The 72,089-nt window shown below is 32.2% G+C and overlaps 2 protein-coding genes across 2 annotated transcripts in view; both read left to right on the forward strand.

Annotated features, from left to right (window-relative positions):
* Nucleotides 1–11,959, forward strand: part of LOC143059611 (tubulin delta chain-like) — a 14,267-nt gene extending 2,308 nt beyond the window's left edge. Inside the window, exons 2-12 of the mRNA XM_076233129.1 lie at nucleotides 1,369–1,464; nucleotides 2,172–2,224; nucleotides 3,408–3,486; nucleotides 4,454–4,512; nucleotides 5,893–6,034; nucleotides 6,396–6,548; nucleotides 7,536–7,631; nucleotides 8,378–8,450; nucleotides 9,186–9,330; nucleotides 10,494–10,654; nucleotides 11,882–11,959. Of these exons, the coding sequence (XP_076089244.1) occupies nucleotides 1,369–1,464; nucleotides 2,172–2,224; nucleotides 3,408–3,486; nucleotides 4,454–4,512; nucleotides 5,893–6,034; nucleotides 6,396–6,548; nucleotides 7,536–7,631; nucleotides 8,378–8,450; nucleotides 9,186–9,330; nucleotides 10,494–10,654; nucleotides 11,882–11,950 (1,126 nt within the window). The 3' untranslated portion in view covers nucleotides 11,951–11,959. The remainder of the gene's footprint in view (nucleotides 1–1,368; nucleotides 1,465–2,171; nucleotides 2,225–3,407; nucleotides 3,487–4,453; nucleotides 4,513–5,892; nucleotides 6,035–6,395; nucleotides 6,549–7,535; nucleotides 7,632–8,377; nucleotides 8,451–9,185; nucleotides 9,331–10,493; nucleotides 10,655–11,881) is intronic.
* A 28,995-nt stretch (nucleotides 11,960–40,954) lies between these two features.
* Nucleotides 40,955–56,212, forward strand: LOC143059137 (uncharacterized). Its single transcript, XM_076232624.1, has 13 exons — nucleotides 40,955–41,044; nucleotides 41,932–42,033; nucleotides 42,744–42,842; nucleotides 44,688–44,786; nucleotides 45,604–45,666; nucleotides 46,552–46,567; nucleotides 50,062–50,322; nucleotides 50,624–50,758; nucleotides 51,500–51,973; nucleotides 52,699–52,805; nucleotides 53,071–54,375; nucleotides 55,196–55,229; nucleotides 55,947–56,212. Exons 1-11 carry the CDS (start codon nucleotides 41,021–41,023, stop codon nucleotides 54,250–54,252), a joined length of 2,562 nt encoding a protein of 853 aa, XP_076088739.1. The 5' UTR covers nucleotides 40,955–41,020; the 3' UTR covers nucleotides 54,253–54,375; nucleotides 55,196–55,229; nucleotides 55,947–56,212.
* Nucleotides 56,213–72,089: the final 15,877 nt, after the last annotated feature.

Here is a 72,089-nt window from a genome sequence, read left to right on the forward strand (position 1 = left end):
GACAAGAGAGTTCGAACAGGCAGAGGCAGACATACTACATTCATTCAAATAGCAATGCAAAAAAAGCAAACATGTCGTTGGAAGAAGAAAAAAAACAACGTTTGACACTTGGTCTGTGTCAATTTAAACTTTTAATTTATAACACGAATGTAATTTAAATCTCGAATGGATATTACGACCAATTGATATTCGTATATAGGTTAAAAATACCTAATCTTTGGTTTGGGCGAGCTCCATCTGATTTTGAAACGAAATAACGTCCTCCATATAGATACATGTATACAGAAATTTTCAGTATTTTAGTTCACAGTCAGCAAACTTTGCTATATTTGATGTATCAAATATTTTAGTACTGTGTTTGTATAGCTGTATGTAATTTGTGTCTTGATAATTGTATCAGTTTCGTTTCAAACGCATCCCAAGTTTTAAATTGTTCACCCAAAACAAAATTGGTAATAGGAATCTCTTCATCAATTGTTCAAAGTATAATGACAGTAATAAGAGTAGGTGTGCAATTAAATACTTAAAAGTGAACACTTTTCTCAGCCCAAATTCTCAACAACAAACCATTGTACTATATATATTTCTTTTCTCAGCCCAAATTCTCAACAACAAACCATTGTACTATATATATTTTTCGCCTTTGGCACTTCTACTCTGAAGTAGTATCTTTAAGAACATCAAAACCATTAATACGCAAAAGTATAAAAACACAATTTGTTTTAAAAATAATAATATTTATTATTTATCATTATTACAATTATTATTTAGTACATATGAAAGAATTGAACAACAAACTATAGAAGATTTAAGTTTAATAAATCTAGCGCGCATTACTGTCTTTCATGAAACAATAACGCAATGTAACCGTAGCCTCAATAATTATTGTTACATTCGTAATTAATCGGTTCCTTACCCAACTTTGCATTCCGGCAATTAGTCTCCAATGTAACAATAATATTTTTATTATTGTTACATTTCCATGTAACCGTAGCCAGTGCCTTTATATTATAGTAAAATTTTAAAAACCAAACATTGAAGTGCTGCTAGCTATAATATCATTGTATGTATAGTGAATGAGTACTTCTTTTTAAAATTTCACGAATCTCGTTACTTCTCCATATCAACATGATCAATTTCAAAAAGAGAAGTCACTTCTCCCTATAATTCTGAAGTGCACAAATGTATGTGTGAGCCCTGATAGATAATAGGAAGATGTGGTATGAGTGCCAATTAGACAACTCGCCATCCTGATGCATACCATGCATACATTGATATCAAAGGAGTAAGGCTGTGATAATATATATTTTCTGTCTTTTTGTTTTATCATCACCTAATTATATAAGTCTCTATTTTTTTCTATTTCAGACACACTTTTATACACCCTGATGTAAAACAAAGATCTGTACATGTAGATAGTGAGCCAAAAGTTGTACAAAAGGCTTGTAAAGGTCTTAAAATAAGGTAAAACAAGTATACAGACAATTCAGAAATGCATTTATTATTGTGATTGTTCAACAATATACTCATTATTACTGTCAAAGGGCATATTTATTATTACAATATATCAATTTTATAATTTTTATTAGAAAATGCTATCAACTTGATCTAGAATTGAAATGCATGTTGTTGTTTTTTTTTTTGGACGCCTGGATCTCATCACAGTTTTGGCAATAATAAAAATTTGCAATGCTATTAAAAATAAGATGTGGTGTGATTGCAAATGAGACAACTGTCCACAAGACACAAATTGATATTCAGTCAGCAATGATACTATAGGTCACCATACCATTTCTTGAGCAAAACCAATAACTGCATTATATAAGCCATGATAGCAAGCTATAATTTGCATTAACATGATAAAGGTAAAACAATTCAAATGAGATAACTAACATCTTTATGTATGTAGAAATGAAAACAAAAATAGTCTTCAGCGACAAACAAGTACAGTACTAAATATTTTACCAGTAGTATCTTCATGCATTTATTACATGTATTAGAATAAGGCCCGCTCCCTTTAACATGTTTAACACTTCAAAATCAGTATTACTGTATATGCTAGCGCTCCATTCAATGATTTATCAAAATACATGACCACCTAAGGCCTCCTTTCAGTCGTTTTCTGATAGGTCTTGACTCTGTCAAGGCTCTTTAATATTATTTTTTTTCAGAGATGGAAACATTGTATCTGGAAAGAGAGGAAGAGGAACAAATTGGGCATTAGGTATATTGTCATAACAAAGCAAGAATTTTTTAAGCATAAAATCTAAGACGAAACAACATTATTTTCCTGTAAAAACGGAAAATGTATATTATTAAGTTTAACCTGTACACTGTTGTTCATGTAAGTTGTAACATTTTGAATAATTCTGGATGGGCTACTGTTATTACATGAATATCGTTGAACATGATGCACTAGTATATCATCTTAGCTATAGTTACCCAGGCCTATTACAAAAACATATATTTCAGCTAACATAAACCACTGAAAAAATCATTCATCCAGTATGTTTTCAACAGCAGGTCATCTTTATAAATTTACCTTGATTCAAATGGATTTCAATTTGAACTGGTCAATTGTCGAATTCAGAAAAGTTCATATACTTAATTGATAAGATATTTAAAGCATTGAACCAGTGTTCTTTAAAATTATTTGGATCATCTTCAAAACTTTTGAAATAGTTCCATAATGATGACATCGTATTTCATGATTGGTCTATCATCAACATTATTTTCAAAACACGCTCAAACTTTTATCTTTTGAGGAAATAATTTCTTTTACAAAACAAGTTTTCATCATATTATATAACCGGCTCTGCTGGGCGATCTGCTTTTACGAAATTGGCGCCCATTAAACTGAATCCATCAATGTTACCGTATATCAAATTTGAATTTGCTCTCTGCCGAGGTCTGCTTTGACACCCATTTTTATCAACCTGATAGGCGATCTGCTTTTACCAGATTGAATATTCCCATAACAGATTAATCAATTGAATTCGGCTGCTAAAATCGTTTGCCACATGTTGTCATAGTTAAATCATAATAAAATGCGATCGTAAACAGCATTCTTATCCAGATTTCAAAACATTTTGACAACAAACTATGAAAAATTATAGTTGCCTTAATCGGTGACAGAAACTTTTCTGGAAATATCGATTTTTATTTTATTTTCCTGAATTGGGAATTCATTTTCATGTACATATTTTTGGGGCCGCTGAGCGGCCCTAAACTATATACTGGAATCATCCCTGCACATTTTTGGCAATAATAAAAGCCTCGCATTAATTTCTGAATTTACAGTATCTGACAATTCCAGTATAGACATGGACATGTTTTATATTATTTGGGGATGATTGGCAAACAATTTTTTCGTTGGGAGATTCACACATATTTTTGATTTTTTATAGGTTACCATGGACTAAAGAAAAGTGGAGAGGATCACATACTAGAGGATACTGCCAACCAAGTCAGGAAAGAAATTGAGAGGTAATAATATGTTTATTGCAGAAATCGTAATAACAATAGTCATGTTAGTATTGCTATAATTGTTATTTTGATTTTTATATTTATATATTTTTGTCTTTTGATCAGAATGCAGAACAATTTTTCAATTTGCTGTAATTTTTATGTTATAAAAGAAGTGGGGTGGGGTCATTTAAATTTGATAGCATCTACACAATACACCTAAATACATAAGTAGTTATCCTTCATAATTCTTTATACAGCCCTAAAGCCCAATTGACATGTATTGCACTGTGGAGCAAGGGATTAATAACTGACTTTAATCTGATTTCCAAACACTAGGACAAAACTATATAAAAAAAGCAATTAAGGCTGATATGTTGCCACTTGCCAAAAGTAATTTTTTTTGCCATATGCCACTAATTCTTGTATAGGTCAAAGGGAAATAATCAAAGTAATATTGTTCATTTTAAAAGAAAGAGGTGGAAGATGCCCAAGGGATATTCAAATTACAAATCAAAGACAAAATAATGAGGCCATGGACAAAACAGTCAAGAAAAAACATCAGAAAACCAAAATTATTTTTTATTTCTTATCAACTCATTAAATAATTCATCAAAGAGAAACATAGATTGTTCATCAGCATAAATTACATATTGTGGGTAAAGGCGAACTAAGAATTAAAGTGTAAAATAATACATATTTTTATAGGCTTGGTTGCTTACTGACAAAATTGTGAAATCAATTTTCTGCTAACATTAAATTTTTTCCTCATTCCAAGAAAATTTGATCTCACAAAAAAGAATTAATCTACAGTATTAACTGTTTGATATATTTATATATAATTACTTACATTAATTATTCAATATAACCAAACAACACAGAAAATTCAAAGACCTTTAGAGGTCAACAATATCTGCAACAGAAAGTAATTATGTGTCTATACAGTATATCAAAATAAGCCTTGTCCTAAGATTTTTTTTTCTCACAGATGTGACATGTACAGTGGTTGTATTATGATGCATAGTTTGACTGGTGGAACAGGGTCAGGTTGGTATTTGTATGTATGTAGGTACTAAAGCTCATGTCAATGAAACAACAATTTGTTTTTGACATTTCCAAGTTTCATCAATGCCATCATTGATTTTTGGCTAAAACTGGCTTGTAAAATTATAATCTGCATAATCATGACAATGATATATCAACTTTAAAATAAAATACTTCTTTTTTTAACAAAATCTACATGGTCATATACTTGAATATTGAAGTCCATACTTAAAAAAAATGAAATGAATCAGCAACCTATATTTCACAAACTTTTTTTATGGCCATATAGTTTTACCCTTGTCCGCCATTCTGCAACAAACCTTTCTTTCAAGTTTAAGTTTTGTTCCGCTCCACTAATTTTTGGCGAAATTACGGGCTTTGGACTCCGACAAATGACTGAAAATCAAAGTTATACAGACTTTTTACCTATACGCCTTCAGATATTGGGCTAATGTTTGGTATGTGAGTTAACCATGACAAGTTACAGAAAAAGTTAAAGTTTCGTTTCAAGCCACTTATTGTTGCCTTAATTACAGACTTTGGACTTTGATTAATAGAAGAAAATCACATTTATACAGACTTAATTTCTTAACTCCTTCAGATATTGGGCTGATTTTTGGTATGTGAGTTAAACATGATGAGTAACAGATTAAGTTCCTGTTTAAGTTTACTCTGCTATTTTTTGTTGAAATTTTGGGCTTTGGACTTTGATAAATTGTTGAAAATCACAGTTTAATTTATCTATACGCCTTCAGATTTTGAGCTGATTTTTGATATGTGAGACTACCATGATGAGTTATGGATCAAGTTTATGTTTTGTTCAGCTATGCTGATTTTCATGTCATCTTGTTAGATCTGCAATACATCCACTTCCTGTTTGCTGATTGTTTGAAATTTAGTTAGTCATTGATCAAGGAAAGTTTTTATTAAACTAGTATTGGTCTTGAGAGCTTGATACTATCCATGCATATTTGTGTCCACATGTAGTGTTGAAATTGCAGATACAGGGACGGGGCCATTCGTGTCGTTCTGACACATTTAGTTTCATGTATATCATGATGTAAAATAATAGGACAAAGGGAGACAACCCAAACCAATCACAAGGCCTCATGATATTCCTTTTTGTTGTGTCTTTGTGATTTGAGGAAAAATCAAACTCAACTTTATAGAGATCTATATATTCTAAGAAAAGATATTATCCAATTATTATTGTACTGTTGGGGTCATTTTCAAACAGAACCGTACATAGATTTCTATATTTTTAGGATTAGGATCTAGTTTGTGTGAGGCCATGAAGGAGGAATATCCCATGAACCATTTGATTTCCTGTACTGTGCAGCATCATTCCTAAACTAATCTTACATATATTTGTATATTTTTTAGGATTAGGGTCTCATCTTTGTGAGGCCATTAGGGAGGAATATCCCATGAACCATCTTATTTCCTGTACTGTGGCGCCATGTTTGACAGGAGAAAGTCCTTTACAGAACTATAATGCCTTGCTAACGCTGTCCTACCTTCAAAGGTAAAATTACAAGTTATATTTGGGACATTTTATGATAACCTTAAAAAACATTTGAAAATGATCTTCAAGGAAAATCAGGAACAAGAAAAACTAGAAAATGAAACCTAGGAATATATTTGTTTTTGAAATTTCAAAACTTGAAGGCACAAAAGAAATAAACAGTTTTTTTTGTTTGTTTTTTATTGACAGTTTTTCTTTTTCTACATTTAGATTTATACTTTTTCAAGCTATTTCTAAATATTTTATCAAATTTATAGCCAAACTAATAGTTTGAAACTATTGATATTTGTAATTTAAATGATCTTTTTCAAATACAGTTTTAATTTTGCAAATATATTTTATAAAGACGATTCTATTTCAGGAATACTGACTGTGTTGTTCTGACCTATAATGATGATGTTCTGGGAAAACTTCAGAGAAAGATGGAGAGTGTATCTTTTGATGCCATGAACACCTCTATAGCCTCTGCTCTAGGTGGAGTATTCCTGCCAACAGATACCATGACACCAAAAAGGTTAGATTATCTCCCCTTACAATTAAAAGATTTTTTTTAATATTACTCTTTTACGTATGAATAATAAAAACAAAACCATAATTTCATGAAGTATACAACTACCTAATGTTAATTTGGTGGAGTACCAAAAACATTGGATTTGTCTGTTTATAAATTAGAAAAGAATTTGTATAATACTGACATGAAAAATAGTTTGAATTGTCTCCCCTTACTCATAAAATGATTTTTTTTTATGGTACCTTCTTTAAAGATTAAAAAATAAACAGTTTTTCAGCATAGAGATTTAATTTATTTGACCTTACTTAATACAGTAAAAAAAAATCACACTATACACAAATTTTTAGAAATAGTCCCCTCATGTATACTAAGGGGCACACATAGTTTCACCCCAAATCTATACGTCATAGTCATATGCTTACACTTTCAGGTTTGATGCAATCATTTGTCTTAGAAAAATTTGTAGGAAATAATAACCCCTTTAAACAAGCTAAATGATATCCCTTATTTCACAAACAAGGAATGGATTGCTTCCACTTATGTTAAAGGATGTAAATAGTCTCAAAACTGTAAAACATGTTCACTTGCTTACAATAATTTAAAAGGCTTGGTTGTCTGCCCTTGCATTAAAAATGAAAAAGTAAATGTTGTCCCCTCCTCGTAAAATATTTGATTCCTGTTACAAAAAGTTTTTAAAAAGTTTTGATTGACCCCTAGCTAGTAATTGAACCAAAATATGGTGTTTAAAGTTTTTTTTCTCAAATCTACAATAAAATTGTAACATCTTTCCTAAACAATGTTGATTAACTATGGGAAACAAGTTTAAATTAATAAATTGATTTGCCTGGAGCTTACATGATATAAAATGTATTTCCTGTAGCATAAATGATAAAACTAGAAAGCAGAGTTTACAAGCTTAAGAGGAGTTAATCAATGTATGCATTACATTTTTGTATTCTAATTGAAAGTTCATATTTTTTATTTTTTTAGTGGACCAAGTATTGGTATGGAACCTTGGGAGATGATAAGATCCGTTTGTCCTCTTCCAGCAAATAAATTTGTACAGGTCCATCATATAGCTAAGAGGCAAGTTAATTATTAAAGTCAAACATTTACTGTAAATTCAGAAATTAATGAGTGCATTTATTGGTGTGATTCTTGGATTTTTGAAGTAGGGAAACAAATGCAAGATTATTTGTGCTATTTCAGGATAATCTGCATATAAATAAATGTATATCTTATCAGGGCCTTTTATAGCTGACTATGCGGAATGGGCTTTGCTCATTGTTGAAGGCTGTATGGTGACCTATAGTTGTTAATGTCTGTGTCATTTTGGTCTTTTATGGATAGTTGTCTCATTGGCAATCATACCACATCTTCTTTTTTATATATATGTATTTGATATCAAAATGTGATTTCTTATAATTACAAATCTCATGCAGTTATAAATACCTCCCACTTGAAACCTCACAATATTTTTTGAATTTACAGTATGAACAAGCACCTTCTGGACCTGATAAAACTTATCTGATAACTATTGAAAAATATTACTTTTGAAAGGATGTCTAAAATCATTTGCATGCATTTATTATTGCGATTTTAATTTTGTGTTATTGAGAAAAATCCTGTTTAATTCATATAAAATATTTCTAAATGAAAGTTTAAATGATTGCAATTATTACCTTGTCGCATTTTTCTTTTTCGCAAAAATAAAAACATCGCAATAATTTCTGAATTTACTTTAGTAGTTTTAGCTTCACATATAGTGGTGCTCCTATTTATAGGAGATGTACAATACTAATCAAACATTTTTTTTATTTTTGCTATTACAGTAAGCTGTCTTGGGCAGGACTACAGAAACAGATGAGCCAAGGCATTAGACGACATGATAGCAAAGGAAATGTAGTATCCTTATATATAATGGGTATCAGGGTCACAATTAGGTTTACAGAAAAGATAATAATAGAAAAAAAGAGGGGAATATAGTAATATAGGCAGAAAACTAAAAAGGCTGACTATTTGACTGATAGAGCTGCAATTTAAAGAATAGAGAACAAAATATAAAGTGGAAGTGAAATGCCTAAAAAAATTAAAGAAAACAAAAATGAAGGACATATAAAATAGAAGTTGTGGTATGATTGCCAATGAGACAACTCTTCACTAGACCAAATAACACAAAAGTTTACAACGTTAGGTCACCTTACTGCCTTTCAACAATGTGCAGGCTCATACCGCATTGTCAGCTTTAAAAGGCCCAAAGTTCACAAATTATGTGCTGTCTTATGAGACCACTTTTTAGTATGTCCCATTTTGTCCCATTTATTTGCATTATGTTTTCGGGTCAGTGAGTCCAATCGTCCGTTTGTCCGGCTTCAGGTTAAAGTTTTTGATGAAGTCCAATCAACTTTAAACTTAGTAAACATGTTCCCTATGATATGATCTTTCTAATTTTAATGCCAAATTAGAGATTTTATCCCATTTTCACAGTCCACTAAACATAGAAAATAATAGTTGGATAGACTGGGGACACATTCTTGTTTAATCTCCCTTGGGAGGTCTTTTAAAACAGATTTAACTGTATATTATTTAATGGATTCAAGAAGAGAAAAATATTCACACATTTTCCTTATACAGTATCAGTTTGGTAGTATAGGTAATGTAGTGATAGCACGAGGTGACAGTACAGAGACATTTTACCCCCAGATGACAAAGGGGCTGGAGAAAAAGTTCCGTAAATCTTTCAACACTGTCAGCTGGAACCCCTTCCCTATAGATATTTGGACTGGTATGTGTATAGGAAAATGTTTATATACCATTGACAATTACATTTCGAGAGATATGATTATTGAATTGTGTGGTTATGCCGAGCTCTGCATACTATCCTATAGAAAATATGTTATTCTTTGAACATTTAATTTCCTGGTTCCACTGTACCTACAAAATTAACAAAAATTGGTACCCAACAAATAATATTGAATTCACATTACACTGAAATTTAAGGGTGTCTTTTGAGAGAACCCAAAAAGAATAAATGGCAATTCAGTAACTACAAATGTTCTTGTCTTTTTATAGGAAACCATAAATCTATATGTTGATAAGGTATAAAACAAAAACTAATCAACTGTTCAGGAAAACATAAGATCACAAAAATACTGAACTTAGAGGAAAATCAATTCGGAAAGTCCATAATCACATGGCAAAAACAAATAAACTAAACGCATCAAAAACGAATGGACAAGAACTGTCATATTCCTGACTTGGTACAGGCATTTTCAAATGTAGAAAAGGGTGGATTAAATCTGGTTTTATAGCGCTAACCCTCTCACTTTGATGACAGTCTCAGCAAATTCCGTTATATTTACATTGATGCGTAAACTAAACAGACACAATAAATATAATTGTCAAAATATGGGTACATCAGTCATCATCGTATAACAATTTTAAAAGGAACAAATTAACAGAGAACAAAAACATCTATCTACAAACACATTTAAAAGTATTCAACAAAAATTGGTACCCAACGAATAATAATGAATCTACATTACACTTAAATTTAAGGGTGTCTTTTGAGAGAACACAAAAAGAATAAATGGCAATTCAGTAACTACAAATGTTGGTGACCTTCTGCTGTTGTCTGCTCTATGGTCGGGTTGTTGTCTCTTTGGCACATTCCCCATTTCCATTCTCAATTTTATTATCTTTTTATAGGAAACCATAAATCTATATGTTGATAAGGTATAAAACAAAAAGTATTAACCAACTGTTCAGGGTTTTTAAGAATGAGAGAAGTACATACATCATGTACATTGGAGAAGACGTTACTAAGTTGTAAAACTTGTGTCTAATCCATTTGTCATTTCGAACAATAAAATATGTTTAAACTATGTACATTATGTATCAGTAGAAGTTTTATCATATACATGTATCTGCAATAATTTATTGTTTCAGCCAAAAACAACAGTATTGGACCAAAAGACACAGCTTCAATAACAGTAGCATCGAATTCAGAGTCAATAGTAGAATACCTTGAGACTGTCTATGAAAGGTCAAGGGTCAAATTTGCTGCCAAAGCATATCTCCATTGGTACAACAAGTATGGAGTTACCAATGTAAGTAGAATAGTGTTTATAATTTAATTTTGGATGTAGCGCAACATGTCTTCTGATTCTCTAACAGTGTTTTGTCTATCAGCTCATAGACATCATTTTGTCATGTGACCATGACATCATCAAATTTTTTCATGATTTACTCTAGATTGAAATGGAGTTTAGAATTAAATAAGAAGGAATGTCTGTAACTACGTGGGTTATTAAGTGTGCACCACATTTTTGATAATATTTCTTCATAGACAGAAAAAATATTGCAGTCATTCTTTTAATCCACTGCAGCTGTGCTACATTATTTGGATTGTCAAATCTCATTGTCCGTTTAATCATTTGTCATAGACAATCACTCACCTTATATCAATTTGTTTATGACCTTGACACTGCATTTTCGTAGAGTTTTTTTTATGAATTCATTAAAAGTACAAATGAGCTGACTTTTTGACCTCATATGCTCCAAATTTAAAAAAGTTATGAATTTTTTATTTGGAACAGTTGTAGGATTGCAGTATACAAAGAATAACCCAGCAATGACTTGTGCTCAATAAAAGAACAACTAATCGACAAGACAAGACAAGACAATTTATTACAACTTAGGCACATTCAAATATAGAAAAAATTCAACCTGTAACCAAACAACAGGGATAAATAACCCATGCACATGAAATAATGTGTTACATTTGTTTGGTCAATCGTTATATATTTTTCTCTGTTTGAATTTTTCAATTGGTTATTCTATAAATCATAGGTATTAATTGTATTCAAAGTAAAACTGAGAATGGAAATAGGGAGTATGTCAAAGGGACAACAACCTGACCAAATGGCAGATAACAGCCAAGGCCACCAATGGGTCTTCAACACAGCGAGAAAATCCCACACCAGGTTGTGACTTGGAACTGGTGCACTAGACTCCAATCTGAATTGACTAGGATTGTTGGTTTTCTCAAGGCCATACAGCTTCCTCCTCCAATAAAAACTAGCCATCCCTATATAGCTAAAAAGCTGTGCTAAAAACTTACGTTTAAACACAAAAAAAAATCAAAAATGAAATCTAATGGGTTAATATTTAATCAATGGTAACAGATATTCAGCTAATCATTGCATGTGACATTGTCTGGGAAAAACAAAAATAATATTGAAGTAGTTGCTTTTGAAAAACCTGGTCTGAAATCATTTTAAAGAGAAAATATGACCACACTTAAATGCATTTGATTTTTTTTTTATCTTTTTCAGGAGGATTTTGAAGAAGCATTTGATATTGTAGAGGACATTATACAGAATTATAAGACTGCATTTTCATAAAATATAAATAAAACTTATGATTTTAATATTTGTGATCATCAAAACAAATGTGTGTCATAAGGATAGTGATTTGGCTATGGCTATGGCTATGGTGGCTTACTTCTTAAAAGCTTTGTATTTTAGAAAGTGGCAGACCTGGATGCTTCATACTTTGTATAAAGATTCTTTGTGTTATGATGATTCTGTCTGTCACATGTCCACAGTCCTGGACCTTATTTTCATGGTTCAGTGACTACTTGAAAAAAAAATGTATTGTTAATATTTTTATTATGAGTAAAAGTAAAACTATATTTGGTATGTGCGTACCTTGCAAGGTCCCCATGCTGTCAGACAGTTTTCACTTGACCTCCACCTCATTTCATGGATGAGTGAACAAGGTTTAGTTTTGATGGTCAAGTCAATAACTAAGATTTTTGCAATAGCTTCATCAAAACTTAAACAAAAGCCAAGAATAATTCCATTATACAAAAAAGCAAACTGGAGCACAATTAAACTAGAAATAAACACCTTATATAAACATCTCTTTGAAAATCAGCAACATCTTTGTGTAAATAAAATGTGGAACTGTTTTAAAACAACAATAACAAAAGCATAAAACAGCAAAAACAAAGGACGGTCGCCCATGGGTCACAATGGAAACAAAACGGCTCATTAGAAAAAGAGATAGACTTTATAAAAAATCCAAAAAAATCTGGGAATGCATCACTTGCTAAAAAAACTAAAGAGGTTAAACACCAGGTGCAGAAAAGTATAAGAAAATCATACTGGGAATACATTGAAAGCATCATATTACCACCACTAGATGAAACAAATTTTGGCACTATGATATTTTTTTGGACCTACATTAAACAAAAAAACCTGATTATAGTGGAATTACTGAAATTAAACAAGATGGCAAACTCCTAACTGATCCACTACAAAAAGCTGGGGCACTTAAGGATGTACAAAAATTTCTTAGAATTAAAATTTTTCTTAGCCTGATTTTTGGGTTTTAAGACTGTAACAAAATAATTGGTGAAGAAAAAATCATATGGTGGTGCACTTCTTTTTTGCTATGGCCCTTTTGAAAATGCCCAATTTAGATGATTTTCACATTTTTCATTGATTTTTACCTATTTTTGGGCTATTATCGAGGAAAAATTCAGTGTTTCACAATTAAACTTTTTTTCATACTTTCTATAAAGATAAAGTGGATTAATATGAATAAATTTTACTTAAAAAAACTATAGGTAGGTGTTAATATATAAAAGTTTTATCATATTTTGACGCTTTTTGTGTAAAATTTATCATGCTGTCAATTTTGTAAATTATTTACACTTTTTTGTTATAAATGATTGAAAAAATACATATCTACGAAATTTAAAAAGACCAAAATGATATTGGATGTACATGATTCTTGTAAAATCATTTTTGTATCCCTAACCCATTTTCTCAAAATTTTGGCTAAAAATACTGACCTGATTGGTCGTAAAATTTGAAAACTGGACTACTCAAAAACCATTCATTGTAAATACACAATTTTTTTCACAGAGTTATGTTTGATTATAACATTTTTAAAATTCATGGATATTTCCCACTTGTATCACATGTTTTGGAAATAATTCAAAACGAGATTTCAACGAGACTTAACGAGACTGAAAAGTCAGAAGAATACATCCTTAACGCACTATTCCAGTCTGTATTTACACCAGCATCTAATATTTCCAATACAGAATTTGTCAAACATGTTTGTCAAAAAAATTTGTAACATGCCATAGAAATCTCCTTTTCCACCCAAATCAACATTAATAATAAAAACAAAAGGTATACAAAAACTTTTACATAAATTTAAATCCGAACAAAGCAGCAGGTCCTGATGAAATTAAATCAAGATTTTTAAAAGAACTTTCACATGAAACTGCACCCATACTTACCATTATCTTTGATAAGTCATTTAAAACAGGTGTTGTTCCAGATGACTGGAAAACTGCCCATGTCTTTCCTGTATACACAAAAGGCCAAAAATATAACCTTGAAAACTACCGTCCTATATCACTTACATGTATTTGTTGCAAACTTTTAGAACACATCGTAGTTAAACACATTATGAAACATGCAGATAATCACAACATTTTATATCCCCTACAGCATGGACTTCGCAGAGATCGATCCTGCGAAACACAACTACTTGAATTTATAGACGATGTCTCACTTAACATGGAAAACGGTAAACAAACAGATATTTTGGTCATGGATTTTTCTAAATCATTCGATAAAGTTTCACACTCTTTTCTAACTAATAAGCTTCATCATTAAGGGATACAGGGGGAATTAAATTAATGGATACAAAATTTTCTTAGCAATCGCAGTAGTTCTAGAGGGGGAAAAATCTGAGTATGTTGCAGTTGAGTCAGGGGTTCCACAGGGATCAGTTCTTGGACCAAGTCTCTTCTTGTATATTATTAATGATATTTCAATTTGGCAATAACATCAAATTCCAATGCATCAACATTATAAAAAGATCTTGATAAACTGGCATCGTGGGAAACTACTTGGAAAATGACATTCCACCCAGAAAAGTGTAATGTAATTTCAGTCACCAGAAATTAAAAAAAAACAATCACATTTAACTACACATAACACAATCATTCATTAGAACATGTAACAACTGCAAAATATCTGGGGGTCACCATTCGTTCCAACCTTAAATGGGATGTACATATAAACAACATATGCAAGAAAGCTAATAGCACACTAGACTTTCTAAGGAGAAACCTGAAAAATTCAACATCCATTTAAGAGTAAGCATAAAAGTCCTTAGTAAGACCATCATTAGAGTATGCTTGCTCTGTTTGGGATCCATACTTACAATAAGGCATAGATAGCATTGAAAAAGGAGGGCTGCACGTTTTGTTACCAACAAATACAGAAACACCTCAAGTGTTGGTAACATAATACAACATCTTGAATGGCGCAGTGTCTCGGACAGAAGAAAAGACTCCCGATTGGTAATGCTTTACAAAATTGAACACGAAAAGTTTGCAATTCCTAAAAATAATAAATTAATTCCACAAAAAAGACAAACAAGACATTCTAATTCGAACAGCTTCCAAATTCCATCCTGCATAACACAGTACAGAAAAGGATCCTATTTTCCAAGAACTATTACCGACTGGAACAAACTACCGGATACCATTGTAAACTGCACTTCAGTAGACTCTTTCAAATCTTCAATTTCAAAGCATCAATATTAACTAAATTACAACAACTTACTTTATTATACAAAACATTTTATTTTTTTTAAAATTTTTCGTATTTTTTATAAATTGTACATTTTTCAATCTATGTTTTGTTGTGTTTCCTTCTGTGACATAATCTTCAATTTGTTGAAGGCGGTCACTATATGGTAGAATAGAATAGAATAGAATAAGATAATATAAGCAATAGGTCTAGTATATTCGGTGTATGGACAGACTTTAAGGTGTGCATGTCCAACTGGCAAGTGTCATTTGACATTGACCTCATTTTCATGGTTTAGTGGTTATAGTTGAGTTTCGGTCTGTTTTTCTTATACGGTATGCAATAGGTCTACTATATTTGGTGCATGGAAATGTATTTATAAAGGTTACTCGGGAACAGGTGTATTTGTTTACTTTTACCACGTGTGTTTAAATCAAAACATGTGTATGTTTAATTTGATTGAACAATCCGTAAGTTATGAACGGTTATATCTAGTTATATCAATCATGATAACTTCATGCTTGATTTTTTTTAGCGCTCAAATTATAGTAAAAAAGTCTAGGATTGTCATTCGATGTTCGTCTATCCGACAGTAAAGGTTCGTTTTTTTATAAATCGCCACTTGGTAAAATGTCTGAATCTTCCCCACGTCTGGAATTGAATGAAGACATACTACTTGAAGGAGATAATAGTATACCGCCACCTAATATTCATAAAGCAGCTGATAAGTCGTCTGATTTTGGTCGATAATGTGGACCTTTTTAAGACAATTTAGACAGCAAATTAGGTAAGTTGAAATCTGAACTCATACAAGAACAAGATTGCCTTTAGATAAAAATTAAGGAGGACGTCACTCTAAATTTTAAGGGGGAAGGAAACAGAATTCAGTACACCTTTAATGAGGAATTATTAGACACTGTTAACAAACTTGTAAAATTCATCCCTTACTCTAATACACAAGCCTATATATTAGTTCTTGACATAACTGATAAGATCAAAAGCCGTAATAAGAAAATTCGCATAGCTGATTCTTCCCCTGTTGGTTGGGGAACCGTTAGGGAATACGAAGCCAATGCCGTGGCTTCAGATTCTAAGGATGAGAGAAAGATACGACAAGCGGAGACCAGAGCTATCCGTACCTCCAAGGAGAAGTAAAAATCTCGCCAGCAACCTTACCCTAAAAATCCGCCTCGTCAACAACCTGCGGAATCATGATAACCCTGCTTATGCTCAGCATTATCAACGTATACAGCAACGGCCCTTCCGTAGGAGCTTCGCAAGGCGTGAGCCTTGCTCAATCGGCATGTGCCACTACTGCAAGCAGCAAAGCCACTGGAGAAAAAACTCCTCTTCTTTCCAGCCTCATGTCATCCAACAGCAACTCAACAACATTCGAAGCTTTCTGTGCTGTCGGGGCGAGCTGATAACCAAATAATGGTGTTGAGTTTTACTTTATAAATGCTTTATGATCGTTTGAAGTATTGAATAAGAACATAATGATTGTAAGGTATGCCTGTCTAGCTGGCAGGTGTCATCTGACCTTCACCCTATGTTCATGGTTCAGTTGTCAAAGCTAATTTCTTTTTTTTTCTTTCTAATTCTATATTCAATTGGTCAATATATAGAAATAAAACATAGCTGTAAGAGTTATAGAGCTCAGATATTAGTCAATTCAAAAACCTTCACCAATATGAGAACTCATCAGAACAAATGTTTTCTGCAGTGCAGGGAGTGAGGTGTGCAGATGATGTTTGCCAATGTTCAATGTGAAATTAGATAATGTAGAGAATGACGAGGTGCTTTTATTGATTTCCTCTCAAACCTTAACATTTTAAAATGAAAGACAGGAATATAAAAATACAAAGTAACACCAGGTGATATGTTCTTTATGATTTATAGATTTATCAACGAATTTGTAGTAAAAGTATGATATAACATCGGCACCAAATCACTGGCTTTTGAGCTGGTGATGATGAACTCTTGAACTAACCGTCTACTCTCAGCGGTATCGACCCAGTACATTTAATACACATTATGCTTTATATATTTCGTTAGGTTTGATGTACTTTTTAAGAATTTAACAATACAAGGAGCGTTTGAAAGCCAAGAATGTAAATATGTTGACATATTAGGACTTTTATCACCAAAAGGTACACAGAAGAAGAGAGCTATAGGATAATTCACATATGTTCTAATTAAAAACTTGGCTTCTGAATAATTTCATAATTCATTTACGAAGAATTCAGAAAGGCTTTTATCATGTTAGTACAAAAACACTGATAACTGCGCTAATGAAATGTTCAAATAGCGAATTAGAATATAGCTATGTAAACACGAAAAAGTGTTTAACATCCAAATATATATTATGGTGGCGACAAAAGTATTTAGTGAGTAAAAATGAGGTTTGCCTCGTCCGTTTTTTTTCTGAATTTTCACGTTCACGTGACTCTATTGTTGCTGATAAACTTGGGGTCAAAACGTGACCTGCTTTCCAACTGTTAATTACGACAAATCTAAAGTTATGCACATTCGGAAAACTAATGTTAACCAGTGCGATCATATTTTTATGTTTGCTGATAAAGCATTGGGACTTACCTCAAAATATCGCTATATTGGCCTAGTCATCAGTTAACATACCGATTTTACAACTACAACGCATGAATTACTTACCACAGGCAGCAGAGCTCTAGAATCATTAACTTCAAAATACTATAAATTAATATGGCAAACATGGACTATGATACTTACACCAAAATCTATGACAGTACAGTGTCGCCGATACTTGAATACGCATCTGCTGTCAGGGGATATAAGAAGTACAACACGCTACAGTACAGAGCCATACGGACATTTTGGGGAGTTGGCAAGAACGCTCCTCTCCCGGTTATCACAGGAGACACAGGCTGGACTCTTATACACATGAAAACTCAATGTACATTGTAACATGATAAAACTATGGTGTAAATTGTGCGAAATTCCTGAATATAGGCTGTGGTTCAAAACGTTTATGTGGGATTTGAACATTTCCAACAGATATAAAAGAACATGGAGTAATGATGTAAAACAATAATGACAAAATGTGGTCGACAAGATGTGTATTTCAATCAAAACTCAGAACGACGACCAACGGCTCATATCGTATCTTGTGATTTTAAACAAACTCGTTGAACTGCATCAACAGGAATGGCTAAATCCATTGGAAGATATGCCTAAATTACGAACATACACTTGCTATATCAATCTAGGATATCGTGACACCAAATCGCCTGCACTGTAGCCGTCCCGCTAGACCACACGACCATCTGAGCTTCACAATAATAAAGTTTTCAGTGGCCGTGTGTTACCTTTCCTCGTCAGTTTTAATCTAGCGTCGTACTACAGTACATGATATCTAAGGCATGGAGATGTTATTGCTACAGATCAGCTCAATTATATATATACATATATATATATATATATAAGTACGTCTGAGCCAGTGAAAACTCTACAACAGATTTATCCATCGGATCACCAGCAGTGATGGTGATACATGGCTGTGTACATTATGTTTATACAACTCGTCAAAACATCAACCCAACAATGTTAGATCCTTTACTATAGATAATTTAGCTGATCTGTAAAAATAACATCTCCATGCCTCATATATCATGTACTGTAGTACGACGCTAGATTAGAACTGACGTGGAAAGGTAACACATGGCCAACGAAAGCTTCATTTTTATGAAGTCCAGGTGGTCGTGTGGTCTAGCGGGACGGCTACAGTGCAGGCGATTTGGTGTCACGATATCTCAGTAGCATGGGTTCGAATCCCGGCGAGGGAAGAACCAAAAATTTGCTAAAGCAAATTTACAGATCTAACATTGTTGGGTTGATGTTTAGACGAGTTTAAATTTGAGATGTTAAATGCAAAAGTTGAACGTTTTTGCGCTTCCTCCATAGTTGAAAAAATATATCAGATGGCAAGGTTTTTCTCTACCTTTAATAGATAAATTTGAATGTTATGAGCTTTCAAAATAAAACCATAGAAAAAAGAAAAAAGCAAGGTAAAACAGGTGTAAGATTTTTAAAAATAGGTTGAAATTCATATCTTAGTACAAAGTCTATCATTTTATATGTATTCAAATTACATCAAATGTTTACGAGCTATTTGGCGTTAAAAAAACACATTAGATGTATAGAGTTGCCTTACGTATTCAGACGTATATTTGTCGAGGAGAAAAATTAGACTCAAACACGTGTTTCAACTTTTAGTTTGGTGCACATTCACCTAAAATAATTGTGAAACGTAGAATAATAAAAAATAAAATATATGGAAAATTCGAAACAAAAATTCCCCTTTCAAATGACCAAATCAAACACATACACTTTATTTTTAAATATATGTAGAAATGGTTATATAGAGAGCAAATACGATTAAACTTTTTCATAAACTAAAAAGTACTGATATTTCTTCAATTGAACTAAACAGATGAGTCTGTAAAAAGAATCAAACAACAACAATTACCGACTATAGGTGTTCTCATATAATAGAAGAAAAACTGTACATTTTATTCCCAATTTCTTCAGTTTATTCATTGATAAATGTATAGTCAAAATTGTAAATTAAATGTTTACATAACTTTTAATTTATGAATTACCAAGGTTTTTTTCCCCAAGAATAGCTAAAATTACCTTAATTTTGCAGAACTTTCAGGACTTTTTGGTTCTATGCTCTTCAAAGTTGTACTTTATTTGGCCATTTCTTTTTATTCTGGTGTCAAGGATGAGTCTCTTTTACAGGAAACGCGCTTCGGGCTCACATACAAAATTCAAATCATGGTATCTATGATGACATTTTTAATTATCTGTTTACAACGTACAAAATACTAGTACCAGTACTTATCTCAAAATCGTGACAAGAGTTTTTTTTATCAAAACTACAGTGAGATTGGATATAATAAGGAATTCAAACAGTGATCATACAAAATTAAAGATAAAGTATGATTGCTAATGAAACATGAGATCTAATGAAACAGAACCTAACAACTAAGGGTCTCCGTACGGTCTACAACGATGAATAAAACAAATAAATAGTGATCTATAAAGGGCCCCGAAATAACAGATGTAACGCAACGTAAACAAGAAATCTTCCGGCGTGATTGACGTGCAGAACAATCATCAACATACATATATAATATGTAGCTTCTGATTAGGGACATCAGTATTAATACCAACCCAATAATATTTAAAGATCTAATTATTTAGAACAAATTTATTTAAATGATTGATAAGTTTACGATCCGTATCTAAATTTCTGGATTCGATGAAAAACATCTCCGTAAAAATTAGGATTTTCTATCTTATTAAATATGAAAAATTTACAGGGATAATCAAACTTTCAAACGAAATATTTATATCTATGGAAAAATTTAGTAAATAATGTTATTACATAGCAATATAATATTTCTCACAGAAAGTAACCAAAAGTTATCGTGCAATAAATTCTATTATTGAACTAGTGCAAAAAATCTTCAAAATTCATGACGTCATCGACAACAAAATCTTAGTTGAAGGAGGCTTGCGGGTATAAATTTTACAGAAAAAAAAATAAACTAAATTTTCATTACAAATTTTATCTATTACCTGAAATAGTTATTACTTTATCAAATGGTACAAAAATCATTCCAAAAAATCAATTCGTGTTGGCCCCAGGTGAAATTTAAAATGTCGATATCATTGAAAAAGCTCCAAATTATCTCCCTTTGGTGCAAACATGCCATTTTTTCGCATTAAAATTGAAATATCTTTTTTAACTCATCGGTGACCTATATTTTTTATTGTTTTTTTTCGAATAAGCTGTACATAAACTAAATAATTGTAAAATTTAAGCGATTTCTGTAATTTAGTTATTTTTTTATTTCGATATTACCACTATTTCTTCTATTAGTTCGACAGAAAAAAAGGACATTAACAAAAATGTATGCTTCTTTCGGAGGCAGATTGTGAACGTAAATGAACAGTGACCACATTTTTTTATTTCATTTTTTATAAAGTATAAGATAAAGTTCAATTAAAGACAATACCACATCATTTATAGGTTGATTTATAGGTTGCAATATGTATGGATACATTCCCTTAAAATGTTCACCGATTTTATCCTGCCCTGAGTTTCACATACATTTTTAAAGATATTCCAGTTTATGTTTATATTATCAATTGTCAGAAGAAATCTGTTGAAATTACAAAAAAATTGCAACATAATCACTGAACTAGTATACATTTGTTTAGGGGCCAGCTGAAGGACGTCTCCGGGTGCGGGAATTTCTCGTTACATTGAAGACCTGTTGGTGACCTTCTGCTGTTGTTTTTTCTATGGTCGGGTTGTTGTCTCTTTGATACATTCCCCATTTCCATTCTCGATTTTATTGGTTTAGACATGATCGTATTTTATCCCTGGAGTCAAAATAAAGTCGCTTGTAGCAATAATTTTAAAACCATTTATAGGTAATATTACATGATAAATACATACACAAGTGATAAGGTGAACAAAAATAAAAGGTCACTACTTCATTTATTTAGTGTCGCGTCATGCACAATATAAAGTTACCTGTATTTAATTTCGAAATATACAAATTGAAAGACTCATTTAAACTTTGCAAAATAAAACAATGATATTTATACTTGCGCACCTGTTGTACACTGTATTCTGGTTATTATATTTTAGGTAAACACATTTCATATAGCTCACCGATTTTACACTTCTCATAGCTTCACAAACAACTTTATTCATTTACATCTTCACTGGGGTAAAGCTGATGACCGTAACTGCATTCACGGTCATCCCAAGATGTCGGATTGAAAATTAGGTCAGTATTTGTATTGTCTGTTTACGTGTTTCTACATTATTTTCTTTACAAAGCATACATTGGTACGATGTAAAATTATAAAAGATTCACACGGAAATCACAAATTACTACCGAGAAATGGGTATGTAACAGGAAATTGGATTTGAAAAAATCGCTAAGATGACCGTAAATCGCGATTAAAATATTTTCAAGATGACCGTAACATATAACAAGGATGACCGTGATTGGTAAATAGATGACCGTAATTTGTAAAGGATGACCGTTATTTGTAAAGGATGACCGTAATTTATAAAAGATGACCGTTACATTTTAAGGATGACCATCAATTCTAAGAAATATCCATATTTGTAATTACATTTTTTGTATCAAATAGTAAATCGTGTTGGTATCAAACGTATTTATAAGACATTATCCTATAGGTAGAAGAAAACATACATAGTTCACCATATGTAGCCTCCAAGTACACGCCAAAAGATTTTTTTTTATTTCTTGGATTCCTATTAATGTCATATGATAGATAAACCTTTTTAAAAATGCCAAAGCATGTACACCCATTGACATTATAACGTTTCAACTACCATTGCACTGGTCATTCTGCATATCAGTCTGTACATTTTAGAGTTGAAAAGTAACAAAACTTAAAATAATGTAAGGAAAAGGTTATAAGCCAAATATAAATTTAGAAGAACAAACTTTATCATTAAAAAAGACGTTCCTCAAATTTGAAAGTCAGTGGCGACAATGTAGAAGATGGGTGGCAAACGGAATTAAAAAATGAACTTTTTAGGTCGTTAGTTTTCACGTTTGAAATGTTTTACATTGTTATTTAGGGGCCTTCTATAGCTGACATTGCGGTATGGACTTTGTTCATTGTCGAAGACCGTACGTTGACCTATAGTTGTTTATTTCTGTGTCATTTTGGTATATTGTGGAGAGTTGTATCATTGGCAATTATACCACATCTTCTTGTTCTATATTTATAAACTATTGCAAATATTGAGGCAAAACTAAAAGAGATAAGGCGATTCGAAGACTTCATTTCCGTATTGCAATCCATATCTAACTGAATATTTACTGAACACATTGCTTTTCATTTGTTACTGGATGTCAGAATGTTTTATTCCCAGTAAACAATATACTCTAAAAGATATGTTCCAGAAACGCTGGCATTCTGTATTTCTATTAAGAAACTGTTCAAGGGTAAGGGGGTTAATTTTTTAGGTGTTATAAAGCAAAAGGACTCTCAGCAGAAAACATACCAGTAAAACCAACTGAATGCAGAATAAATTTTGCAGTTCCATTGGATGCGGCGTTGTCAAGATAATGTTGAATTTTTTTTGGCAGATGTTAAGATTTTATTGTGCTTCCTCTGGAACCATACACATTGGGTGGATTATATGTTATTCAGGTCTCAGACTGGGTATATACTGTGACATTCCCGGCTTAGAGTTTATATCCCCTGAGCCGAAGGCGAAGGTGATATAAGCTCTAAGCCGGGAATGTCACAGTATATACCCTTTCTGAGACCTGAATTACACATATATTACGGTTTCCCCTGACTTAATGTTATTTTCCAGTGCAGGTATTTGTTGACAACACATATATATTGAAAAACCAAACCTGATATGTTCAGCATACGTGAAGGATTTTCTTTTTTTGCTGTGAACATAATTTTATCGTGTATGTAATAATTTATAATAACACTTTTAACATTAAATTTAAGTATTAAAAGTGTAAATTGCGTGATTTTGTATCAAAAATGTATTATTGACTGAAACATGTCATTATTTTCCCTCTGTGAGCCTCTGACAGTCTGATAGCTTTTGACTACGTCACATAGTAACCGGTGTTATGATGACGTTTTTGAGGTTCCAATTGGGGATAAAAACGTCGTATATACCCGGTTTTGTCATAGATTTCACAATGCATAACCCGGTTTGGTCAAATAAAAAAAACATATAATCGCATTACACTATAATTGATTATTTAACTTCAGGTGTTACACCACTAATTCGGGCCCGGCCAGAAAGCACATACCATAAGGTAGTACATATTCAACACAAAATAGCTCCTATATACGCATGAGTATAACTTTCAAAATATGTAGAATATTTAGGTATGTTTGGCATCAAATGAAAGCTGAAGGACTGGTGATCATTGTAAAAGACTTTTGGACTTATAATTTTGAATATTAAAAAAACTGCACCCAATTTTAAAAAGAGGGTACATTTTGTCTGTTTGTCAGATCTGAAGTACCTGTTTTGGTACATCCGAAGATCCGGGAACCAGTTCTTTCGTGTATGCCATTAAAAGTATGTTGATTTTTTCAGTACAAGACACCATAAAGTGTTGCTTTGATATGCAATGATTGCCACTTTATTTGAACTTAAAATGAAAGAGGTGTGTCTGCTTGAAATGGAGGAATTTAAAATAGAAAGCAATGGGACCATGAATTAGTGGTTTACTTCCTTCAGCGTTAAAAAGGAGTTTTGTTGGTCGTTTGAAAACAAGTTTTTTCACAGGACAACGGCTTATTTTTATGTGAGTCTCAGATTCAAATAAATAATAAGCAAACACTTAAATTCCTACTCTTATAGAACACAAATAATTTTAATTTTACTTTGCATTCCAAAATATTTTAACAGCAGAATAGATAGAAATGAAGGTTATAACCCAAATTAAGGTTTAAATCCCTCTAAATATGCGTTATGTATATGAATTATGGAAAATATGTTTAAACTTGAAATTAGAGTTTACGGTATTAAAAATCGAAACGCACAATAGGATGGGCACCTTTATAAGTAATCTACTTGTTTTTCTTTCATTTTTTTATATAAATAAGGCCGTTAGCATTCTCGTTTGAATTGTTTTATATTGTCTTATCGAGGCCTTTTATAGCTGACTATGCGGTATGGGCTTTGCTCATTGTTGAATGCCGTACGGTGACCTATAGTTGTTAAAGTCTGTGTCATTTTGGTCTCTTGTGGACAGTTGTCTCATTTGCAATCATGCCACATCTTCTTTTTTATATAATCATTCTATGTATGTAATCTTTTCTAGGATCGTTAAAAAGAAATTTTCTAAAAGATAAACGTTAATAATAAGACAAATGTATATGCATGCATAATCGACATAGAAAATGCATGTCTATAGGAAGAAAAGGATAACAACTACCATGTATTAAAAATAAAATGTATGTATCACTAATTGTAACTAGTATACTACTATGTATAAATTAGTTTAATAATATTAACTATTAGTATAATAGTCTCAAGTCATTGACAAAATTCATTGTGTTATAATGATCGTCCACTGACGTTGGTCAATATATTTGACAATATATACGGACAGACGGATTCGGTTTATTTCAAAGTGGACGTAATCCGCTTTTACATACCGCCGAGCGTAGCGAGTCGAACAATATTTTCACTATTTTTTGCTTTAAAAATCGTTAAATATATAAATCAATATAACTTTGGCAATCAAAGATGGGGTCGGGGCGTGCAATCTATACGTCTTCTAGATTTGACACTTATCTTATAAAGTGTATACAGAATTAGAATATTGTAAAAAGTAAGAAAACATGGACACCCGCAAAATCGGATTTTGTGATTTTGATTAAGTTTATTACATTCTCATTGATATTTTTAAACAAGCGAGACCAAGTGATTCGCATGCATAGCGTTTTGAACTATTTGTATTAAGCTGCATATGTCAAAAGTTAAAAGGTTTGACTGCAACATCTACAAGTATGAAACACAGATCTAACGATTTTTTTTCTATTTGCCATGTGTATTGCCCTTGCTCTTGACCGTACTTCTATAGTATTTTTCTTTTGGCCACATGACGATTTACGTCGCCCTGAACTTATTTTCTTGATAAATTGGTAAAAGTTAAGGGTTTTGTGTTGTTGGTTTTAATAATTAGAATGCGTACTTGTCCGTCTGGCAGGAATCATTAGACCTCGACTTAAATGGTTCCAAAACAATCGGTTAAGTTTTTGTGACCAATTTTTTTTTATCTTACAGACCTTCAAAATAAATTGAATTGCGATCATGTAAGCATTTGTGAATATATGTCTTATTTATTTCTGTTGACAAAAAAGCGCCAGTGAAGTTATTTGCTATGTCCGATCAAGTTATCTCGTTCGTGAAATTTGAAATTTTCAGTTACACAATTTTTTTTTAAAACGGTGCAATTTGTTTGGGAATTCTTGGTTGTTTTTAGCTCACTTGACCCAACAGGAAAAGTATTTTTTTGTTCATCACTTGGCACCGGTTGAACGTGGTTTTATTATAATTTTTTACATAAATTTTCACATCCAAAATTACTAGGCTGCACTTAACATACCTTATCTAAAATCAAATGTCTTTTTTAAATATAATTAGGGTATCTAGTTTTAAAAGTTTACTGTGACCCCGCTTGTCAACCAAGATGGCCGTCATGGCTAAAAAAATAACCACAGGGGGACATGCAAGTGCATAATGTCAATTATTGAAAAACAGCCGTACACATAAAAAATTTGAAAGGGCCAGATGATTATATTCAAAATGTTGAGCTCTACCATTTTTCCATTTTCTTCAAAATTCTCAAATTACTTCTTAAAGGAGTTATGGCATTGTCCTTAAATGACGAATTTCAAGTTCTTTTCATCAATGTCTATCTATTATTTTCAAATATATTAAAGGAATATTATAACAAAAATGATATTAAGGAAGACAAGGTATACAAATAAGTCGACTTGGCCGATATTCTTATAAAACTTATTGACCTTTAATTTCGAGTTTTTTTTTCATTTCTTTGCGTTTTTACATGCCCGTCATAATTTTGAGCGAACGTTTTATTGTATACATCCGTCCGTTCGTTTGTGTCCTTACTTCCATCCGACCGTTCCTCCATCTATGATTCATTTTGTCCGTCCATCCGTCTATCTATCCGTCTATCCTTCTGTCTAGCGTAAACATGTCGCACCGTAACTTGAGAACAGCTTATCTAATTTTTATGAAACTCCACATAGTTATTACTTATAATGGTCAAACGATCTGTAAACCTTTAAGTGGAAATCAAATTGAATCTTTTTGAGTTACAGGAACTTGTAAGTAAAACAGGGCTGTGGTTTTTTTCAGATGTCGCGGCATATATCAAAAACGATTTATTATTGTTGCATCAAACTTCACACACTTCTTAGTTATATAAATCTTAACTTATGTATACTTTTTGGTGATGTTTTAAATTTCTTTAAAGCGTAATTGAGGTTTTTTTGTAAAAAAAAAAGGGGGGGGGGTCACATATTGCGATGTATCTCAAAACCTATATAAAAAAATATAATAATGTTATCAAATAATTAGAAATCAGTGTTTGCTATTAAGTATTTACATTCCATTTAAAATTTGTTAGAAGTTAAGTGAAATAAGGGATACGCCTTTCATTAGGAAATGTGTATTACTGTAATTACCAATGTCCAAAAGTGCCCGTTTAATATAAATTTAAACACGCCAAGTTTACTTTACAATAAATATATATTCAAATTCTTTCAAAAGACACTGTTCAGATCCGTGTTAATGTTGCTTTTCATAAATTGTTAGTTTAAAAAAAAACACAAAAAAAACGGGTGATATATATAAACGAAACCGGGTGATTGTGAAGTAAACAACATTGATAAAACCGGATGTATATTAATTTGACATGACCCATTTCTTTCGTTCCATACACATAAATACCAGTATTGAGATGCTCATAATAACTATTTTGTCAATCTCCGTGTCAGTATCTATCATCCCGTACCTTTCTTTCCGTACAATGTGAACAATTTAACGAGAAATTAAACAATTTCGAGGCAAGGTTCACTCAATTCGTCATTTTGACGTGCATTTTTACTTATTTCTCCGTTAATGTAGAACGATTGTAGAAAATATTGCATCTCACAATAGAAAACAGTTGTATATGTATATATATATTTTTCAATATCATAAAAAAAATAAAAAAAATAAGGAGAAACCTACCTTTCTTCTGTCAATAGATGTTCCGTCATTGTGCCGAATATTAGATAACATCGAGTCCGAACAATTTTTGACGGTGTGGTTTAGACACATTTTCCTGACTTGGTACGGTACATTTTACGAAAAAAAAAATGGTGGGTTGAACTGGTTGTTTGGCATTCCAAACCTCCCGCTTTCATCTCAATGTTAAATATAACATTACATGACAGGACTACAGTACAAATAAATGGAAGAAAATATAGGACAGAGAAACACACGAATAATAGCTAACAAAAGGTACCAGGTTTACAATTTGATACGCCAGACCTGGTCGCTTCGTCCACACAAGAACAACCAGCGACGCTCAGATGAAACAAGTCCTTATGTCGTTCCTTCCGAAGAAAACTAGACAAGAATATTTCGTATAGTTTTACCCCCTAACAAACTGGGCAAACAATATAAGTCAATATCACGAAGCAATAGTTGTTTTAAAAGAAGGGGAAACAGACACATACAAACAATTGAAATCATTTTATTTTAGATAAAATAGAAACATGATACAGCTGGACAATGTTTCAAATGTTAAGTCAATGAAGACCAAACAATCTAAATCCATAACAGAATAGAATGAATATTCAAAATAGTTATATCGCTTTTAAAGGATCATTAGCATTAATGTAATATCTTGCACGAGTAAATGTTGACTATATAATGGGGGCTGCTACTAGTTTGAAAGAGGTACTTCCTCTCATGAATATTAAAATGTTGGTAATCTGTTGTTTCAAGTGTTCAATTCAAAAAGATTTACTAAAGCAATTGACTTTGATCAAGGTTCTAAATTTTTGTAGGACATTTTTTTTATAAATTATTCATCATTTAGTATTTAACGAGACATGTCTAGTACATGGTATCCTGAATCCCACGATTCCTTTGAGAATTTTCTCTATTGAATTTACAAATGTCTTTGGATATGTTTTACAAGTCTATACAACTAACTCACGGTTTGAAGTCATGTCAAATCATTTGTGGTCAATCTGTTAGGGGACCATTCACATCTTTTTGAATAACAGTGATAAGATTATATTAGGCAAATCACTGTGTTAAAATATGTATCGACATGTAGAAAATAGAGCCAATGAAGAAATGAACTTAAGTATTAATCTAGATGATATTATTATTTGGTATGATAAGCAATCCAGAGACAGAAGCTAAACGTATGTGGTATTTCACTTAAAAATAACAATCAAACCTGAAATTAAAAAGGTCGGTGGATGTTTAATGCAGGATATGCATCCGTTGATACAATTCTAAATTGACATAAACAGAAAGAGCTCTAAAGTAAAACAAGTTAGATAAGTATTTGTTTTCATTTCTTTGAGATGCCTAACAAAAGTAAAACATTAATTTTATAAATATATATATAGAAACACATACCTGTCTTTGGTCCTCATGTACAAGTTTTCTGAATCTGTTAAACATACCTTCCTCTTTAATTGAAATGCCTTATATAATCGACAATGTTTTTGTAGTCCTTGGTAAATATACACTGCATAATAATAATAAATATAATATATTAATTCATGAAACATGTATAAAAAGTAAAATCACAAAAATACTGAACTTAGAGGAAAATCAATTCGGAAAGTCCATAATCACATGGTATGGTATGGTATGGTCTAACAATAAAAACGCAAACGTAAAAAAATGTAAACCCTCTGCGAAAACAATGTGTTGAAAATACTATATCCATAGAGCGTGTGTTAGTTGATTTTAGTCTCAGATACATTTTGTATTTTTTATTGTTTTTGGTTTTTAACAAGCTGTCAGTAACTGTAAATACTCCCAAATTGCACTTTCTTGTGGATTTGACCTGTTGATACTGTTAGTAATGGTTAGTAATGCTGTTTTCTGATTACATGTTTGCCTTTTTATGGTTATACCTCGTCTATAAACTAACTTTGATATGTGTTTGATATGACTATTCATTTTTACATTTTCGCTACTTTGTAGTATGAACAACAAAATTATTTATTTTGTAAAAATATTTCCTTTCTTCATTTAAACTATATATCTAATAACCTAATAAATTTATTTCCCGGTGAATATTACTGTAAATGTCGGATTTTTTTTCTTCAGATAATTTAATGAGGGACGACCGTGTAGGTGCAGTGTGTAAAAACATGTCACGTGGTACAATTTCAGATTCCATTATCAGGGTTTCCGCTGGCGGCGAAAATTTAATAATTGTGGCGATTAAAATTCATCATTTGGGAAATAATCTTAATAGAAAAGGGTACATTTCATATTTATATTATTTGAAGAAACCTTTCCCGAAGAACTATACACGTATAATGGTCAAAATATGTCCAAGAATTTTGTGTTATTTAGTTAAGAGTAAGTGCACTTGACTCCTCTTTTGGGAAAAGTGTTCCAAATATAATGAATCCCCCCCCCCCCTTTACGTTAAAAAAAGCAAAGTTTTACTTTTTTCAAAGTAAATATTTTGACTTTATTTATTGCAATTGAGACTAAACGATAAATTTAAGAGAAAATTATAGATAGCAATGGGACAAACTCATCTCCTTTTGTTGGGGGGAGGGGGAAGAGGTTGAAAGAAGGAAAATTTCAAACGAACATTTGTGAAGGAAATTTTTAAACAAATAATATACTCACATTACTTGGCGTATAAAATATAAAAATGGCGAAAAATATATTATTTTGGCGAAAGAGGTAGCGAAAAAATAATTGACCCCGGGGAAACTATGCCAGTGGGACGGCTTAGTATCGAAATTTGACAAAATCATGCAAATGGTGATACAAGCATAGGATTCGTCAAAGACATTCTTTAGGGTGTACTTTATCATATAAGAGGTGTAGCCAACATGTTTTCATTTCTTTTACGGCGGCCATCTTGAATTAAAAATTGACATCATTTTGCTCAATAGTGGAGATTGAAATACTATCCCTACCATTTTCAACGTAATATAGATCATGAAAACTACTTGAAATATAATAAAATGACATGAAAATATGTTAAATAGACAGCAATTGTAAAAATAATTATATTTTCCGGTTAGGGACGTAAAAGTTCCTACTCTCGAGGGAAATAATAGAGCTGAGGATATGCGATAGAAATGTCCGTTTGATATTTCGGTAATTATTAAACACATGCTTGATGATTGATCAATGTAATAAACTTCCATGGTTTCCTAGGATTCCGTTTTAACGGCTACAGGAACACAATGTTGTTCATGTCAAGCCAGCTTTGTAACGCTTACAACTACCAGAACACGTTTTCTAACAGCCACACTGTGTAACACTTGGCAAGGTGCAGCAATTGCTGCTAATTGTGTCCAATGAGGAATCAACAACCCATCTGTGTTCTCCTTAACCAATCCCCAATCACGCAGACTAGGTAGATGTTGTTCATGTATGACTGCCTGTCCCCATACATGGCCACCTTGGAATGTAGCTTGTTTGTTATGCTCAAGCTCTGCAGCTTAAATGGATGGAATTGTGTCAAACTCTCTTTGTTTGCGTGCAAACAGTTCAAGCCCGGATTTGTTGATGGCATATGTTGTTGTAGTTTTTCCATGGTATATAACCACAACAAATGCCTCTCTCAACTCCATATCAGCTTCACTGTTAATATTTTCCACTTCTGCCATGCCGATTTCTCTCCCTTTCTATGAAAATTGGGGACTGTATCACATCCAGTAAAAGCATGAAAAAAATTGCAAAGTTTCTGATTTACGACCATGAGCATGATTAATTTCGTGAATCGGAAACCGCAGCAGGTCTATACCCAAAGTATTGTATTGTTAATGATAGACACACAACCAAAATCAATACTTCAGTGTCTGAGCTGATTATCGTTTAAGACTTGCACCTCTTTTTAGCTGCACTTTTGATATGAACAAATATCCCTGTGTCTGTTTCTCCGTGATTACAAGGACTGAGATCATAATGGTCATCACAAGAATTTATCATAACATTTTCGCCTTTTGTCACGAAAATCATTTTGTCAGATGGAATCGAGCAAATATTGTTAACAAGAAAATAAAACAAATCCGTCTTGTTTTCGTACACTGGAAGAAAGCTTGATCAAGCATCGGATTCTTACTGGTGTTGACAACTTTCCATCTAGTTCCAGCACCACTCGATTGACGTGTTTGTGCTTCAATACTGTTTTCTATGTAAATATCGTAGATAACGTATACTCTTAAATGTTTTTAAAAAAGGTTGATAAAGTACGGAAAAATCACATCTTTTGCGTTTTCATCAAAAGTGTATGTTCCACGCGGTGGTCTCGAATTGATCATAGCTGTACCATCAACTACTATTATATCTGTTTGAGGTTCTTTGCTTTTTATTCACCCCTTATTTTAATAATTTTGTATTTACATTGTATAACAGATAACATTTATTCGTTCAGTCTATGTTCACCTGTGTAAATATGTCTTTTGATTGAGTTAAGCCATGTCAATTGATATCTTATAGTGTGTCTTTCTATGTTGTGATGTTATATAATGGTTTTAGATAAGGGTGAAGGTTGGTACCTATTAAAACATTTAAAATCGCTACAATTGTTTGCACCTGTCTTAAGTCAGGAATCTGATGTTTAGTAGTTGTCGTTTGTTGATCTGGTTTATAAAAAGTAAAATCACAAAAAAACTGAACTCAAAGAAAAATCAAAACAGAAAGTCCACAATCATTTGGCAAAATTAAATGACAAAACACTTAAAAAACGAATGGACAACAACTTTCATATTCTCGACTTGGTACAGGGATTTTCAGATGTAGAAATGGTGTATTGAATCTTGTTTTAATAGCGCTAAACCTCTCACTTTGTACGACAGTCTCATCAAATTCCGTTATATTTGCAATGATGCGTGAACTAAACAGACATAATAGATAAGATAGTCAAAATATGGGTATAGCAGTCTTCATCGTGTTACAAAATTAGTGTTACAATACAAGTGTTTCTCGCTTCTTGGTTTTTATATAGATAAGACCGTTGGTTTTCTTGTTTCAATGGTTTCACACTAGACATTTTGGTGCCCTGTATAGCTTGCTGTTTGGAGTAAGCCAAGATTCCGTGTTGAACCCATACTTTGACCTATAATGGTTATTTATATAAATTGTGACTTTGACGGAGAGTTGTCTCTTTTGCACTCATTCAACATCTTTGTATATCTATTAACAAATACCTTTTTTGAAATTTAAACGAAACCGATTAAATCAGTGAAAACCATGTTGTGTGTTTGTGTTTGTAATCCAACTGTTTATTACCTATAACTGACATTGCCCTTTCTAAGTTATTGACGACAGGAAAAACGACTATACAGTGTCACTAATATATGTCGACTCATAGCGCAAAACAAGATATCGGCACTTAAAAATAAATCCTTACATTGTGTTGATGGTAAAACATTTTGTTTAAGTATCTAAAGTATAAAACAAGATACTAGTAGACGAAGTTGATAAAATACATAACATTACATTTTTTCTTTAAACAAATTATCAAATTTACCTGTGTCTGGCCAGATTAATGTATAGACGCCATGTTGTTGTGGGTGTGTACATCGGGAAATCCCCGGTTTATCAACTTAACTGTTCGAGTTTTATTACATTATCATTACCTTATCGTAAAACCCTGAGTTCGTTACAGGTAACACCAAGTATTTTCACTGAACTTTAATCTTTGACAAAGGACAGAATACAAGTAGGTAAGTGTAAACAAATTCGTGCAAAACTATTGAAATACTTGCATCTCTATGTTTTACAATTCCTAAACAATGCTGTATGCTTCCTTACTGCCTTACACGCCAATGACGTTCAAGAACAGTAAGTAAAGTAAGTAAGTGTTATATTGGTGAGATTTAATTTCTCAATTTTATTTTCAATACAACTTTACATATTATGTCTGTTTTGTTAAAGCATCGTTGTAAATATAACGGAATTTGATGCGACTGTCATAAAATTGAGGTTTATTGCTTTAAAAGCAGGTTTAATTCACCAATTTTTACATTAAAAACTGCCTGTACCAAGTCAGGAATTTGACAGCTAGTGTCCCTTTAAATTCATGTGTATCATTTTATTGCTAGTTAAGTAATGTTTCCCAAATTTTGTACTTAAATGGAAAGTTTTTTAGTACACATTTTGACAACGTTTGGTAAATGTACACCCAGCTTTCAGGTTGAAGGCTTTGGTCGCTCTCGGAGCAGGTACATACAGAGGTACGATTCTGGCAAAATATTGTTTGTGTAATGTTGTTTTTATTTTGTTTACTCTTGTATTTATATGTTGTTTATCTTTCTGTATAGGAAATGTATCGAACAATGCATACTTGTTTGGTGTTATGTTTCAATTAATTACTGTTCGTACTGTTGTGTACAACAGCAATAGTTCATGTCGTCTTTGTCAGTTTTTGTTTATGTTGGTTTAAATGCTTGAGTCAGTTATTTTGTATATTTACAATGTATGTCCTTCAAGTATTATTACACAGTTTTTGTCTCATTTAACAATTATGTATTTTTGTTGTATGTTTTTGTTTGTTCATACTGGTTTTTCAACATAATCAAACTATGATCAACTGTCATTAAAAAGGAAATGTTTTGAGCTAGACAAGGTTTTACCCGTTAACTTCATTCAGACAAAGTACAGATAAAGGATAGTTATGTACAAATACACTGATCAAAGATACTCGTGTACAAAGAGATAAAGTACTATGATCGTGTTGACACAATAAATGCCTTTTATCAGTGTCAGTCTGAATATCAAAGTGCATTGTACCGAATAATGTCTTTCATTTTTTCATTATCCCAGATAATGATAGATATAAATCTGTAATTTTGGACGTCTTCGAAAAAAAGAACAAAGTTAGTTGGGCATTAGTGTGCACCTGTTCAGGTTAGTGGAAAATAAAAAGACAAAAACATCAAACTCTAAGCGTAATTTAAAACAGAAAGTCATTTAACAAATGGCGAATTCAAAGGCTCAGGGGAATGAAGCATCGATCATAATCATATTTAGCCCATTTACAATACATCAAAACGAAGATAAGGTATGATTGCAAATAAGACAAATCTCCACAAGAGATCACCTGATACAGAAATTAACAACTATATATAAAAAGAAGATATGGTATAAGTTTTCCTCCTAAAGTCGATTTGTTTCCCTCAGTTTTGGTTTGCAACCCGGACTTGTTTTTTTTTTCTCAATCAATTCATGACAGCAGTATAATACTGTTGCATTTATTTGCTCGTAACACAGGCTGTTGTCTTATGACACATTACGCGTTTCCAATCTCTATTCGTTTTTTGCTTAAAAGTTCAGTAGATATTAATTGTACAATATGTTTTTTTTTTGTTTAAATTCATTTTTTTTTAAATTTAAACACGGAGAACCACTTGACATTAAAATCACGAGATAGTGCCCATAGCCGGAAATGTTATCTGAATGATATTTTGATTCTCATATTATAATGATCAAAATCTACAATCTTCAATTTCACAAATTTTCCAATTATGAATGAGACACAAATAAAGGGTTTAATGGCCTTACTTTTTTAACCGAGTATGTCAATGACTATATATCTATGTTGGTTTAGTGATAGTGATTAACAATCATAACAAGTTTTAAAACAGAAATACCATTTGACCTTGAACAATGTAATATATGAAATGACTGTGCGTATTGCTGTGTGTTTGTTTATTCTTCATTGGCTAAGGAGAGGGTTCAGATATCTCGACACATGAACCCTATTTCAGTTTGCGCCTGTCCCAGATAGTGTTAGTGTTGTAATTTTTTTTTAATTTTAGTTTATTTATTTGTTTTATAAATTTGTGTTTAGTATGACGTCCGTTTTTTTTTTAACTAGTACACATTTTGTTTAGGGGCAAGCTGAATGACGATTCCGGGTGCTGGATTTTTTCGCCATGTTGAAGAATCTTTGACACATTCCCCATTTCCATTCTCAAGTTTGTTAATGTATTTTTTAGGGTTTAGCGGTTGGTATATTTAGATAACATGGCTACATTTTCTCCACCTGTACCCCCTGGGAACAATACACAAGCTATAGACGAACAAATTACAGATATAATCAATGCATATTTTACTGAAGAACAAGCTTCGTTTTTCAACAAGAATGACGGAATAAATTGGACGCATGTCAAAACGGTGAGTGATTTAAATTAATAACCTATACAGACTTCTTTAGAATTAGTATGGATAATTCAAGTGTCATATGTTTAAAGAAAAACAAATGACTGTTATAGTAACAAAATATTCTAGATCCATTAACTTACTTAAGACATATTTGAAAACAGTTGGGTCAGATACGCACAATCATTTAAATAAAAATTTAACATTTTAATTTGACTCCATAACAAGCGCTTTTTTTAAAGAACGTCTATCAACGCACTTCAACATTCCCATTTGAAAGGAACAGATTTATAAAAATGAAGAAACTTAAAAAGCTATACGACCAATACTAATATAGGCAGAGTACATGATATTTTAAAATCAATTTAGGATTACTGAAAGGTTATCATTAACCGTTTGAAATTTTATTTCTTATTTTTAAGCAGATGACATATCATTCCTCAGTAATATCAAAGCCGATATATAAATGTCAAAAGACGGGTCAGATATATAAGTGAATGTCTGTTCTCTATTACTATGTCCAAAACGTCTTTTTCTTTTAATCTCGAATTATTATTTCTTCATCACACCATTTCCCTTATTGCGTAAAGCAAACACGCACATACACCTGTTTAACGAACTGATTTACCAAAGGCAACCGAGACTTACACGGGGAAACAAACATAATAGCATTTATTAAACATGCACAGTAATAAAAATTGATTATCAATTTGAATTTTAATTGCTGTAAGTTTATATCACAGCATGACTAGGAGAATTTTTTGTTTTCTTCCTATATCACTCTTGGTCGTATACAGTTAATAATTAGGTAAATGTTGATGTACTGTGTTTTTTTCTTGTCACAATAAAATCATATAATATAAATAGTCATCATATTTATGTACAGGTTCAGATTATTCTCTGGAATAGCTTAGTATTAATTTGCACGAACGGTCATGCATGTGTGGCAAGATACGCTGACCCTGTCGCCGAATCCATTTTATATCTTTTTGATGTGTATCTTCTTAATCGATTCATGAAATTTTAACATGGGTATTTTGAAGAAGAACACGCTTTGCAGGTGTATCATTTTTTTTTTAAATACCGAACTCTAATGCAAATTGAAAAGGGTGAAAAACGATAAGAGCTGCAAACATTAATCACTAACAGACCAATTGGAAAACATCCGTCATATTTCTGACTTGGTACAGACAATTTCATGAAGAAAATGGTAGAAAATTTAGTTTTAAAGCTTACTAAACCTCACATATATTTGACAGCTACTTATTATTTACAAAACTTGGTAAGTACCCCAATCAAGTATTTTTTTGTGATTTAGTTTTTTATACATCCCGTTTGAAAAGAATATACATTTAGTTATGTTTTAATTTGCTGATGACAAAATCGATGTATGTGCCAATGTAAACTATATTCAAAGTTTAAATTACATCATTGGTAAGATAATCTGTATTAGTAAGTGTGTTTGAAGGTTCGATAATTCACACGGATCACATAATGATTTCCGTGCTTTTAGTTCAATAGCTTTAAGTACAATTTTACGAAACACGCGTCTGGCGTTTTAAATTATTAGCCTGGTACCTGTGCATGCTGTATAAGGTAGCAATACACAGTTAGGGGAAAAAATTAATTTGACACACATAATTTTAACACCCTCTTTCTCTTCCTTTCTAAGAAATAAGGCTTAATATTTGTTTATGGTGAAATATAATCTCTTTTTGGTGTAACCATGACAACAATTTGCATTTATTTGGTACAAAAAAGTACAAAAAGGGGGTATGAACATGTGACAAAAGTCTCAAGATTAAGTGCGATGAAAATTTTCAATCAATTAGAGTAATACTTTTCCTGAAACCATAGACATGTATCTATCAAGAGGTCTAAAAAAATCATATGCATTTCTGCTCGTTTTTCCAAAGAAGTGAATCGAAAAGATCGAGCGTCAAATCTTTGTTGAAAAAACTACAATAATTTCTAAATCTATGGGCAGTACGGATATGAGAATAATGACTGTCAAACATAAAGAAGGCCTATAAAACATGATAAAAACAATCTAAATGTTCATATAAACCAACAAGAAAGGCAACATTAATCTTCAACTATCTAAAATCAATTTTATTGTACAAAAACTTCCATTTTAAAACAAATCACAACGGCCATAATGCGTAACTAAACTTCAAGTTGTGTATAGCTACCTTTACCATTTGCTTGTCGTAATACTCTATTGTATTATTGAATTGTGTATTTCTCTACCCACAAAATCATGTTCAGGAAAACTAATAGTTCGTTTCTGTGTGTCTTGCATTGACGTTTTGGTTTTTTGTTGCACTAATTTTTCGGTTGTTTCGTTGTGTTCTTTTATATTTGATGTGTTACCCTCAGATTTAGGTTGTAATCCGGATTTGTTTTCTCTCAATCGATTAATGACTTTCGTAAAATTTAGGATGTCAAATACCGTTTTCTATAGGTACAGCCAAGTTTAAAGTTATGTATGGTAATGAAATCCCTGACTTATTAATTTACGAGGGATACATTAAGTAAAATCTATGTAATCACTACACACACGAGCCTTACGAACGATTTATGATATATATACACCGTATGATGGAGCGAAAAGAACATCGCCGTTTAAAAAAGGAAAACAATAGGGAATGAAAAATCGTCTCTTTTGGCTTAAATTTTAGTATAGCTTTTCCCTTTAAAAACTGAAATGTCTAAATCTACAAAAGAACAACCACGGCTGTTTATGTTATATTTGGTTTAAGTAAGTTCCTTTTTTGGTTAATTGTGATTGAATATTTAGAGAAATCTGGATTATTTAACGATAAAATATCACCACGATAACGGCAGGTATTGTTGAATGTATCAACCAAATGTAACAATGACGTGTCTTTACTGAGTTTGGTAATAAACTGAGATTAACAGTAATACAGAAATAAATATGCTGTTAAATGGGCACAGTGAATGCCTTATGAATACAAACTTCCTGTCGATACACTTTATTGCCGAAACGTAGATATATGTTTTCAAGGAGAATATTTTTTAGCGTCAATCATATCTTCACATTTCCAGTAAGTGTATATAGCATACTTTCTTCTTTCGTTACAAGAAAAAATCTGCAAACAAGTTACAGCAAATGAATTTACAATGAGATTTTTCTAAAGACCATTTAATTGAATATGAAAACTTGTTCTTGATACGATTGTGTAGACGGGAAATATAGAGAGTAGAAAAATCATAAATATCAACAACGACAATCAAAAGCATGTTTTTTTCACTATTAAAATATTTTTTAACACTAATTTTGTTTTTTACTGTAAACCAACTTATTTTCGCGGATAATTTATTACACGTTTAGCCTATTCTAGTCCACTACACGACGATATAATTTCGCGATTTTTAAACTTACTTGTTGTAGTTAAAAAATTAAAGATCCTTTTTTTTACATATTCACGGCGATATAATTTCGCGTTATTTATTCACTCGCGAAAATAAATCGCTAGCGAGTATTATATTGTTTACAGTAATATCTTTATTGTCATCAGGCAACATAGGAAAGGCATACTGACATAAAAGTCTCTAAACACAATAGCTCCGTAAGAGCTTTTGTCAGTAGAAATCATATTAATTATGTGTATCAGGGGTAGAAAAATGTAAACGCATAAAAATATAGTAGATATTCCAATACAAATAATTAACAGCGCCTGATGATGATTCATAGCCTAACCGGTTTCGGTCAAGAACGGAAATTCATCAGAGGCAGAATGGTGGTTTAATGTTTGCTCGATATTTATATAGATACGGTGACCATGGTAACCGGCTGTTAAGTTAACCTTTATTGTCATTAGCTTTATCACAAAAGCTCATTACACATTTATAAATGTTATAAAGGATTTAGTTAGAAGCACTGAAAGATTAGTTTTTGAACACTTATTATATGCGGAGTTGAAATACAATCTAAATGGTTCTTTGTGCAATTTAGGTAACCAGTACATATTAGTACATATAGGGACTTTCAAATGTTCGGATGAGGCTTTAAGCTGGGTAGTGGTAGTGATATACTTGTTTACAATTTGACTCTCTGTGGAGCGTACTGACCTGTAGACGAATTGATAGTTTGGTGTTGCAAGTTTTGTAGAACTTCTGTTTAGTATATGCGTCACATCATCACTACATTTTTGGCTGATGTGTCTGCCGTTATGAACACAAACCGCTTCGGTAGTGCTTGGAGGTTTTTTTATTCTACAAATTGTTATTTCATGGACCCTGTCGTTAATTTCAGAATTGTTTTCAAAATGAGATGTAACCATATCAACAGTATTCATAATTTCATTTCACTAGAAAGATTTCAGGTTGATCGGTACTAACAAACAGCCTGTGACGACAAAAGGCTGTAATGGCACAAGTGTATTCAAATAACGAACTAGAAAAGAAATGTCATCACACTCAAGAAAAAAGCGTATAGTTTAATGATTGGTATATGACCCAGTTTGCATTATACATGATGTCTACGATTATTTTTAGTATAGATAACAGATCAGCAAGTGCATATTTCATACGATGTTAAATACGTTGATTATGGTTTTTGTGTTTACCATAAGACCAATTTTTTCTAAGTCGTTTGTCGACAATATTGATGACATGAATTTATTTTATGTTCCCCTGTCCTCATATCTTGTCATTGAGATCAAGAGGATACGCTATTTAAAGTTTTTGTATCCAAAACAATTCGCGAACTTCACGGGATATTTCAAATTGCTTGTCATATCACTATAAAATTTGATTTGCAGGGAGAAACTCCTTTGCACATTGCTATAAGGTATAAAGAAACAGAATGCGTTGAACAACTGATTTCACTTGGGGTTATGATAAATACCAAAGACAGAATAGTGAGTATCAAATAACAATAATTGCACCCTGTTTCCTAACCAGATAAGCATTTCGACGATAAATATACAGTGATATTTAGGTCAAAAGCTTATTTGAAAAGGAGTTTTTTATCAACCATAAAGGGACGAAAAAGAGTTTAACTGTTGTCGGGCAAGGTATCATATCTTTGCAAATCACAAAATAAACAAAATACGTTGCTTGACGTTATAAGTTGAATTTGGCAATCGTGTTTCATCTGTCTTTGAGTGGCTATCGGGAAAACCTCGAACCTTGGTTACAAGTTCAGTTGTATATGTTGCTTATCAGCATGCATTGAGAAATTTAAAGTTTTAACTTGCAATTTAATATTTACTGGTAACAGATATGAATTTTCGCTTTTAATGGCTTCGGATGTAGGACTGAGTATCAACTTTCATATGCACTTCTATGAAAATAGACAATGTAATTTCCAATAGGAACTCCTTTTATAATCAAAACTGCATTACTGTTACTATGGAATTTCGTAAAATAAATTACCCTTGAATGAAAAGTTCAAACGTAATACTATTTTTTTTTATCATCAGGCTGTGTGGGATATTTTTCAACATTTATATGTTTCTCACATCTTCTTAGTATGCAGTGTAAACATGTACTAGGACTCTGCACTTGTGTTCAGCTATCCATGTGTATTTTAACAAATTATACTTGTAAAATTCCTAAATTGTGTTTGTATGATATGAAACATACAGATCGCATTTGGAAACCAGTAGTTAAACAAAGTAAAATATCTATGAATATAAATTATCACCACAAAAGAATTTGATTTATCGAATGGCAGTATTGACATTATTTGTGCAACCTCACATGCGTTCTTGCAGTCTAAAATTCCATATGTTGTTATTTCTAGGGAAATAAGCCAATACATGCGGCTGCTATGTATGGACATTCTGAGAGCATTGAATTCCTGTTGAGAAAAGACAAGGAACATGTTCATGAAATAAATGATCGAGTAAGTAGAAGTACCATTTGACTTTGTTATTATACAATTTTAATATTTTGGGGGTATGTATCGTATAGACAGACTTGATGGCTGTTTTTCGTTGTACACACTGATCATTTGTATAACGGTAAGTGTGACCAGACAAAACTAAAAAATAAATAATGTTGTTCGTGTAACACTTTAAAGGACCAATTTGGATGGTTTTGTTAGATAGTAATTTGTATTTGGTAAGACCATACCGTTAAATAACTTTAATAATTGCTGCATTTCATGAAGATTTACGTCACTGAAAGAGAAAAAATCAAGCTTGTGGGATCCGAGTCGTAATACGCTATTGTGTTAGATAAGGTATATTTTGTGATAATTCATCTTTTAAGCATATCATTAAAAAAAAGTATACCTATTAATATCATTCTGACTTTAGGATCAGGAACTTCAATAAACATGACAAAAAATATGTGCTTTGTTTAATTGCGTTTTGCTTTGCATATACTTTTTTGTGTAACGATTGATAATGAATATCGTTTCTTTTCTATTCTATAAACATAGTTTATGCTCAGGGGCAGATCCAGCCATTGTTATATTAATATTTCATAAACTGCATGCGTCTAAATGTCCCCATCAAGAACCATTATATCATGTATATATTAATATATTCTAATTATTCATGCATTTTTAATGATAAAACTCGCATTAAGATATCTCTTCATGTTTTACAGAGAGAAACACCTTTGCATCTGGCTGTTCGGTATGGTCATTGTCCATCTGCAGCATTGCTTATTAAAAATGGAGCTTCACTACAAGCCGAAGATAATATTGTAAAGTTATTTTAAAAGTTATAAGTTAGAGATGTAAATGATCTATTAAAACACACTGAGGACAAATGTGTAATTGATGTGGAGTTAGGGTACATGGAAGAAACGTATTCATTTCAAAGAAAAGCAAACAAAAAAGAAATCAGTCCAAAATGTCTATTGTTTCATTAAAACCAGATTGAAAATTGTAAGATTCTTTGGCATAAAAAAGAGTTGCAAAAGATACAAGACATTCAAACTTATAAATGACTCAAAAACAACTAGACTAACAGAAAAACAGAAAAACAATAGTAAACAAAACACGACATAGAAAACTAAAGACTGAACAACACGAACCCAAACAAAAACTGGGGGCGAACTTAAGTGATTCGAAAGTGTAAACAGATCCTGCTCGACATCAGATACCCGTCGTGTTACCTCTATAAAATACGTTGATAAATATTAGTGATATGAGATTATACATATAACGGATTGGTAATTGACTCTTATCTAACCCTAAGACATCAGATAAATAAATGCTCGAAACCTGAAATTGTGATGACGTTTGTACTGACAGAGGATAGTCGCGACTGTAACCGTTATAAACAAAACAAACATTGAAAAATTAAAAAGCACATAAAACAACACTTGAAACCTAGGCAAGAGCAACACAAACTCCTTTTCGACAGAATTAGAGGTGATCACAGGTGATACATAAGGATAGACAAGATAAAGATTAGAGCAGTAAATAAAGGCAACAGTAGTATACCGCTGTTCAAACTCATAAATCCTTGGACAGAAATCAGTAAACAAATATACATGCACGTAAATGCACATGTGCGCATATATATACATATGTTTTGCATTTATCAGCATCAGAATAACTTTCATAAAAAAATGTATAAACCAGGATAAAAAGATGTCATGCCAACACAAGACTGATACGAACAACAGTTTATGAACCTTTAAACAGACCGTTGAAGGTTAAAAAATCCACCTTAACTGAAATTTAAGACAAAGAAAACACGTGCTTATGTACTTTTTCTTTTCTTAATATTGTTTAAAGCACTTGTTATGTGATTACTAGTTATGTGATCTTTTTCATTGCTTTACTACGAAAACTATAGATGATGGTTTGTCAAATTGTCCTGATATCTGTTGTATTTATTCTATGTTTATTCTACTTGATTTATCTATGTTATTTTATAAATTTAGGTGTCTAGTATTTATTATAATTAGAGTATTCTCTTTATTTTATTTCTTTATTGTGTATTTATTAATTTGTGAATTAAGTTATTTTTTATTAATTTATTTATCTATGTATGTATTTATTCATTTACTAATTGATTCATTATTTAATAAATTAATTAATTCATTTATTAATTCATTCATTCATTTATTAATTAATTCATTCATTTATTAATCAATTAATTCATTTCGTTATTAATTAATGTATATATCTTTTTAGTAATGTATTCATTTAATAATTAAATAACTATTCATTTGCTTATTTATTTGTTCATTTATTTATTTATTTATTTTTTTATTCATTGATCTTATTAACTTTTTTATTTTTTTTTTCTTATTGATAAAATATTTTTTATTTGTACATCTATTCATTTGTTTATTTGTTTATTCATTTTTAGTTTTTTTGCAATAGTTTTGTATTAAATTATTTATAATGGTGTATCTTTTTATTTATATAAGTGATTTTATTTATTTAATTTATTCAGTTAATTTATTTAATTTTTTTAATTTATTTCATTTATTTCATTTATTTATTTATTCTATTTTATTCCCAGCTATATTTTTAATCTATTTTTTATCACATATGTATATGTTATCATATTATTTTATGTATTTCTCTAGAGGGATACAGCAATACATACAGCAATACAGTACAAACAGAAAGAATGCTTACAACTTCTTCTTGAAAATGGAAGTTCAGTGTTTGTTCTGAACAGAACAGTAAGTAGTAATTTACAATATTCTTAAATTTTAGGGACGCCATCACGGCTTGGTTGACCGTTATGGAATATACGTTAGACATATGATATCGGATATGTTTTTTAAGTCGTAACTACAATCCCGTTCCTTTTTACGAATATAACCTACCGAATTAGACTTTTTACCGGCTTTTTAATAACATGAGCAACACGAAACGTGCTACATGTGGAGAAGGATCTGCTTTTCCTTCTGGGGCACCTGAGATCATCTCATGTTTTTTATGTGGTTCGTGTTGTTGTTGTACCCCTATTTGTGACATTTTGTTCACGATTCATTCTCAATATAATAGAAGTTGATGCGACTTTAATTTCGTACAAGGGAGAGGTTTAGCGCTATAAAACTAGGTTAAATCCACCATTTACTACATTTGATAATGCCTGTACCAAGTCAGGAATATGACGGTTGGTGTCCATTCGTTTGATGTGTTTTATCATTTGATTAAGGACTCACCGTTTTGAATTTTCCTCGGAGTTCAGTATTTTTTTTTATTTAACTTTTTATAACTATTTGAAGATGATAATAAGCATTTTATTAGAGGTGTTACCACTTTATGATTGTTTCTTAAAAGAGACTATACGTGTGCTTGAAGAAGCAGGTGAGCAACCCAGGACTTTTAGAGCATAGAGTTCCTATCTTTTAAAGTGAAGCTAATCTTATTTATCAAATAAAAAATTTCTTCACAACAATTCTAGTTATCACTCTTCTGTTATTCAGTTTATATCTTTATGCTTTTGTAGTATTATTTTAATTTGATTTCATCTGTACATTAAATTTACAGGATGATTCACCCATGAAGGCAGCTCAAGATTTACAAGATAAATCGCTTATTACTATATTGCAGGTAATATGTCGATTCATTATCAGTATACACACATAAAAACATATCTTCACACAAAATCTTTTTGGTAATATTCTATACGAAACTGCAAAACGTCCTCAGTTATTGGCATAGTACTGGTTATACTCTCTTATATACATTGGGTATGTTATGATGGCATGATACTTTACCCCAAACAGGAGGGTTTGTGCTTGGCTTTTATATCATGAGGGCATAATTTTTTGTTTTAAGGGACATCGGTGATCGAGAGTTCTTTGTAGTTGAACTGGTATCAATCACTACCATGTTAACACTGGTCTGTAAGGTTGTGAGACTAAATCCCGCAATTTTCCTACTGAAGGTCGGTGGTTCTCTCTGGCACTCTCTGCTTCCTCTACCTATCAAAAATAACCGCTACTAAATGACACAATAATGCTCAACGCTGCATTTCACATCAATCAATCAATCAAGTAAAACCGCTTGCATATTTTTAACGATCTTTGAAATATTTCTGTTTCCACTTTCCAAACACAACACATCAAAATTTGAATTTTGACAACTAAATGTAGTTATCAAAATGTCACTCACTGCTTAATTAAAATGTGTGTACACTGTTGAATTTATTGAGTAGTGTAAATATAAGATCAGCATTGATCTTCTATTGTTTGATTCTTTTTAAACCGTTACTCATTTAGAAAGTATGTAACAGTTAATTGTTTATTAAGTCAAATATTTCAATTCTAAAAAAGATATATTTAGGTGGCGTGTTCAACGACGATAGTTTATTTTCTTATATATTTCGCTTTCAATTTGATCTAACAAAAAATAATAAAAATGCATATACATGTAGCATATATCTTCCATTCTACATGAGACAGTATGCTTATTTATATCTTATTATCCTTTCAGGAGTATCAATTTCAAGGTAACGTTCTAGTATAATTTTCTATTAAATGTTCCTACGACAAAATATCATTCTATCGTTGTGTTAAACAAATTGTATATTGTTAAACTCGATCAAATGACAAAATCATAAGCTCATTTAAAAAAATGAGACCAACTGTCATATACCAGACTTATTGCTGGCACTTCCTTGTGTTGAAAATGTTGGATTAAACCTGGTTTTATAGTAGGCTAGACATCTCAACTGTATTATTATTTAATTAATTAAGGATTACTAAACGTCCAGTGGCCAATGTTTCATGCATGTTCAGGACTAGAACAGGCTAACAATAAATGCAATAGGTAAGTATTGTAATAGAGTCCATCTGGGATGAAAGTCGGGGAAATTCAACTGCCTCTAGAAAATGAGGGTATATTGGATAGGGACATAAATTTGGCCTTGCAACAGGCCAACTATAGACCACACAAAGAGTTGTTGCAAGGGTTATGAACGTACAGAGAGCGTGGCTCACCTGTATGAAAGTCTCATAAAATTCCAATGTATTGATAAAAATATGGGACCAAAACAAACAGACATTATAGGTAAAAATGTCAAAAACAGAGGTCCGTGTAATAAACAAAGAAATATGTCAACAAAGAAAAACAACATCATATATAGGCAAAAGTGAAAGAGAAGAATGCTTTGATTGACTTTAGTATAATAACACAATGACGTGATGTAAAATGGTCCGAAACTCGCCAAAGGAATATTATTAAAAAAAACACTGAATGAAATAATTTACAAAGAAAATTATAAGAACCTTATAACACGTTATTTACATGATTAAGAACGTCAGTACTTATAATAAACACTTAAATACCATCATGTATCAATGGTGTAGTCATGTAGGCGTAGTTGGTACAAACGAGACAATTTCCGCCACCTTATTAGCAAAAATCGTTTCTTTCTTAAATATACACGTACAAATTGTCCTTGTGGTACATCACACTAGGCATTCAGAACTTTAATGTTACCATGTATATTTAAGAAAGAAACGATTTTTGAATAAAATATGTGTTTGTAACAATAATTAAAACTAGAGGCTCTAAAGAGCCTGTGTCGCTCACCTTGGTCTATGTGCATATTAAACAAAGGACACAAGTGGATTCATGACAAAATTGTATTTTAGTGATGGTGATGTGTTTGAAGTTCTTACTTTACTGAACGTTCTTGCTTCTTACAATTATATCTATAATGAACTTTGCCCATTAGTAATAGAGAAAAATATTTGGTAAAAATTTACATAAATTTACCAAATCAATGAAAATTGTTAAAAATTGACTATAAAGGGCAATAACTCATTAAGGGGTCAATTGACCATTTAGGTCATGTTGACCTATTTGTAGATCTTACTTTGATGAACATTATCGCTGTTTACAGTTTATCTCTTTCTATAACAGTATTCAAGATAATAACCAAAAACAGCAAAATTTCTTCAAAAATTACCAATTGGAGGGCAGCAACCCAACAACCGGTTGTCCAATTCATTTGGATATTTCAGGGCAGATATATATTGACTTGAATAACAATTTAACTCCTTGTCAGATTTCCTCTAAATGATTTGGTTTCAGAGTTATAAGCAAAAAACTACAGTTTACCCCTGTTCTTTTTTTAGTCGTGACGACCATCTTGGTTGGTTGACCGGGTCACGCCACACATTTTTTAAACTAGATACCCCAAAGATGATTGTGGCCAAGTTTGGATTAATTTAGCCCAGTAGTTTCAGAGGAGAAGATTTTTCTAAAAGATTACTTAGATTTATGAAAAATGGTTAAAAATTGACTATAAAGGGCAATAACTCCTTAAGGGGTCAACTGACCATTTCAGTCATCTGACTTATTTGTAAATCTAACTTTGCTGAACATTATTGCTGTTTACAGTTTATCTCTATCTATAATAATATTCAAGATAATAACCAAAATCTGCAAAATTTCCTCAAAATTACCAATTCAGGGGCAGCAACCCAACAACGGGTTGACCAATTCATCTAAAAATTTCAGGGCAGATAGATCTTGACCTGATAAACATTTTTATCCCCTGTCCGATTTCCTCTAAATGCTTTGGTTTTTGAGTTATAAGCCAAAAACTGCATTTTACCCCTATGTTCTATTTTTAGCCGTGGCGGCCATCTTGGTTGGTTGACCGGGTCACGCCACACATTTTTTAAACTAGATACCCCAAAGAAGATTGTGGCCAAGTTTGGATTAATTTGGCCCAGTAGTTTCAGAGGACAAGGTTTTTGTAAAAGATTACTTAGATTTATGAAAAATGGTTAAAAATTGACTATAAAGGGCAATAACTCCTAAAGTGGTCAACTGACCAATTCAGTCATGTTGACTTATTTGTAAATCTAACTTTGCCGAACATTATTGCTGTTTACAGTTTATCTCTATCTATAATAATATTCAAGATAATAACCAAAAACAGCAAAATTTCCTCAAAATTACCAATTCAGGGGCAGCAACCCAACAACGGGTTGACCGATTCATCTGAAAATTTCAGGGCAGATAGATCTTGATCTGATAAACATTTTTACCCCGTCAGCTTTCCTGTTAATGCTTTGGTTTTTGAGTTATAAGCCAAAAACTGCATTTTACCCCTATGTTCTATTTTTAGCCATGGCGGCCATCTTGGTTGGTTGGCGGGGTCACGCCACACATTTTTTAAACTAGATACCCCAATAATGATTGTGGCCAAGTTTGGTTCAATTTGGCCAAGTAGTTTCAGAGAAGAAGATTTTTGTAAGTTAACGACGACGGACGACGCCGGACGCCGGACGCCTAGTGATGAGCAAAGCTCACTTGGCCCTTTGGGCCAGGTGAGCTAAAAAGTTCTTTTCAAAGGTATCTTCCTAAACTTGATATATTAATTTGTAATAAAACATTTTTTAGGTAGCTTTGTTAACCCCTTATCAAGACTCAAAGCATCATCATTGCCGAACACATAATTCATTTGAAAAGGTCTTCCCGAATCGACTGGACGTACACGGATTTTTTTTTTTTGCCACTGGTCTTTACTCAGTTTTGTGTACTCTTAACCTACACAAGGCCTACATTTACTATCGACTGCATGTAGACAAAACATGATTAACACTACATGTTCATACATATAAACATTGAGTTTCATCAATAAGAACGTAAGTGTGTTTCGTTTACGTGTGCGTTAACACAACACCGAGTATAGGTCAATGTTGAACACGGCCTTACTCGTGTCAATAAGGATCAGTTCGTTGATTTTCACGATGCTATTTTTATGAAACATTTTACAGCTAAAACCTTAAATCAGACGGTTTCGTTTTTCCTGTAAATTGTCAACATTTTTACATGTGGCTTGCAGAATTTTTTTTCATGGATCTTTGTAATAAGTAATCAAACCGCAACATTATGAAACATTCCATACCTTATATATCTATGGTATTGAAGCAAACTAGATGAACAACGGTATTAAATGAACATAACTTATTGGTGTAATTGAAGGATTATTTAGTGATATGGCAGGGCTTGGCATTGAAACAAAAGAGGAGTTCGAGAGTATGCTGAGTAGCGGCGGGTCATACCGTTGTTATTGGAACAGATCATTTTTGGTTGGTCCTTATAATGTTGGTAAGACGACTTTGGCAAAGAATTTAGTTGGCGATCCAATTCCAGAAGAGAGAAGGTCTACAGATGGAATTTGGATTTATCTCGGTAGAGCTGGGATGGATATAGACGAGAAAAAATGGATTTTTGTACCACAAAGTATGTATTGATTGTTCTTAAACAATCCCAAAATACTGATACAACATAATTTATTTACCTCACTTGTGTAATAGTACAAAACAGCGTTGACAGTTTAAGTACTGATAAACAATCATTGCTTATCTTGCAATTATGTGTTGAAACAGATGAATCAAATCATCAGAACTCTCGATTTAAGAAAAACTCATTGATGTTCAAAACATTAAGATGATGCATTTGTTAATGTGTTTCTTTATTTTATAAATCTATGAGATGAGTGAATACATTTTTTTTTAGATAAAATTGTTTTGCCATTTTTAAGGTACGGTATTAAACGCAGCAGTTCAAAGCATGCTGATAAGTTCTAGCCAACAACAAGAATCAAAAGAAAAAATGGAAAACCTTGAAGATAGTGATGCCAATGGTTATGATGAAAGCAATGCTATATTTCTAAAAGGTAATGGCACAACTATTTCAAATATTTTTAAAAAGACTTCATCACGGTGGTAATGACTGTTATCAATATTAATAAACTTCAAGCAATGCATGAAGACAAATAAGCATCAACTACCATGCACATCCGTCTTTACCCAATTGTAGCAATATGTAAACACCATTGATTTATAAATGTATTTAATCAGATGTTTTCTTCCAATTACCTTTTAAACTGAATTACCTTTTGAAGCATTTAAAACAACTTTTGCAAATAATTAATTACGATCTTAATTCAGAGATGTATCAAGCTTGAATGTAGATAACGTTCACTAGTTACACTCACCAGAAAAACAACTTCAAAAACCTCATTGAAATGGTTCAAATACAAAATTTCAATCCTGTTATCTATAATGAGTTTATTTGCACGAATTCCTGTTTTGTATTAAAGGGTCACATTGTCAGCGACTACACAATGAGACTTGACTTTAAATACTATATTTGGACAGAAATATATACAGTAGGTTGATACATTTGTTACAACCGAAACACTTTACACTATCATTCTTAAATGTAATGTTTTATTAACCATTACTAACACAATTCTATATTAATATTCTTGTAATGGTTAGAAAATACATAAAATTACACCATTAGACACTTAATCCAAATTTGATTTTACCTCTGCTTAAAATAAAAAAAAAACATTGGGTAATTAATGTAACATGCAATCGTCTACAATAAAACATAATATTACATGTTGTAGAACTTTATGCGGATAATAACACGAATAAAGAAATGAAACTCCTGCCAAATCCAGTGATGACAACAGGAACAGAAGTAAATGTGATAAAGCCATCCACTACGCCAGGTCCTTCTCTATCCGAAACAGGACAAACGGATCACAATAAAAGTGATCAGTTAGATGCTCCAGTGCAAGTTTCACATACAGTACCGCAAATATCGTTTAAAGAGGAAAAATCCAGAGAAAAAATACTAACAAACGATGAAATTCTCAACTTGGTTTTATCGGCAGTCAAGGATGGTGAATACAAGATGAAACTGGTACCAATAGATTTATGGGATTTTGGAGGCCAAAAAATATACTATATGACCCATCAATTGTTCATATCAAGCAGAGGAATATTCATTATTATTTTTAATGGCAGCAAGGAAATTCACAAGGAAATGTCAGATCTGTCGCACCTTCCAGGCCAATCCGGAAAGAAAACAATCGCAGGTATTGTGTCTAGTAGTTTTGTGTTGATTTTTTAAATCGCTTACCATGAATGTCAAATATTATTTTCACCATACTAGGTGTACAGTTTTCAATATGTGCATTCACTTTTATAGAGTTTTATCAAATTACTGTCTAGTCAAACATTTGTGATATTTTCTTAATCAACTCAACATCTTGCATCATGCATGTTAAAATGATTGTATATCAGGTAAGTTATAGACGACTTCTGTTAGTCAAGACAGACATATTTGAAAACAAAATGAAATGTCAATATTTGAAAATAGGCAAAGAATTAAAATCATATTAGCAAATTAATATGAATCATATTTACTTTAAATTATAATTTACAGTAGTGTGACTGTATGATTATTTTGAATAACTTCTTAACTTAACAAAAGCAAAGCTGTTCCAACTAATACATTTTGTATTTTATTTAACAATTACCAGTATTGTATGGCATATAGAGATTGAAGGCTTTCGTCACTTTTGAAAACGTGTTTTACAGTTATAACGTAGACATGCTACTATGGAACAAAAGGAAACTATGTTAGCGGAAGCAAACATTTCTTTGTACATTATTCTATACGCCTGTATTGTAAAAATGCAAAACAATTAAACGTCCAAATTATCGCAGTTAATGAGACAAAACAGAACGGGTTTTTTGTGTATCAATAGAAATAAAATCTGCTTGTATATCTAGAAACCTTATGTCTTACTAATTTCAGTCTACTTATTGCATTGGGTCAATTCTATACTAACTTACTGCAAAACATCAAAAGCTGGGTTTCCTAAAATTCTGTTTGTTGCCACTCACAAAGATCTGATCAAAAAGGCAAGTACAAAAATATGATAAATGAACATTTAAATGTTTTCTTTAAAGTTCTTATTCATTCATCCATTTATCGATCACTATCTGATAAGATTTTGGTCGTGTCACATCAAAAAGCAGATACATTAATTTCAAAGTGAAACTTATATGTTTGAATTGTACAATGATATTATTATTATTAGTAGTAATACTACTAAAAATAATACTTATGACTGAAAATAAAGAAATGAATCAAACTTTATTTAAGTAATTGTTGAATATCTTTTAGGCAAACATAATTAAACATAAGGAAAAACTCACAGATTCTATAGAGAAACTGTTTGAACACCATACCGGAAGAAAGCATCTTCAGATTAACCCACTCTTCTTTGTAAATGCCAGAGACGAAAATGACCTGGAAGTAGATGAATTGCGTAAGGCAATAGTAGAAGTTGCATTTGCACATCCAAGTTGGGGAGAACCAATGCCAACCGTGTGTGTTCCTTTGGATCTACAACTTATGGAGCATGCCAAGAATGGTCAGAAAATTATGTCACTTGATGAAATTGAAAAAGTAAATGCTACAAATGAGACGATGGTACTGACAGCTTCCCAACTCACTACCTTTTTGAAGTTACAGCATGCACTTGGGAAATACATCTACTTCAGTGAAGGCCAGTTGAGCAAGTACGTCGTCATTGATCCATCTTATTTAGTTGAGGTCCTTAAATCTGTAGTCACAGAAGAAGAGTTTTGGCCTGAAAATGAAGAAATCAGAAAAATCTATTTGTCTTTAAGACATGAGGGCATATTAAGGAAGGCCGATCTTCTCACGATATGGGGACAACAGGAATATCGACATATACAAGCCTACAATGATTATTTGATAAACATGCTGATACATTTGGATATTTTAATTGAACCCAGGTCAAATTTCTTGGTAGATACTGGTGCAGAAATACAAACACAAACTTACTATGTACCTTGCATGATCAAACAAAAAGCAAAAAGACCAAAAGTAAAATCCGATTCCAGTATCCACTTAGCATACGCTTTCAGTGAAGATGTCATACCTCCAGCCTTCCTGTACAGATTTCTTGGTACTTCTATGTCAATGTGGAAGATAAAATCTATGTTCACCGACTGTGCCATCGTTAGTGTTGACGATTGCCATGAATTAATATTATACGCTGAGGGGAAACGGTTCGTCATAGAACTTGTTCATAAAACAAACAAGAAAAGTATAATTGGAACTGTTGCATCTACTGTCCAAGAGTGCCTGACTAGAGCTATCATTGAAATATCTAAATTTTACTGGTCCGCCACAGATAGCGATTCTTCAACTGATTTAGAGTCAACAAAAAAGACTATATCAGAGTTTTCATGTTTTAACGTTGATGAAAAGACAGGAAATCAACAACGAATAATCCCTTATACAATCGAGTTTGGTGTTAGGTGTTCATCAACTTAATGTTTCGTCCCACATAACCGACCAACAGAAAATCAGAACTACCGTTGGAAATGTCCACAGCACAAAAAACAACATGATACTAGTGGCTTAAGACTGTGGTTTGCTAAAAAAAGTATAAGCAAGGTACATTATAATTCCATGAGCTACATTCTAGTTTCTGACACCTTTGGAATATCAGAATACCTTTGTTCAATTATCCCTTTAAAAGTTTAGGCATTATTATGAAATTGTGCGTCAATGTCAATCAGACAAATTTAACTTAATGGCTATTTCGGTAAAATATCACCTTAATAATTAACTCACTTAATGCCTTACTTTTCCTTAATTTTTCGTTCATAAGTCTTCATCTCGCTCATATCTCTTGTAATGATCATAAATGACACGCAGTAAAAAGGGAAACATATGCTTTGCTTGTCCTGTTTTGTTTCTAATGAACAAAAATGCAAATGGAATTAACAAGAAACCGTCATAAAATCTAGAAAGAGCGAGTCAAAGATAAGGAAAGAACACTTATATTTACAATAAACACTACCTGTGAGGCTCACGAATAAAACTGAATTAATTCCGTATCGCTGCAGATTGACACAATTTGAAACCAAGTTTAAACCCGAAAATACATTCTCTTTAACATGTCTGAATGTGTACCCTTAACGTAACTTATGAAGATATAAATGAAAAATTGAAACACTTTTTTTTCTGCCATACAGATGTTTTGTTAACATTTAACATTTAAATAATAGTATGTGATATCTTTATATTACTTTTTCAACGTCAAATTCGCTAACAAAAAGCTAAAATCAAAGGCAGTAACCTTATTATATCTTCTCCATTGTGTTACTCGGAAAATGTCTCACTGACAGGTGGTCCAATGTTATGGCAATATACCTCCAAAATAAGACGTCATAACTCGTTAATATCGTTGAATTGCTTTTTTTTCTTTTAGAGCAATGAATTGGTTTGTGCACAGTCATGTTTCGGTAAGCAGTACATCAAGATACAATGTTGTATTAACTACATAAAGATAGTTGACTTTTAGATACGTTGTTTATAGAACTTTATATGTACAGTCATTCTTTAGAATACGTTGTGTTTAAGCGTTATTTGTGTACATGTAGACAACCATTGGTCCATATGATGCAAACTTGTATGCATCGACCGATATGACGGTTTATGAAAAATTTCTCAAAATAACAATGTGCCCCTTCTCGTAAAAAAGTGTGTACTAATTTTCTTTATTAGTTGCGATGAATTCACTGGTGGCTAATACCATTCAAATTATGCTAAAACTATAGTATTTCATACAGTCACGAACTAAAAAAAAAATCAATGACAATCATGTGAACTTTATCGAAGTAAGTGATTATCTCTCCTCTCAAAACAAAAAGTAAGATCAAATATATTTAAACAATATTTCTTGGCGGCAATATTATTGTTGTTTCTTATAATTCAGAATTCACTTTTCAAGAGAATATCAAATATCAATATAAAAGTAATTGCACTAACATGCAAAAGAAATCAACAAAAGCAAACTAAGGTAAAACTAAAAAAGATAAAGACGTACAAAACTGGATCTGCGAAAAGCGACTCTCTTGACGTGTTAATTTTATGTTTTTTATATATCTATTTGTGTGACACTGATTTCAAAATTATGTAAATGTAAATAATATATATCGCTAATTAATAAGATATTTAAGGTTTGGGAGAAATGGAACTGGAACAGTGTCCAACAGATCAACACCTTGGACGTCTTGTTTTTGGTTTGGACGAGGATGTAGTTAGGGAGTTGTTTATCCATCTTCATATGGAATTATGTCAGTGGAAAAATTTGCAATACCAATATCACTGCCCTCAAGATTTGTATTTCTTTGCATTATGGGAATGGAAACAAAAAGCAAAAGAGTCTTCGTTTATGCATCTAAAACATGCCTTGACTAATGTACGGACAGATCATCATAAATTGTGTGAAGTAAGTATAAAATAGCATCAATAAACATATCTCTAAGATTATAAATGACGATGATCACACTCCGTGCCATTAAATACACAAAACAATCCTTGGATGACAATATAGTGGAGATGGATCCAAACATGTACACACAACGCATGGTTAATATAAAAAGAAGATGTTGTATGATTGCCAATGAAACAACTGTCCACAAGAGACCAAAATGACAGAGACATTTTAACAACTATAGGTCACCGTAACGACATTAACAACAAACAATTCTTGTAATTTTCATTACGAGACGTGATTTTAAAATGCAGGCCTTACATGTTAAAGGAAAAGATGCAAATTATCACGTAGACACACAGAATTAGTTTTTACGGTAACCCGAAGTGCCAAATATGTTTGTCTTATCACTTGGTGTCTGTCGTCCGTTTTCGTTATTTTTTACAAAAATATTTTACTCTTAAAACTACTTAGCAAAATTTACCTAACTTAACCGCATTCATCATAAGGGTATCGTCTTTTAAAAATGTGTTCGATGACCTAGCCTGCCAACAAAGATGGACGACATGGCTTAAAAAAAAAATATGAACATTTTATCTATTATTTTGAAAATCGAAGTAAATGACCGAGACAAACATGTTCAGAATGTTGATCTCTACTAATTTTGAAGATACGTCAAAACTGTCAAAGAACTTTATATAGAAGTTACTGCTATTCCTTTCTATATTTGCCTTATATCTTGAAATTATAACGATTAGGAAGTAATTTCGAAATTGCAACCAAAAAGGACCAAGTACTACAAATAGAGCTAATCACAGAAACATTAGTAGACGCATTATAAGAGTTATTGCCCTTTAATGATGATTTTATCATGCTTTGTTTTATTTCCTTCAAACTTGAAAATCACAGTACACAGGCAAATTTCATTCACATGAATTTCACGTGAATTTAAATCCATGTGAATCTCACGTGAAATTACGTGAATTTCACCTCAAACGAGCTGATACGTGAAACTCACGTGAAATCAGTTTATGTAAATTTCACATTAATCTCATGTGAATCTCACGTGAAATTACGTGAATTTCACCTCAAACGAGCTGATACGTGAAACTCACGTGAAATCAGTTTATGTAAGTTTCACATTAATCTCATGTGAATCTCACGTGAATTTCAAATAATAATCACATAAATTTTGTTCATCACATGAATTTTTGAAATAAAGTAATTCAAACAACATCTACATTTTCAAATTTAAGTAAAATCATTAAAAATTCCAATTATTTTTTTTTAAAAGTTCACATAAAATGCATGTGAAATTTTTACACGAATATCATGTGAATCTCAATTCACGTGAAATTCACATGAACATTTTCATGCGAGTTTCAGGTGAATCTCACATGAAATTTTTCACGTGAATTTCATGTGAGATTCATGGAAATTCACGTGAGCAAATTTTGCCTGTGTAGAAAGATAGACACTTACAAAAGCACACATGTTCAGCAGGACAAAATTTACAATTAAGACATACCGGAAGAAATCGTCCGACGACTCCTAATTGGTGTTATTGTCCTTAAATGATGCTTTTTGTCATTTATTTTTGCGGTTTGCCTATTATGATCAAAATCAGAATATAAAAAAGACACTACGAATAAAAAAACATTATCAGCAAAGCAACATCTATTAACAAGTCAAATGCATTTGGTAAAGGCAGTACACTTTCTCTCTTTATAGGTTGCACTTTGTAAATACAGCTTTTTCTCAAACCACACCTATTTTGGGGAGATTTAGAATATTCATAGAAAATTAATTTTGTTTACATACTGGTTCCCAGTTATGATCTCTGTGTTCCATCTCATAGAGACATAACTTGGGAATGTTACCAGTAAATATATATGTGCATATTGTGTATATGGATAACTGTGGTAACCTTTTATTCGAGGTAGGGGTAGTTAAGAAAATTAGTGTTAGTTTAAACTTTAAGAAGTTCAGGGCATAGAAATGTTGAAAATATGCTGCACAGCCCTATATTTTGACCTTTGAAAAAAATTGTAGTGCATATGAACTTTCAATTCTAGGATAAGATTTTATTCAAAACTTCATAGTAAAAGTGGTATAATTTCAGCCGTAAAAGGAGTTCCTATAGAAAATTGCATTGTCAATATTTACAGAAATGCAACATATAGAAGTAGATGCCCTTAAATGAGTTGTTTTTAACCTCTTTTGTGTTTTGATCAAACAAATGAAGAAGAGAGCATATTTAAACAGACTAACCGATAAGCAAAACAAAATCAACAAAAAAGATTTTTATAGTAAATTATATTTTCATTTACAATGTTGAGTGTCCTTTGTTGACTATAGATATAAACCAAGGTGAGCGACACGGGCTTTGATTCTTTTTTGTTTTTTTTTTGTCTGGTCACCTACTGATAATTGCAGAAGAAATCAGTGAATCTTGAAAAGTGCACAACACTTCAATAACCCAAATTAACATAACGGGTTCACTATGCAAATTTTAGATAAATATCCACTACATTATGTACTTCCCATTCATAACGCAGCTATACTGTCAAAACGAAGTTGTTGGTCCCATCAACACGGTATTCCCCTAACATCTCAACATATGTATACAAGTACTTCGGAGCACTAATTTTACGACTTTTTCAGGTCTTCAAAGAAATGTAAATACCTCCTAGTAGTGAGTTTCATTTAAATGATATATTTCTAACAGTATTGAATGCCGATTATATGGCTGTAAATTGATAAAAGCATCTGTATGGTTTAAAAGATTTTCCACATAAATTTCTGTTTTTATATCTTACTTTTTTTTATCTAATTTAAAGGTTTTCTTTACTGTGAAATGATAATGCAAAATTAAATGTTAATGATCCACATCAGGATATCATTACATAGTAAACCATACATCAAAAACCGACTCCCCGATATAGAATTATAACAAACATTATAATTCAACTATCACGGATAGTCTGACTATGAACAAACACATTTCGAAACTAAAATGTATAAAAAGTTTCAAGGCAATTCCTATTTTCTGAATTACATTTATAACTCCGTGGGAGGTTTGGCTAGCCACAAAACCAGGTTCAACCCACCATTTTTTTTTCTTAAAATGTCCTGTACCAAGTCAGGAAAATGGCCATTGATATATTATAGTTCGTTTTTGTGTGTGTTAAAATTTTGTGTTTTGTTTCAGTTGCGTCGTAGTTCTCCTCTTATATTTGATGTGTTTCCCTAAGTTTTAGTTTTTAACCCAGATTTGGTTTTTTTCTGAATCGATTTAAGAATTTCGAACAGCGGTATACTACTGCTGACTTTTTTCATTAAACTTCCAAAAAAACCTGAATTGCCTCTCATCTATTGCAATTAGCATAATATTGCCATGCTTATTCTACTTCTTTTCAATAATGTGGATGAATTCCAAGTGCATTGGTCATTCATTTTGTGGGCCCTTAATAGTATTGGTACATTTTGTCAAAATTAAACATGGCTGTTATCCCGGAAGATCTAAAAAGCGGTCTTTGATGGTATATATATTCATTACTGATTTATTAATACCTGCACAGGTTTTTGTTGTGTATATCAAAATGCATGCATGTTTTGTTAATATACTAACCAAGATGTAATTCAATACATAACCTTTCCAGTTATGCATGTAAATATCCCAAGTTGGAACCTGAACAGTTGTTATCTTGTACCACAAATGTTTCATAACATATGTTTCTTCAAATTTTTTTAATTTTTTTTTTTTTTTTTTGGGGGGGGGGGGTTATGAGTGTAATGTTATTAATGCATCTGTCGATTGTTGAAGATCGCATGATATCTTTTGATTGCCTTTAATTCATATCTGTAATTTAAAAATATTGTTCCTACTGGATATATACCAGCAATGCCCTTTTTTATATACAATCTAATGATGTTAAACCACATTCAAGTGTGCACAAAGAGTCATATCTTCATATATCTGTTTGTAAAACACGCAATAAAAACCTACAAGCTGAGTTAAGAAAAGAAGTACACATATAGTGCAATGAAGAAACCCACGGACACTTGCATATACAGAGGGTCTTTTTTCTTGTAATATCCATCTATCTTGTTTTTCAAATTCTTCAACATATTAAACAAAAAGACCATATGTTGTATGGTTGTAGCAAAATGATTCTTCTTTAGTTAACACATGCAACTTTGTCCATTGAAGAAAGGTTTGGGTATTCGGTATCAAATACGCCTATTCCATTTATTAATACATGTACATTCGATTGTTTATCTTCCTAAAGTGAAAATGTTTGATAGGTTTTCAGATTTATCGTATTTTACCATCTTAAATAGGTATTCATGAAACGATATGTGCATACCATATAAATGCGTATACATTTAGGACGTAGTACTAGTATCAACTCAAAAGGGCTTTTCGATTTTTACAGGTTTGCCTGAAGAAGTTTTGGCATCTTATCCAGATGATTCCGTTTTTGAATATTTGTCAAACAATATAGGTCGTTGCAACCTGCACCTTGGCACAGAACTTGGATTGAAGGGTGCTGAATTGCAGGCTATTGCAGTTAAGCATAACACCAATCTGATGGAACAAACAAGAGAAATCCTAAGGCAATGGAGAAAGCTTAATCTGCCGTTATCTGTTTTAGCTAAAGCATGCAATAGAATTAACAAATTTAGCGTCTTTGTCGAATGCTTTCCATGTTGAAACAATATTCATAGTTTACACTTCACAATAACAGTATTGTATCAAATGCTTTAATGTTCATAGACTTGTGAAATTGATGAGACTGTCATCAAAGTGAGAGGGTTAGCGCTATAAAACCAGGTTTAATCCACCATTTTCTACATTTGAAAATGCCTGTACCAAGTCAGTAATATGACAGTTCTTGTCCATTCGTTTTTGATGCGTTTTGTTATTTGATTTTGCCATGTGATTATGGACTTTCAGACTTTCCTCCAAGTTCAGTATTTTTGTGATTTTACTTTTTAGATGAAATAAAATTTTGTATGTGTAGCATTAATACAAGTCCATGAATACCTGTGCAGTTTAATAATGTTTAAAGGAGTACAACGAACTAGTTGTTAAAATCTTTTCAAATTAACCAAAAACTGTAGCTTCTAAAATCTTATGAAGGAGTACCTTTAAAAAGATCATTATAATGGATTCATACCATTGTTTTGTGTACGATGTTAAAATTTAGAATGGAATGGGGAATGTGCCAAAGAGACAACAACCCGACCATTGAAAAAAACAACAGCAGAAAGTCACCAACAGGTCTTCAATGTAGCGAGAAATTCCCGGACCCGGAGGCGTCCTTCAGCTGGCTCCTAAACAAATATATACTAGTTCAGTGATAATGAACGCCATACCAATTTCCAAATTGTACACAAGAAACTAAAATTAAAATAATACAAGACTAACAAAGGCCAGCGGCTCCTGACTTGGGACAGGCGCAAAAATGCGGCTGGTTTAAACATGTTTGTGAAATATCAACCCTCTCCTTATCCCTTATCCATCTAGCCAATGTAGAAAAGTAAACGCATAACAATACGCACATTAAAATTCAGTTCAAGAGAAGTCAGAGTCTGATGTAAGAAGATGTAACCATAGAAAATTTAAAAAAATGACAGTAATACATAAATAACAACAGACTACCAGCAGTTAACTGACATGCCGAGCGTCAGTCATGGATTCTTTGTTTGCGTCATTTTTTTTTATTTAGTTCTAGCTAATACTGTTTCATTTGAAATTATACAGGATCTTCTTATTCCTAGATCACTTATTATAGCTCCAATCCTTTGTCAGTAACTAACGCGTTTAATAAGTTTTAGCTACAACGAGGTGTCAGTTCGTCATTAGTTAGTTATTATTGTCTTGAAAACTTTTTCATGCAATAAGGTTGCACTCTGTAAATATAGACAATGCAATTCCCCATAGAAAATCCATTTGAAGATAAAACTGTGACACTTTAACTATGAAGTTTCTGGGGAAAACATATCCTAGAATAGAAAGTTGATATGCACTTCTATTGTATTTAAAGGTCAAAACATAGGGCTGTGTGGCATATTTTCAACATGTATACATATGCCCTGCACTTGCTAGAGTTTGAACTGATAACTGAAGTTGTGTACTACCCCATTTATATGTTTTATAAGTCAAAATAAATCGATGGGTCACTGTGAAAACTGTCCAAGTGAGGAAAAAAAATAGTGGCAGGTAGATGAAACATATATAAATGAAGAGATAAAAAAAAAAACGAACAAACTGATGACCAATTTGTATACATCCAAGGCCGTCAGTCGACCCAAGAAGCAACGATTAGATGTTTGGTGTTTTACCGCAACTTTTAAGCACCGCATTTAGGCTCTTTCCTGGCGTCCAGTTTTTTATTGGTGGAGGAAGCCGGAGTGCCAGGAGAAAACCAGCGACCTTCGATAGGAAAACTAACAATCCTAGTCAAGATTAGAGTCGAGTGCACCCACACGAGCGGGGTTTTAACTCACCACATCAGTGTTGACTGGCTAAAGATTACAGTAGTAACCACTCAGACCACTCGGCCACCGAGGCCCTTAACAAAAAGAAGCAACAAAGCAGCGCATACATTTTGGACGGGCAAATATCCACTTTTAATATGGGACGAGCTCTGGCGTCCCGCGACCCCTGCTTGTCAGTCTGGCAAAATAGGCGTTGGGCGTCAGAGTAATCTCTGACTATGGATTAGGGAGTGTTATGCCGACTGACATCCCAGGGCTGTATCCTAGTTGTTAGATAATGAACCGCTGTTTCTTGTCATCGTTAATATACTATTTCCAACATTCATCGACCAGTACTCTATTATCGTGGTTAGCGGGCTGGTCGTATTTTATTGGTCTCGTCAGCACATCTCCAGAATGTCTTCTGGTGAAGAGTAAAAAAAAAATAATCATGACGTCTTCTGGAGATATTCTACGGAAGATCAATAAAACAAAAATTCAATTTGCCGTCGAATATAGATGATTTTTGTTTTGTTGGATGACATAAATGGAGTTTACTATGATTTATTAAAAAAATAAGATACGTCCGGTAGGTATGAATATAAAGTTTACTCAGTTCGTGACACTTTTCTTTGTGCTTTCTTTGAACTCAATTTGATAAACAAATCAATCAGGCCTTAGCCTCCACTATTTGATTTGTAAGAATAATCTTTTAACTGCACAATAATTCGTCAATGGTTGTTTGGAAAACAATCAAAAAGGACATTGTGTCTATCCTAATTTTTCAAAGTAACCAAACTGGATTATTTTTGTTTAAAAAGCAAAGATATCGGAAAGTTTTCAGATACGTTTTATCTTGTGGTCCTTGTATAGAATCTTCTAGTCGCTACTGTTTCTATTGCAAAATTTCGATGGTCAAAACCTCATTCGGAATACAACTTTTAAAACAAACTTTTTTGAATATAAATCTATATTCAATCGACAACAAATGCCAAACGTTTCTCAGACTTTTTTTTAATAAATCTGTTGGTTGTGTACTGGTTGATACAAGTTATATTTCAGTACTAGTTGTAATTACATTGTACCTTCTTCTTATTACAACTGATCTGTGCAGGTTTTTCTTAAACTGCACTGTTACAACACTATCCCAGATTCTAGCGGGTTGAGCGCTTACAAGCGTCAGTGTTGTTGTACTGTTGTATCACTGTCTTGGATTACCCGCTAACATATTCAAGTTAACCACTCCACATTCTGTATGTTTGTTCCTGTCCAAAGGCAGGAGTGTTGTCGTTTGTTGCTGTATTACATATTTTTTTCGTCCAATTTTTGTGTACAATAATAAGGCCGTTAAGTTTTCTCGCTTGAATGTTTTTACATTTGTGATTTCGGGGTCTTATATGCGGTGTAACTTAAAGATTTGCTCATCGTTAAAGGCCGTACGGTGACCTATAGCTGTTAGTTTCTGTGTCATTTGGTCTCTCGTTTGAATTGATTCACACGTTCATGTTAGACCTTTTATAGACAACTACAGTATCGGGTTTTGTCTTTTTCGAGGACCTTACGGTTGCCCAAACTTGCTTATATCCACTTCATATTTGGACTCCGGTAAATAGTATCCTCACTTGCAATCATATCTCATTTTGTTTTTATTTTGTATACGAGACTTTCTAACTAGTCTTTTTCCTGAACATGCATGAAATATTTGTCGCTGGGCGTTACAAATAAGCAACAAAAAATAAATCAATTTAAAATTGTGATAAATGAGAGGAAAACCATTTGATATTTATTCATTTGTTGGGCTGGGGGACTTGGGGATTTCAGATATCTATATGGTTGCCTAGTGAAAGTTAAAAAGTAGACATGATTACCGACAAATTGAAATAATGCCCTCTTCCATTCCCCATTCTTCATCCATAAATTTAAACTGAACACCACGAAAAAGCCCAAAAGTGTTGAAAGTAGCGATCAACAATCAAAATCCCTTAACAACAATATCAAATAGTCGTATATCAAGTTAAGACACAATATTCAAGCTTGATTATGATTAAATTTTTGACATAATATAAGTTTTGACACAAAATAAATGTGTTGAAAAATCTTACAAAATTTGAAATGAAAAAGTCATTTAATTTCCATAGTGTGGACTGATATCCAGAATCTAACATCATGGTTGAATTCAGCATATAGAAAAAACACCAAAAATTTAAATTTAGTTTAAATAAAACAAAGTGAAATTTTGGACCCTCTTGTGCGTGATTTGATGGTCGCAAATTTAGTTTACTGGCGACGCGTTACCTCGAAAATAAACTGACAACAGCAATGGCCAAATATGAAAAAGACAAACAATCAAATAATTGTACACAAGACACAACATAAAAAATCTAAAGACTAATTAAAAACCAATTCTTCAGAGAACAATTAAAGGTCTTTTTACCTCGATAATAAGAATGGAATTTTATTTTTTTTTTTTAGAAAAGGTCACTCCTTGTTGATGTAATTTGGTACTTCAAACTGATATAAAAAAATAAGATTAATAGGTATATGCAGACAACTTCATTGTTTTATAAAGAACAAGAAAGAATTTTAAGCAAAGGTCAAAATCTAGAACATCAAGTTGACCCTTGACCTTGACCTAATTTTAAGGTCATAGGTCAGTGATCTCAAATAAAAAAAAACAGGTCAATCACTTGACAATGTATTGTGGATAAATACCGATTTCAAATACAAAAGGGGAGAAAACTCCTATAAGGGTTGACCAAAACACTTCGACTTAAATAGGCTGAAGTTGCGCCTTATCGTAAACAGTTATTTAGAAAACATATCATAGCATTAACTGTTACAGTTTCTTTTGAATATAGATTACAAGCAAAATCCAAAATTTAGAACTTCAACCTTGACCTTCAACCATGACCTGAATTTCAAGGTCATAGGTCAGTGAACTCAAATCGGAAGGCCCGAGGTCAATCACTTGTATGGTTTTGGAGGAATAATTATTTCAAATACATAAGGGGAGAAAACTCCTATAAGGGTTAACCAAAACACTTCGACTGAAATAGGTTGAAGTTGCGCCTTATTGTAAACAGTTATTTGGCAAACACATTATATCATTAACTGTAACAGTTTCCTTTGAATAACGATAGCAAGCAAAATTCATTTTTTTTAACATTACCTTGATCTTTGACCTTGACCTCAATTTCAAGGTCTTAGGTCAGTGAACTCAAATCGGAAGGCTCGAGGTCAATCACTTGTATGGTTGTGGAGGAATAATGATTTTAAATACATAAGGGGAGAAAACTATCAGAGTTAACCAAAACACTTAGACTGAATAGGTTGAAGTTGCGCCTTATTGTAAACAGTAATTTGGCAAACACATTATATCATTAACATTATCAGTCTCTTTTGAATAACGATAACAAGCACAATTCAAAATTTATAAAATGACTTTGACCTTTGACCTTGACCTCAATTTCCTTCAGATGGACCAAGGACTTCATATAAAAAGACTGTAGGCCTGTACGACTTATACCATATGAATTTATCCAACATATCGCCTAAGCTAAATATTCAAAGGGAAACAACTCCCATAAGATGTCTTCCGATCCAGTCGAATAAACTAAATCATTCTTAAGAGTAGACGAACAATTTGGTGAAAACAGTTCGCTAAAATCTTTTATCGTTTTGGAGATATAGCGATAACAAGAAAAGGGGGACGCGGGGAGATAACTCCTATAAAAATTAGTATTCGGTCACACAGGGTGAGTTTTGAAACCCCCATTACTGTACAACATCAGTGGCCAAACATCCATTCGATATGTTGTAAAACAAAAAAGCATCTCAGACGGCAGAAGAAAATAAAATAATCAGAAGAAAAACAAAAGGTCCTAATTAAGCAACACAAACCCCACCAAAAATTGGAGGTGATCTCATGATGGGTGCTCCGGAATGATCTTTGCATGTGTCACCCGTCGTTTTGCTTATGTTTTTACAAACCCGATTAATATCCTAATTCGGTCGGTCATATTCGTGAAAATGGATCGTGATTGTAGTTAAGACATTATTTGTGTTGTCCAATTTGCCGCGACTCTGTGCTTACGGAAGCATATACGAATTATTAAATCTAGCATTGTGTTTTACCTGGTGTCCTGTAACTGTCTTACTTTGATTTAAGTAGTTTATATGGGTTTGTTTCTTCAAAATATTACATAAATATATCTGTAACGTGCCCTTATCGATGTTGTTTGTGCAATCATTGATGACAGCACAAAGTTACAACTGTGATATTCACGAAAAGCATTGATGATATTACAATAATCTATGTGGTTACGAATTATTTTGGAACATACTATATGTTAAAGCATTTCGCAGAGAATGCATGTTTTAGATACTTAGGTCATATGCACAAATGTATGCTGTTGACCTTTTATCAGTTATTAAGCTGGTATTTATGATTGTTGAAAAATTGTTGAATAATGATATGATAGCTGCTTATTCATTTAATGTTTCTTTAGATATCATATGGCTTCTTTCTTTTAGCACTTATACTTTTAATGTATTGAGTCCCTATTCTGATTTTTTTCTCTCTCGCTCCTTCTTAAGTTATTATATCTTTCCATTTTGGATGTAAAGGTTTATTTAGTGGCAAATATTTAGTTGATGTCTTCTTAGTTAATACAATTATAGTGAATTGTCCATTCAATGTTTCTGCTCTTTCACGGTCGTTTTCTGTTGGTAAACCTGCTTTATTCTTTGATGGTGGTATACTTTGAGAGTTCTATTTTATCTGACCTGGCTCTACCAAGTGAGCTTTTCTCGTCATTTGGCGTCCGTCGTCGTTTTCGTCTTTGTAAACTTTTCTAAAAATCTTCTCTGAAACTACTGGGCCAAATGTTACCGGACACATGTTTTTAAGAGGTCATCTGATTGTTTTTGGTAAAATTTAGCAACAGTTACAATTGGTGTGTCTAGTTTAAAAAGTGTGTTGGATAACCCTATCTGCCGGCCAAGATAGCAAATTTACATTCTTACCTTCATCGAGTTCTTAACAATTTTTATTGACAATCAACCTCAAAAGATTCATATAATGTCATAGCTGATTCATCAAAATCTTAGAAGAAACATATATCATAGCTGAGAAAATATATGTTAATAAACGGCGAGACATGTTAACCCCCCCCCCCCTTTTTTTTTACAAAACAACTCAATAACTCTTAAATAAAATTTTGAATCATCACCAGAAATAAAATTGAGAAAGGAAATGGGGAATGTGTCAAAGCGACAACAACCCGACCATAGAGCAGACAACAACCGAAGGCCACCAATGGGTCTTCAATGTAGCGAGAAACTCCCGCACCAATAGGCGTCTTTCAGCTGGCCCCTTAAAAATATGTATACTAGTACACCGATAATGGTCGTCATACTAAACTCCGAATTATACACAAGAAACTAAAATTAAAAATCATACAAGACTAACAAAGGAAGTATACATATCTTTAGATTAATATAAATAAGAAGTGTGTGTTTGAAGCAAAGTTTGAAGCAATAGTTTAAAAATCGGTTTTGAGATACGGCGCGAAATGTGAAAAAAAAACACATGCATACCCGTAGTACAGGTCGACCAACTTAGATTAACCTGCTAAATGATTTTGCAAACCGAGTCTGCCCCACAAGTGATATCCCTCGTGTCTCTCATATTTAAGAATTAATTCGGTGATACGTGAAATTCAGTAGGTCACATAAAAATTTTGCGAAAAGAGCGATTGGTTTGTCGATTAGTATATTTCCTCCACTTTATTTTGTCTCATTATTTTTCAACATGCCTGTGTCATTTTTATGTCAAATAGTAATCAAATGTACAAGGATTACATACATACATTACAACAACCCGACCATAGAGCAGACAACAAGCGAAGGCCACCAATGGGTCTTCAATGTAGCGAGAAACTCCCGCACCAATATGTGTCTTTCAGCTAGCTCCTAAAAAATATGTATACTAGTACACCGATAATGGACGTCATACTAAACTCCGAATTATACACAAGAAACTAAAATTAAAAATCATACAAGACTAACAAAGGAAGTATACATATCTTTGATATAAATAAGAAGTGTGTAAAGTTTGAAGCAATAGTTTAAAAATCGGTTTTGAGATACGGCGCGAAATGTGAAAAAAAAACACACCCCTGGTTTAGTTACAAAGTCCAGAAACTCAAAACAATTTACTCTTATTTTCACCAAAAAGTATACAGATCGTTTAATCATCATTTTAAACAACTATGTTAAGTTTCATCAAATATATAAGATGTGCTTAAGTTACGGTGCGACATATTTACCACGACAAGACGGACAGACGGACGCCGGACATTTGTAAACAATAATACGTACCGTCAAAATCTTGACGGGCGTATAAAACAGTTTGACTAATTAATTTTGAGGTGGCAAACTGAAAACATCTTTAAACCACTTTTAATGTTTTATTTTGACTGAATGATGTTTAATGTAATAAATTATAACACAAACCATGCCTATTGCTTAGTAGAGCAAAAGAGGTGGTACAAGCATGTCATACTGTATGAGATGCAACAACATGTACGTACATTAAGATATGTTTTTAAAGTTTTCCAGGTTTGCTTGGACAGGGAACATAGTTTGTTCAACTAATATTGTCTCTTTTTACTAACAGAAATCCATAATTGGAGACACTGTACTTTAGATACATTGAATTTCTTTGGTTTCATTTTTCGTCGATTAGAAAAAAAAACCCGCATTTTCTTGGAAATATTGTTTCGTGGTTAAACAAAAGTCTGCATACAAGGCTATACAATTCGTACTTCGTTGCAAATTATATTTATGATCCACCTTTACCTACGTATGATATCAGCAAAATTAGTAGTTAACTAATAATATTCAACAAATGGTAGCAGTTGACATGCATACCCTTAGTCCAGTTCGACCAACTTAGCTTAACCTGCTAAATGATTTTGCAAACCGAGTCTGCTCCACAAGTGATATCCCTCGTGTCTCTCATATTTGCCTTCGAAAGAACCATGCACTTTTGTTAAGGTTCTTTTTCCTGGTGGAGATTTATTTCCCCGAGGGTATCACAAGCCCAGTAGTCAGCACTTTTTGTGCTGACATGAATTATCATTTATATTGATATATTAATAAATTATCTGTTTACAAAATTTTGATTCTTTGAAATAAAAAGGGTTTTCTACCTCAGGCATAGATTACCTTAGCTGTATTTGGCAACACTTTTAGGAATTTTGGATCTCAATGCTCTTCAACTTTGTACTTTATTTGGCTTTTTTTTTTAAAACTTTTTTGGATTCGAGCGTCACTGATGAGTTTTTTGTAGACGAAACGCGCGTCTGGCTATATACAAAATTTAGTCCTGGTATCTATGATGAGTTTAATATTTATCTGTTGAACTTAAAGGAGAAATAGATGTTATATCGAAATAAAAAAAAGAACTAAATTACAGAAAACTACAATTGTTTAATTTAAGTACAGCTTATTTGAAAAATATATGAAAAAAATATAGGTCACCGATGAGTTAAAAAAGATATTTCAATTTTAATGTATTGTGTACCAAAGGGAGATAATTTAGAGCTTTATCAATGATATCATCATTTTAAAAGTCATCTTGGGCCAAAAAGAATCGATATTTTTTTGTTGATTTTTGTACCATATGATAAAGTAACAACTAATAGTGTAATAAATAAAATTTCTAATGAAAAAAATGATTAAATTTTTTCTGAAATTTTGTACCCTCGAGCCTTCTTAATCAAAATATTTTTTGGTGAAAATAATCTTGTTGTTACTATAATAATTCAGTTTTCATTTTTCAAGAGAATATGTAATATGATTATAAATGTTTTTAAAGAAGAGCATTAACACATTAAAAAAACCTACAGACCAAAAGTAAAACATTTGTTAAGGCAATACTGGATCTGCAATCCTCTTGCTTGTTTATTTTTATATTCTTATCTATGATTATATGACATAAAAACAAACTGTGTGATACTAATTCCATACTACACCATGTCAATATGAATAATGTTTATCTTTAATCAAGTAGAATGTTTTAGGTTTGGGAGAATTGGAACTCGAACAGTGTCCCTCAGATCAACACATTGGACGTCTTGTCTTTGGTTTAAACGTTGAAGTAGTTAGGCAGTTGTTTATCAATCTAGATATGCAAGCATATCAATGGGATGGTTTGCAATACGAATATACCTGCCCTGAAAATTTAAAATGTTTTGCGTTGTGGAAATGGAAACAGAAAGAAAAAGACTCTACGTTTAGGCATCTAGTACATGCTTTGAATACTGTATCGACAGATCATCATAAACTGTGTGAAGTAAGGATGATATAGTAGAAATAAATATTGATTAAACATTGCAAATTACATTGAGCACATTCCGTGCCGTTAGATAAGCACAAACGACCTCTATATGAAACAATGATGGAGGGGATTTAAGCAGACACACTGAATGCATAGTTTATGCCAGTAATAGTAACAACAGAGAATTGTACTGAATTTCATTAAGGCTGCACTATGTTTTAGATCAAATCTACACAACAGTGATTTTTTTCTTCTTCTTTTCATTTTAAACCACCTGCTGATGTTTGTAGTAGAAACAAGTTAAACAATATTGAAGAGTGAATAATGTCTCAATAACACGAATTAGAATAACTGGCTTGTAAATTTAATATACAGTACAAATGTATTTCTCGGTTTACCATTCATCAAGTAAGCTTAAATGATTTAGACTAGAACAAAGTTAATGGTTCCATTGAAGCTGTATACCCTTTGAAAGTTAACATATACTTATCTTTAACGCATTAATGTTACACCTTTTTCAGGTTTTAAGAAATATAGAGATACCTTCTGGTAGTGAGTAATATTCAAATTCTAGCAGTATTGATTGGCTAATTTATTCATGTTGCTTTTTATTTAGTTTTCTATGTTGTGTCATGTGTACTATTGTTTGTCTGTTTGTCTCTTCAACTTTTTTACATGGCGTTGTCAGTTTATTTTCGATTCATGAGATTGACTATCCCTCTGGTATCTGTCGTCCCTCTTTTATGGCGGTATAAGTGGTAAAAGTGTTTATATGGTTAAAATGCTTTTACCCAGTTAGAAATTTGTATGCTTTTGATATTATTATTTTTTATTTAGTTGTCTTTTTTACTGTAAAATGCTCGTGCAAGGTTAGATGTTGATGATTCATATACTTAAAGTATTAAATAGTAAAACAGATATATATATAAATCCGAAAAACCGACTCCCACCAATATCGACTTATAACAACGACCAAAGATGGTCTGATGAAAACAGTCAAATTTTCGTAAGGTCCATTCACTAAAAAAGATATCGAATAGATTACAATGCAAAAAC

This window comes from Mytilus galloprovincialis, chromosome 14, assembly GCF_965363235.1.
Source record: "Mytilus galloprovincialis chromosome 14, xbMytGall1.hap1.1, whole genome shotgun sequence".
Lineage (NCBI taxonomy): Eukaryota > Metazoa > Mollusca > Bivalvia > Mytilida > Mytilidae > Mytilus > Mytilus galloprovincialis.

Excerpts from the sequence above, each read along its gene's own strand:
- LOC143059137 (XM_076232624.1), top strand. The coding sequence starts at position 41,021 with ATGATAAATACCAAAGACAGAATA. Across the intron at positions 42,843-44,687 it reads TACAAGCCGAAGATAATATT|AGGGATACAGCAATACATAC; the intron begins GTAAAGTTATTT and ends GTATTTCTCTAG. Across the intron at positions 50,323-50,623 it reads ATGGATTTTTGTACCACAAA|GTACGGTATTAAACGCAGCA; the intron begins GTATGTATTGAT and ends GCCATTTTTAAG.